The 72089-nt window shown below is 45.2% G+C and overlaps 1 protein-coding gene across 1 annotated transcript; it reads right to left on the bottom strand.

Moving 5' to 3' along the window:
- Positions 1–15025: 15025 nt before the first annotated feature.
- On the bottom strand, positions 15026–54879 carry LOC138577197 (kelch-like protein 24a). The gene is made up of 3 exons (XM_069649611.1): positions 53852–54879; positions 45335–45746; positions 15026–23767 (listed from the first exon to the last, which is right to left on the bottom strand). Exons 1-3 carry the CDS (start codon positions 54771–54773, stop codon positions 23452–23454), a joined length of 1650 nt encoding a protein of 549 aa, XP_069505712.1. The 5' UTR covers positions 54774–54879; the 3' UTR covers positions 15026–23451.
- Positions 54880–72089: the final 17210 nt, after the last annotated feature.

Below are 72089 nucleotides of genomic sequence, written 5' to 3'. Positions count from 1 at the left end.
TCCTTTTGAGACGTAGTCTTCTCCATTGGTGTGTGCGGTGCATTTTACTAGGGCTAGTTCTTGGGGGTCGTTTATTACTTCAATTAGTTCAGCCAACAAGAGGGCATGTTGTACTGGAGTGCCATCAGCTCTCCTAAACCCTCTTCTTCTCCATTTTGATAGCCCTGAGTGGACAGTGGATGTAACATATGCACTGTCGGAATATATAGTTACTCTTTTATTAAAACTTTCCTTTAATGCCAATATTAGTGCAACCAGTTCCGCCGCTTGAGCAGAGTAATGCTGTGGTAATTGTACACACTTCATAGCCACACACACCGGCGCCTCCATCATTTTTACTACTGCTGCCCCAGTCCTTCGTATCCCATCTCCTTGATCAATAGTTGATGACCCATCAATAAACAAAAGCTCACCTCCCTCTAGTGCGTTTTCTTCAACTTTCCTAGTACATGAGTATAATTCAGTTACTTGGGTGCAGTCGTGGGCGTAATCTCCCTCTTCAATTACTTCTGCTAGGAACCTTGCAGGGTTAACCGTGCTACATCTAACAATTGCTAATTCAGCTTTAGACAAAATAATCTCATAACCTGATGCCCTCTGTGTCGTTAATGTGGACTTAGGTTTATTCAATATCGCAAATAGTGCATGTTCCACAAATAGTGTAGTTGGACACCCCATAGTTATTGCTGATGCTTTTTCTACTGCAAAAGCAGCTGCAGCGAGACCTTGTTCACAAGAGAAGTGGCCTAACATTATAGGGTCTAAGTGACCGCTGTAAAATGCTACTGGTTTATAGCCCATGCTAGTTTTTTGGGCCAACACTGCTTTCATCACTGCTGAGTCGCAATGTGAAAATATAAAGAAGCGCCGCTCATAGTCTGGGGATGCCAGTACTGGAGCAGTTGATATCGCGTCTTTTAATTCGTCAAATGCCTCCCTCATTTCCATAGTCCATCCCAACTTTTTCTCCCCTTTATTTGCTTCCTTCAAACCCTCAAGCAGGGGTCCTATGTATGAGCTGTAATCAAATACCCATGCTCTACAGTAGTTGCACAGCCCCAGAAATTGCTGCAGTTCTCTCACAGTCTGTGGCACGGGAGTGCTTGAGATGGCCTGTGCTCTTTGTGGTGCAATCCTTCTTCCATGTTGGGATATCAGTTGGCCAATGTAAAGTACCTGTTCCTGGCAGTATTGTATCTTTTCCATGTCTACCTTGTACCCCTTTTCTGCCAGTATCGTCAACATTTTTAAGGAGTCCTCTCTACATTTACTTTCGTTTGTACTGCAAATTATTATGTCATCCACATACTGTAACACTGTGCTTTCCACCTCAACGTTACCCAAATCCATCTGTATTACTCTATTGAAAATTGAGGGCGATTCACAATACCCCTGTGGTAATCTGGTATGTTTCCACTTTGTATTTCGGTAAGTGAAGCTCGTCAAATCTTGTGAGTCTGGGTGTAATGGTATTGAGAAAAAAGCATTTTTAAGGTCAATCACTGTAAATCGTGATGCTTCTCTTGGAATGCCACACAATATTGTGGCCGGGTTTGCTGTTACTGGATACTCTGCTTCTACTATGTTGTTCAAGGGCCTGAGGTCCTGTATAAAGCGCCAAGACCCCCCTTTAGCCTTGCGCACCGGGTACACAGCTGTGTTACATGGTGATTCTGAGGGGACCAATATGCCATTGTTTATAAGGGCCGTTATGGTTTCATATATGCCCTCATCTGCCTCTTTTGACAATGGGTACTGTTTAACTCTTGGTAGTATGGCACCTTTTTTCAATTTTATCCTTACATCCCCTATGCTTTTTATGCATCCCACGTCATAAGGGCTAATAGTCCATAATGATTTGGGCACCTTTGACATATCCTCCTTAAAAAATGGGACTGGGGTGCCTGCGGGTGCCTCAAGTGCCATTGCAATTTTCTGTGCTACTTGTTTGTGGGCCACTCTTAGCCATATTTCTACACTCATCATGAACACCATTTCATTTTCTTCCTTTTCTTCTGAGAACAGCTCTTCATCTGACACCTGGGTCAGCCTACATCCTTCTGCTAGTGCTATCACCGCCCTCCATGCTCTCCATGCTCTCCCTTCTTTATCTTGGGCGTGCACAGCAACATAATCAGCTGTTGCAATAATGCTCTCAATGTCCACTACAAACACCTTCCCTTCTAGTTCATTAACTGGTGTTTCTGGTCGGAATAGATAGGCTGCTGGTCTCCTCCATATTTTCCCTTCTATCCCTGGCATCCATGCAAATGCCATGTCTGTGCCATATTGGAATATCTCGCCATCTACTGGCTCCGCCCTAATCGCTGTCTGTCCACAGTATGCTTGCAAAATCTGTCGTGCTGCGAGCATGTTAATCCCTGGAGTAGAGCAAATTATGCCATCCTCTGTAAAGGAGATCGTCATGTTCAACCTGTTCATTATGTCCCTCCCCAGTATATTTACTGGTGAGGCACTATAATACAAAAGTGGAACTGACAGATCATAATCTCCAATAGATAAGGAAACATTATCAGTAAATGGAACCAACCCTTTAGCCCCAGAAAATCCTTGGGTGTTCATGGCTTCGCCTGACATCTTAAATTTACCTTCCCTTATGCAAGACCGGGTTGCCCCGGTGTCAACAAGAAATGATAATTTTTTGTCACCTATCGTTACCTCTATGCGTGGTTCCTCCGCACTATTAGGTGTTACTGACAGGATGGGACACACCAAGGCCGTCTGTGGGCTGGCCTATTGGGGGTACAATGATTGGCCATTCCCTGTGTAAGGGTTGTGTCCCAACACCGTCACCCCACCCAATTGTGTTCGTTCATTTTGGGGTGGTGGTTGTATTAACGCTACTTGTTGTTGTGGCGGTGGCAGGTACTGTGTTATTTGTTGTTGTGGCAGTGAATAGGTTTGTGGCTGTTGTGGTTGTTGTGGTTGGCCACTCCCTTGTTGTGACATCTGCTGTTGTTGTGTGCCCTGCTGTTCTTGTGAGGTCCTAGGTTGTGCTTGTTCATTCCATGCTGGTGTTCCTGGCCTGACCCTACATGTACGTGACATGTGTCCTAATAGTCCGCAGCTCCAACACACGGGTGGTTCCCGGTTTTGCCATGGGAAGCTCCCTGTGTTGTCCTGGTATACGGGTTGCCCTGTGGGGTAGTTATTTCTTAGTCCCCCAGCCTGTTGTTGGGTATTATATCCATATCCTCTCCCCCTCATAAACCCTCCTCTCCCTCTGTTATAACTATAATACCCAGTCCCTTGCATTGGGTACCCTCCTCCCATGTTTGGTGCGTGTAATTGCAGAGGCGGCACTTGCTCCATTACCCCTTGTGGAGGCGCTATTTGAGCGGGATCTTGTGCAGCCACTACTTGCGTTGGGCTTTGGGCCATTGGTGTGGGCATAGTTATTAGTGCCCCTTCCATTGTGTATTTAGTAAGTTTTTTCTGTACTAATTTGGCCTCTTCTGTTTTCCTATCCTCTTCCTTTTGTTTCAGTTTTCCTTGCCATGTTCTGCAGTGATGTACTATAGTCAGTTGTATTTCTGGCCATGGTTTTACTTCCATCCCCACTACTTTCTTTAGTTGTTTTTGAACTCCTTCTGGGAGCCCTTGTACTAGTATATGATAAAATATGGCTGGTGTTTTGTCCCATTGTTCTCTAGTTTCCATGCGCCACTTCTCTTGAATATCCTGGATATAATCAACAGGATCCTCATTTTCACCCATTTTACGGGAAGTAATGGCTCCTATGTCTGATGTGTCTGGGTACTGCACTCTCAGTGCCTGCCATAGCGCATGTCTGCAGTTTGCAAATGGTGCCCCATCATGCGATGTGTTCGTTATTGTTACCCCATGGAATCCCGCTCTTTTCCAAATGTCATCCGCTCTATCCCCTAATATTGATATTAACAGACCCTTCACATCTCCTACTGCTAGTTTCTGTCCTGCGGTGTGTTTTTCCATTTCATATATCCACTTACCCGCACCTCCACTTAGTGATGGGAGCCTACATTTTATATTTTCCTTATCCGTATGTTTCCAAGGTACATACTGTGGTCTAACCCCTCCTCTCTCCAGCAGTGGCATTAAATTCTGTCTTGCGTCACCCTTTACGCTCCATAATGTTGAGTCTTCACACCCCTCCTCTTCCCCCGTTTCTTTTACTACTTCAAATTCTTCCTTACTACCTCTGCTCCTACCTCCCTCTTCTTCCTTTCCCCTTTTTTCATCATTTCCTGTGTTCAATATGGGTATGTTTATTTGTCTGTCTTGCCTGCGACTAGGGAGGTCCCTAAGCCGACATGCATAAGGTGTAAGTTCATTCATGAAGGGCGCGAGCTTTATTCTGTGCATAGAGCGCGCGGTAGTTGAACATGTAGGGCGTGACGTGGGAGGGCGCGATGGTGATGTTGGTGGCGTGGTTTCATTGGTTTGTGTTTCCCCTATTCTTTTCACTTCCTCCTTACTTCTCTCCAGCTCCTCCCATCTTCTACTCATCCAGGGCGAATCTATGTTTGTTCTAGTGAGGTATAGTTTATCTAAGCTTTCCCTTTCACTCTTCCTTCCATCCTTCTCCACTCCTCCTTCCTCCTCACTGCAAAAATCATTCATAAATGGCACCCCCCACTCTGCCTTTTTTCCTTTTATTGTTACTGTTTTTAAGTCTATTAGGTCTCTTTCTCCCTTTCCGTTGTTACCAACTGTTCCCCTTAGTGCTGATGTTGTTGCTACCTCTCTACTTTTATATACATCTCCCCATCTTTCACTCTCCCAACCCCTCTCTTCTCTTCCTCCTTCACTTCTCTCCTCCATTTCCCTACTATTTTCCTCCCTTTTCCTTTTCAATTCCTCCATTACTTCATTGCTCATCTGTTCCAATATCCTTTCATCCTCTTTCTTCCTTTCCCATTTCACCCTTTCTCTTTCTACTATACTCTCTATTACCTTCCCCTCTTCATATTTCTTAGCTGCCTCTGATATTATCCTCCTCCTCCATATTTCCATTTCTTTTTCCTTTCCTTCTTCTTCCTTCTTCTTTTCTCTCAGCACTACTCTTGATACCCTATCTGCTGCTCCTTTTACCCTTTCAGCTTCTCTTTTGCTCCTCACTTCGTTCCCTTAATTTTTCCAATTCGTCCTTACCTTCTTTCCTTTTCCTCACTCTCTCTCTTTCCTCCCCCTCAAGTTGTTTGATCAGTTCATTCTGCTCATCCCTTAGTTTTGCTAATCTTTCCTCCAAAATCTCTTCCTTCTGCCGTAGTAGCTCCTCTCCCCTCATTTCACTCTCTCTGGCACTATCCTCGTTTGTTCTCTTTACCGCCTCCCTTTCTTCTCCAGTTAGTGAGCCCCGTAATTTCAACAATATCTGTGCAGCTACCCACTCATCGTTTCCTATCTCTACAGTCTGCTCTTCTCTAATCCTCCTGTCCCCCATTGGTATCTTCCCATGAGCCACATATGGTGGAGGGCTGTATGCCGGGTTTGAGTATCCTTCAGCCGCTCTTTTGTCCTATTTCTCCTAATTCTCTTAAAGGGTACAACCCTCCTCCCTCTGTTTTCACTCCCGGTGTTATGAGTATCTCATTGCTCGGTTCCTTTTTTATGTCGTCTGATTTATTAATCTTTTCTCCTCCCTGTCTTTCGTTCCCCGTATTCTTTGTGCTTTCGCACTCCTTTTCCCCACCCGTTCCTTCTTTTTTAATCTCCTTTTCTTCCGGCGTTTCCCCCATAGTGAACATTCCATTTGGTCCTGGTCGAGACCCCTGGAACATCCTCCATAAGTTAAACACCTCCACATGGTTTGCCAACTTCTTCCCCTTGTATGTATTGTGCAGATGGTTTAGTAATGAATGCTGGGCATATGGATCGAAACTGCCATTAGGCGGCCATGGTGTTTATTGTCTGTCCCCTGGGTCCACTCTATGCTGTACTTAATTAACTTCTCCCTATGTGGTGGCAGTGTGGTGCATATGTGCTGTAGTGGGGTAGTGAGGGTGTTCCCCCACCCTCCCGACCCTCTCCCGTATGACATAATTTCACTCCCCTTTTTACCCTTCCCCTTACTTAGCAATTTACAATATACAACCTTGTATTGCTTACCTCGCCCCGCAAGTGTGGGGACTTACGACAATCCTTTGACAAATTATGCAATAATAATAAATATGATGTTATGTTAGATTCCTTCCCCTACGGCCCCCTGCAGCCGAAGCGCACGCAGCCCCCTGCGGCTGCGTACCCCTTACGATGGTCTTATACAGTCGTCCTGTTTCTCCGTTCTCCTCCCCCTTTTACACTTGCCGTGGCCGGCGTTCTCCGTGCGCAGCCACGCCCCTTTCCCCGTCTTCTTTCGATCCACTGGTTTATAGTTTATCTCCGTACCAGCTCCTTTATCATGCTTCTCTTCCCCACCATTCTCAAGCCCAAAATTCCTTGTGCTCGCGATATCCTATTAAATCCCTACTGGTGACGTCACCGATTTCTTCGAGCTACTGGTATATTCTTGTTATGTTTTTTAAGTTCAAAATACACTTGCAATCTACCCCGCTAACCCTACAGCTGTCTTCCTGTCTCTCCTGGAACAAGGTAATCTCATCAATAATATAACCGGACTGCGCACGCTGCGTCGCCTCGCGTGTGATACGCCCCTCAACAGGAGGGCTTAACCAGCCAATTATCTTCCGTTTTGGGCAACTATGTAACTAGCTACCGGCCACAGGGAAACGTCATCTACCTATCGAGTTTCTTGCTCGAACAATAGGGAACCTCATCTACTCATTGATCAATGAATGTCAAGTCGTAGGAAACCACACACACCCACCCTCACACTTAGTCGCAATTTAAGCCATCAGTTTCTTACGAGCGGCTGCACGTGGTGTTTTCGTGCCCCGCCCCCTCTTTCGCGTAACGTTAGCTGACTGTTACGAGCGGCTGCACGTGATGTTTTCGTGCCCCGCCCCCCTCTTTCGCGTAACGTTAGCCGACTGTTCTCGCACTCGTTTCGCTACCATTCATTCCATTGACAACACTCAGTTAAACCTTCACCGCACATCTGTACAATACCTCCCCCCTCCCTTATTTACTTCCTCCCCCTCCCACACAATTTCGCATTGCTTGTTGTGCGTGTCATGCTCACCAAGTTCTCTCGATGCAGGGCCGCTCGACTGCGTGCACCCTCCAAGCGGCTCGCCACCTCCCCTCGTCTGGACCACGTCTGGACACTCGCCGACCGCGGGCGGGATACTTCTCAACCGGCTCCCGAGGGCCAATATCCGGATTGCGCTGTCCGGTCTTCTCGCGGCTCCGCGATGGTCCTGTAGTCCTCAGAAGGGGGCAACGGCAGAGGGGGCCGCGCCGCCGGGCCTCCTCGCAACGGGAGTGCCTGGAAAAACTAAAAATAAAAGTTGATCTTAAACAGATCTCAGCAGTGCCTCCAACTTGTCGGGGGGAAATTCTGCCGGGGTCGGCCGGGCCGTCCGCAGACCTCCGGGCAGGGAGGCCCCAACTCCTCCCGTATATCCCAGATGAGATAGAGTATGAGACACACACAAGGAGCAAGGCGACTCTGCTGTTTATTTATACAAAACGGCAGGGATGGGTCAAGGAGCGCACGCGTTCGTCCTGACACACACATAATCGTGGGGCTCGCAGGCCCTTTTTACTACATTATGACGCGCTACTTGCGTCACTTCAGAAAGTTAACAAAAAACCTATCGCCACTCTTAATTGGTTGCTCGAGTGGTAGGGTTAGTATAGTACACATATAGAGAATGATATTAGTGGTCAAGGTGTAGTCAGGTGGTATATCTGGGTTGTCCCTATAATTAGATACATAAGAATTGTTACATGAAGACCCCTGAGGATTGGCTAATGTTACTGACGTCTGAGATAAGGGCCCCATGTTCTGATTGGTGCATCCGTGAGCTCCCCAGCCTGGGACCACCGTTGTTCCCAGCTCTCGGTGTACCTGTGTTTGCAACAATGTTTCAATATGGGTACGTGCAGACAATGTGAGGATTTATTCATAGGTGGAAGGCTGACCGCTCCTACTGTAGCAGGTGTCCATTGAGCCTTTCAAGTGTCTCGGCCTGTGTCTCGTAGTGAGGGACCCAGACTCCTTTTCTCTCCTGGGTTTTGGCATCTCGTCAGGTTCGGCTTGGTCACGTGGGGAGGGACCGTGTTTGAGGCAGAATTCTGCACAATTAATATTGCTTTTCCACTGTGTGTCTGGTTTAATTTGTAAATATGACTTTAACGTTGGTACGCGGAGTGCGAGGTTGCAACATCGTGCCTTTGATGATTTGTTCTTGGATGTGGGTTTGCAACATTGCGACCTTGGCTGGTTGCTCCACCAGGCTCATTCTGCAGGATCAGCAACCTGACTTTTGTTTTGTTAATGTCCACGGGAACTCTTGCTTGAGGCCTACTTGGGCCTGGTGCATAAGTGATCCATTTCGTGCATGGGTGCTTTAGGTTATAGTGGCATATATTTCCATGACCCGTATCGTGTTTCCATTATACCTCTCATGGTGGTAACGGGTTTCAAGAGAAGCGTGAGCAAGCGTTATAGATGAGTTCATGATGCATCTTGCGGTTTTGCATTCTGAAAGCCTATGTAAAAATAATAAAGATGCACGTCCGTGAATATGCCTGTCGCCTACGTCAGAGCACTGAGTATGTTCTTCGTGTAGATTGGTGTGGAGATGTTAAGTGTGTATATTTGTACAGATGTGCTTCCCGTTGTCTAGGTCGTCATGGCATCTCTAACGAAGTGTGGTTTTTAGTCTAGCTGATCCGAGCCGCAGGTGTCGGCATGGCCAGTGCGGGCTGCTGGGCAGGCAGGTGGACACATCCGTATGTTCCTGTACCAGGGTACCTGGTCGTCTGGTAACTGGACAAACTCTTCTCGCGGCGGGTGTCTGGGCCGTGACCCTCTAGGCCAAGCGCGAGAGGTGAAGGACGGGAGCCTGGTCTTCCATTCTCCCACTTCAAAACACAGTGGACTGTTAAGCTGCCAAGCAATATCTTTTTAAATATATTATGAATCCCAATAACCACTCTTCCAGTGACCTTAAAACAGCTAGCTCAAAACTACAAGATCCTGATAGAGGATAAGAAAGCCAGATGCAGTGAAGAGAAGTGGGCAGATCTAGCAGACACTGCCAGGGCCAGGGACAGTGCAAGGTTTTGCAAGCTAGCGGCATCAGCGTCTACTGGTGAGCATACTGCCCACTTCTGTAATATCCTGGAAAACAAATGGTTTGATTACTATGGTAATTTTTACAGGAAAACTCAAACATTTGAGCCTTGTCATCAGTTGAATAACTCTGAATCAGATTCAACTATTGTTCTAAATCACAAACTGCTGGTCAACATGGCTCTGTTGGCCCAAAATAGTAATAAAGCCTCTGGACAAGACGGTCTACCTATAGATATTTTCAAAACCGAGCTCACGGTTTTAGTCACATTTTTGGCAAGGCTTTTTAATGATGCAATTCAATCCAGTAGTGTTCCGGATTCGTGGGAAAGTGTGGTAATCAACCCCATCTACAAAAAAGTAGTCTGCAATGACCCTAGAAACTTCCACCAATATCTTTATTTGGATGATGCACGAAAGATCTTTGCCACCGTCCTATGAGACCCACTTACTCCTTGGATGCACAACAACAATCAAATCAGGCAGCTACAAGCTCATTTCCAGGAAGGGATCAGCACTTCTGATCAGGTGCTCAGGCTCAATCTCCTAGTATGGTATACTCAGGAAGATGAGGCTGTGCACCACGTTTGTTGACCTCCAGAAAACGTTCAACAAGGTTCCCCACTACAAATTAAGGGAAAAGCTGGACAGCATTGGCATTCCCTCTTACTTTAGGCCACAACTACAGCTTTTGATGTACAAAAAGGAGTATGCCAGGGCTGTGCCCTGGCGCCTACACTGTTGTCCCTGTATATCAATTTGGCTATTGAGGCAGTAGTATCTGCCAAGACCAATGTACTATCCGTGGGTCAGGACAATTTCCCCCTATTGATGTTTGCCAATCATGCAGTGTTTATCTCCGTGACCCCATCTGGATCACGCAACAGTTAATTTATTTTTTAACTTTTGTACTGGCCATGGACTGATGCTAAATTGTTCAAAAACAAAGTCCATGGAATTTAGGCCACGTAGAAGCAAGTATGTAAAGCTGAAGATTCAGATCGAGGGAACTACCATAATCCAGGTTAAATCTTTCTAATATTTGGTCCTGAGGATTTCAGACACAGAAAATTGGTCCATTGCGGGTTGACAAAGCTAATTTCACACTAAGTAGATACAGTACGGCCACTGACACTCAGGTCCTCATCCCCCTTTCGGGCAACTTCTTGGAAGATTCAGCCTTAGTAAACAAGATTTATCTCCTCATTCAGGCATGGATGGCATCCCACGGCCTCTGCCTGAATGACGATAAAACGGAGTTACAGATTCTATGCTCAGAGAGAGCTAGTAAAAAAACTTAACCCCAGTTACGCTTCTTTCAACATCGATAATAATGTCATCAAAGTGATGCCTGCAGTTAAAACCCTTGGTTTCTATCTTGACTCGGCACTCACATTCAAGAAGCAAGTTAACTCTCTAGCATCTTCTACAGCATATACATGCAAATTAATCCGAGCCTGCAGACCATTCCTCTCAGAAGCTAGCTGTATTAAACTAGCTAATGCATTTATTCTATCCAGACTGGATTACTGCAATGCTTTATATGCGGGATCCAATAAGTACATTATCGATAAAATGCAAAGACTCCAAAATAATGCCCTTAGAGCAGCTCTAAATATCCCGAACAGAGAGCACATCTCTGCATTTAGAAGAGATGCCCATTGGCTCAGGATCAAGGACAGGATATCCCTTTAAACACTCTGACTCACGTCCAAATGTCTCAATAACATAGCGCCTCCCTACCTTGTAGAAAGAATAAACAAGAGAACCTCTGACCGACCTATGAGAATGTCCAATGCCTACACCTTAGAGGTTCCCAGATACAAACGGACTACAGCCGGCGGCTCAAGTTTTCCGGTTATAGCCGCTCAATCCTGGAATGGACTCCCCCTAGATCTTAGAACTGACCAACCCTACTCCATATTCAGACAGAAAGCCCTCACCTGGCTACGGACTAATGGCACCTAACCCAACCTCGTCACCTCCTAACTGATCCCTTGTCCTGAATGCCTTCCTAAGTATTACTATGCCTGACTACTGTCAATTGCATATCCTCCTTGGTATCATTTATTGGTATCTTGGTATATCTGTTGGGACCACTTGGTCACTGCTAACTTGTGGTCCTATCACTGTTATCACTGTTAATAACTATGTTTATCATACTTTGTATGTACCTACTTTCCTCTGTAACTAAGTTTCTTAAGTATCCTTGTAATGTTCTGTAACTAAGCTTCTTAAATATACTTTTAATGCTTGCGCCCAGCTACCTGAGGGTTTTGGTCTGCGCTATATTAAATAAACAACCAAACATTACAAGGATCTTGAGAACACATAGAAGGGGGGCCTCCATATTTATAGGCTCCAAGCGTGTCAAGTCACGCTTTACAGAGCTGAGATATCGGCAATGTAGGGGCTAAAAAACTGGAAACTACTGAAAACTATTTCCAGAAAAACATTCTTAAACTTACTGGGGGTACACCACCCATCCCGTTACATGAAGAGACCGGTCTTGGGTACATTGGAAGGTGGGTGGCCTCTAAGCCTTTGTTTCATTGGATCTGAATTTGGAGTTCCACCTTCCCATGGCAAATACAGAGAGGACCTGCAGGATGTACTGAAACAGGAAGGGGAAAAGGCTTGCCTTTGTGCTCTCAGTGTGTTTTAAAGTCTTTGCTCTCCTTTTGTTGGCGTCGATGTGCTTTCCAATTAATTGTTTTGCACACCAGCCCAGCCCCTCCTTGCTCACACCTCCCCTGTTCCCAATTGGCCTCTTCCCTGTCTGTCATCAACGGAATGGATTTGTCTCGCATCAAGCCCTTTAAAAGTACCATCAGTGGTATTTGATTGCTCCTCTTGCCCGGTGCCCCATGTGGGTAAGTCTTCTGGCAGCATTTATTGTGCTCTCTGTGTGTTTTGAAGTATTTGCTCTCCTTTTGTTGCCGTCTGTGTGCTTTCCCATTCATTATTTTGCACATCAGCCCAGTGCTTCCTTGTTTCCGTCTCCTCTGTTCCCCAATGGCCTCTTCCCTGTCCCTCATGACCGGGACCCACTACAACTAGAGCGCCTATAGGATAGACTGCCCGAGCAGTCAGCTAAGGGCTACAGCCAAGGGCATCTCTTTGTTTGGGCAGCTCTTGAACCCTGTTATCCTCTGTTGACCCAAGGACACCCAAAGGACCATCCCATAACGACAGACAAGGTTAGTGTGGTGTGGGTGGGGGGTACAGCCATTACTGTAGTCCAGGAAAACCCCACCTCTCTAATTACTTGATATCAGATATCTACTCCATTGTTGACTAATATTGCATTTCGCCTGATTGTGCTAGTTAGCCTTACTTGCATGTTGCCTGATTGAGTAAGTTAGCCTAATATGAAATGTAAATAGAATTGTGAAGATTATTATCCTTGCGTCACATTTAGAAAGAATTGTGAAGATCAACCTTGCGTCACAAACACACTCCAAATATAAGTAAGATAAGTAACACTCACATACAAAAAACAACTCCAGGCACTGAACCTTGCCCTGACGGATACACAACCACAATCTTAAATACTAGCCTATTTACACATATAACACACTAACACACACACACACACACACACCCAATATAACAAACATTCATCGTACAACAATAACCTAGACATTGGACCTCACCCTTACGGATACAACAAGCCAGTGCGAGCATTCAACCCATCTGCAAGCCAACACACACACAGATGCCAGTTTCTCCTGGTTCTGGACCTGTCCTGTTACTCTACCCTCACTAACCAACCCCATCCTCCTCCTTATAGAGTCACGTGACCGCCTGGAAACTGCATCTCCGACCGTAGAGGTGTGCGGTATAAATCAACATAACATAACACGCATGTGAGAAACATCTTAATCGAGTCAGGCTGTAACTAATTCTGGACAAATACGTACAATATTATCCCAAGGGCCAGACAAACATTAACACATGCAATCCCACGGAAGATACCGGAGGATGTTCTTGCCCTGGCACAGAGTGCCCCTTCGCTAGGCCTGTACTGGGATTGTAAATCTTCCACCGGTTATGACCAATACCTGGACTGTCCTGAATCCGGGCTTGCGCGGACACTTTTTTCAGATTTAGATGTGGAAATTTAGCCCTGGCTTTGTGAACCCATCATTCGGGCTTGACATTGACAGATCTGTGTCCTCATTGCACAGGTATTAGAGACAGAGTTGCACTTTATCCTTCTCTGCCCAAAGTACATCATTTTAAGGAGACTACTATTAATGTCCTTCCTCATTGTGACCAACGTTTGCAGCGCTACTGACACCTTAGTGGCTTGTAGAAGAGTTTAAAATATGTGGCCTGTAATTGCGCTGCGATAAATTATGTATTCCAATCTAGGAAAAAGGCAATATCACAGCATACCATGATCAGATTGCAGAACAGATCTGTCTCCCCTAATGATACTCTATGGTTGCACATGTCTTCAGCTAAAGGGCACTAGACACTTTAAATATTTGGTAGTTGCTGACCTTGCCAGTCAATATTCGAGAAATTCAGTGTTTCTTTTTACCTTCCTGACTTTTTATCTGGCTTTGATATTTTAATATGCTACCCTTTGTTTCCTAATGTTTTAAAGCATGTTTAATCATGCTAGGCACACTTGGGTTCGAGAATGAATCGATGTAGTCATTAGAGCCAGTGTGCTTTTATCAATTGTTTTATTGTCTAATTGAAAATCTTTATTTGTATGTACTTTTATTCTTTACCCTTAGACTGCTGCTGTACATGTATCTTTTTAAACTCGACTTTGGCTTAATGTGTACTTAAGAACAATTTCCAAATAAAGTTTATTGATTAGTTGATTGAATCTCCTTTCAAAGGGGTGGGGTGACATTTCATAAGCCCCATAGTGGTAAAGCAAGGCCTTAAACCATTTTCGCCTTATTCTACAGATTCTTCTTGAAGACGAGGGCATCATCACTAGTTGGGCGGTAGCCCATAAATGTGGCGGTAACAGGGGTTACTACCGTATTTAAGGGTCTGCCCAATCGTGAGTATGGCGTGTTTACCCCCAGCTCAGAGCTGGGGTAAACATGCCGGAAAAACTCTGATTTTCAGCACAATTGCCACTGGTGGTATTACAGTGTGGTAATTGTGGCGAAAATTCCCCATTGGGTCCAATGGACCCACTGGGGAATGGGGAGTAACGGTTAGCTCCCAACCCGTGATACGGTGGTAATACAGTGGGACGGTTGGGCGCTAACCCAAATAAAGTTGGCCGGTACCGCCCAACTCGTGATGAGGCCCAGAGTATGGGCATGAAGGGGAAATATCATTTCCACCATTCATGCCTGCCTCACATCCTGAGAGCATATGGTTCAACATCAGCAGGCATTTTATTGCTTTGCTGGTGTTAAACTATTGGATTCATGTGGAATCCAGCTGCATTCAGCACCTGCGAATAGCAGGCAGATCCCATAGGAATACGTTGTAAATGCTGTCAGCAAAGCGTCATTTGCAAGCAGTATTTACATTTTCGACAAAATGCAGCGTAAAAGCAAGGAGTAAAGGCAATTTCGCTATTTTTTGCTGTTTGCATTTCCACTGCGTCCTACAAAAGTTGAAACTGGGAGCAGGGACCCCAAAAGCAAGCAGTTGGTAGCTCCTATATGCACTTTTAATAAACAATGACCCCCAAAATGTTTTATTTAAACCCAGCCGAAAGTGTACCTCCTTTGAGTGTAGCAAGACTTTTAACTTGCTTGAAGTTTGCTGTTGTGCCTTGACATTTTCCTCTTTTAGAGAACAGAATGCCAACATATGTTTTTTTTTCTGTTTGAATTCATTTTATTGAGAATAGGTACGTCAGAACATGCATTTCAATTTAACACACATCATTTTGAAAAGTATATCCAAAATACAAACTGAAGAAACACCCGCTGCATTTTCACTCACCCCATCCTACTGGAACTCACTCCTTTCTCCTCCCTCCTATTAAAGGTCACAAGAAATATCATTGTGCAAACAAACAAAAAAAATCATCTAGCAAATTATCAACCAAATAAAGTTATCCATACATGTAAAATAAATCACTATTTTGCTGCTTCAATGTCTACATAACCTTCTTTGGTAATAGGAGAACTTAAATACTAATGGGGTGGAGGGTCCGTGAACTAAAATATTGTCTCTGTTTCGAAAGTGCATGAGAGTAGGCCTCTGGACCCAGGCCTGAAGTGCAATGTGCAGGGGCGTTGCTAGGGGGGGGGCAAAGGGGGCTATAGCCCCTGATCTTTTGGGTGTAGCCAAGGATAGAATCTCAGGAGCTACAGCCAAAAGACTAGCTAGCCCCCAGTCCCAACTGTAACGACATCAGCATAGCCCCGGGTCTTTTCCAGACCTAGCAACTCCACTGGCAATGTGATTCTTTACATTTGCAAGTGTGGACGGACCATAGTGTCCCTATCCATCGGATTATTTCTTCACTCAGTTATAGTCATTCCACTCAGCCACTAGATCCGTGATGAATATATCCATGCAGTGCCATGCACAAAAGAGGCATTCTGGTATTCTTTGCAACTTAGAATTGTATAGTAGCCTGTCTGTTCTACCCCGCCCCCTCCCAAATTTACCCTATTTGTGTAAGGCACTTTGAAAAATTAAGGATTGCCATCAGACATGAAAGAGTTATCCCATCAACCCTAGCCACAATAGCCAACAGTGAAGGCTCATGAGAGTTGTAGTCCAAAACATCTGGAGACAACTGCTTATTGTATTTGTTCATCACTTCATCTCCCTTTATTCTAATACTTGATCCAGATCAGGCCATTGGGAATAGATCTATTTGCAAGAACACACTACCAGCCTCTTAACCTCCATAATAACCTCGGAGGTACCAATTGTGGCTATGATGTGGGAGGCACTCCATGCAAAAAACTCTTAATTTCGTTTAAATGGCATGCGCCAAGAGGTTGTAGCAACATTACCTGCATTTTCCTCTTTGATACCCAGTGATTTACTTAAGACTTATAGGCATATAGGGGGGTCCTACTCCTAGGATTATTACCCACCACTAAGCTATTACCTGAGGCAAAGTCGAGGGCTATAAGTTGGGGAAGACTCAATACCCGCACAAGCAACTTGCGATGTTAATTTAATGTACATGGAACTAGGGATAATAAACTTTACGCATTTTGTGTTTCATTGTGGTTTGTTAGTTTGAGGAATTGACTTGCACATGCTCCTGTGTGGCTTTACACAGCTAAAGATAATTGTTGCTCTGCTGCCTGTTGGACTGCTGCTCAAGTCATAATGTTTGAAACAAGGTCTACAGGCTGCATTCTGAGAATTCTGATTGGCTGAGATGAGGTCTTGTGAAAAAATGACTACTGGTCTGCAGGAGTGCAGTGATGAGTAGTGTCTAAAACACCCCCTGAGCCTCACACTATTATGAGACCATCAGTGATCCAAACATAAAGACCCACCCCTGTAAAAGACACACAGAGAATTCAGACTTTGAGAGGAAAAGAAGCACTGTAGGTGAATACAGGGGTGTAAGCAATTGACTGGGATCATATGAGTCACTAGGGCCCCTTAAGGAAGACCGGGAGAAGAGGACCACCTTTACGGCTTGTTTTGGTGCATGGACAGCATTGAGCGAGGCATCTTGGTCCTTTTCTGCAGTTGAGCCGGTTTCTAGATGCCTGAGCCGCGCCGTTTCAGTAGTGAGTCAGCAAAGAGTCAGGCTCTCTTTTGATCAAGTCAGCATTTGAGATGGGTCAAGACAATGGCTTGCAAATGGGTCGAGTGTGCTTTTGGGTCAAGTCAGACAATGCTTCTGGTGGGTCGAATCTGCACTCTGGATGTGGTGAGTCGGTTACTTCCACAGCACAATCTTGCAGTCTAATTGCAGTGTTGATGCACTTCAGTGGTCAAGTTGGCATCAAGACGACTTGTAGAAGCAGGTAATTTTATTTATATCTGTTTTTAGCACTGGCCCTACCCAGAGGGTGTCAGAGCACTTTACATGGTTCAAAGGTTGAAAAAGGTAGGAGGTGAAACAGAAGTTACAAAATATTTTCAGGATAGGATAGGAAGGTTGGGATAGATGTGGTAGTAAGGGAGGAGAGACGGTTATGTGTGGGAAAACAAGTATGTTTTGAGGCTCTTTCTGAAGGTCATGATGGGGGGTGCCATATGGATGTAAACCTCGAAAGTGTGCCGTGGTATGGGAGCCCACTGGGTAAATGCTTGTTTTTGTGGGCACGTTAGTTTGCAGAGTGTAATGTATAGAAGATGCTGGCTGCCTTGTCTGGTGTTTGTGTGGGTGATGGGTTTGAGTTTGTCATGAAGGTAAGATGGGCTTTTGGGGTGGATGTCTTTGAAGGTAATCTGTGAGGTGAGGGGAGCCAGTGGATAAGCACCTCAAAGTACTTGAGTGCCAGAACCTCTGTCCGCAGGTCCCATAGCAGCACGGAACAAGCTGAGGGTGCTCCAGGCAGCCTTAAAGTGTTTTGAGGTGGTAAACAGGGTTCCAAGCTGCTTCTGACCTTCTAAGGCGCTGTGATACCCACTGCAGGGTGTCCAGGGGCAAGGTGATTCCTTTTTTCCACACTTCCACTCCAGGAAGAATTCCTGGCACCTGCAGGGATTCTTCACCTCCAGTGAGCAGAATCCTGGTTGCAGTGCACAGGCAACAGAGAGGACTTTTTACTCAGCGGTTTGACCCCAAATGTGCCATTAGGGTGAGCAGGGAGAAGTCTTCCTCCTCAGATGAGCCTGCTGTCTCACCTCCATGACAGAGAACTTTAGAATAAACTGTGTCCCCAATAAAGTTCCAGGTGAATCCATCTTGCCTTAAAGTCCAAAGATGAATGAAGTAAAGGGAGAGTTCCCCCTTTTAAAGGCAAAATGTGACAGGTGATTGACCCAAAGCCAGCTGGATTTCAGGGTTCTAATCAAGGCTACTTTCATAATTGTCCTTCTGATGTCATACCAAGACTGCTTCGCCTGCAGAAAGTAGGGAGGGGGGAAAAGGGTTTGGGGAGCCCTTGAAAAATCCAAGCTATTGAAACCCCTCTCTGGGCTACTCCAACTGCACCAATTCAGCTGTCTGTCAACTTCAAAAGGACTCCACTAGTCATTGTGCACCTGGTTACCCTCTGATTGCAGCCCAGGTACTTGCCAACCCGGCCACACACCCGCACTGCCGCCTGGCAAACCCTTGCACTTGGGTCTGTATCTGTAACCCTACAGTCCCCCCTTTTTCTCTGCACTTATCAGACACCCCCTGTCTGTGCCTCAAACCTAGCACTTGCCACTTGCTGGCTGCATTACCACTTGTTGTTTTTATTCCTTTGCTCAGCAATTTCCACTTCTCCCCTCCCCCCTGCAATTTCCCCCTTCCCTCTCCCCTGCACATGTGCATTCTCAATGTTACTGGGCCTAGTTAGATCGTTGTTTTTGTTCTCCCTTGTTCCCCTCCTTTGCCTTGTCGCACTCTGAACCACATGTGTATGAGCAAGGCCGCCTTTCAATGACCTGTTCCCATGTGACGACCTGCAAAGGGGTCCATGTCTCCTGGAAGAAGATGTTGGCCTTCCTCAGGAGAATCAAAAGATAAGCTTACTGGGCTGAGACCCACATGGCTGTTGTGCGTACACCCAGGCCAGATAGCAACTACAGGCCTGCCCTTCTCATGGACGAGTCACCTCATCATCTGTTATGTTATGTTATTTGGCATTTATATAGTGCTCTATATATCAGTGGTATGACCTCAAAGTGCTGGTATGTTGAACGCCTTCGAGGACCGCAGTCCAGGTCAGTCGATAGAGTATGGAGCTATAGGATGCTTGGGTGCACTGATTATGTGCGCAGCTGATGAGATTGCTTGATGGTAGCTGCATCCTAGCATTAGGTGTGGTGGTATTTTGATATCAGTTGAAGATGTGTGTTCTGGAGGATGGACAGCAAGACTGGGTTCTGGCTGCGTTAGGCCTGGGTAGTACACTTATGTGTGCAGCTAGGCCGATTTTCGTGAGGTATAGCTGTGTTTTATCAGAATGTTGGGTGTCCATGACGTATTGTTCGTATGTGAACAGCTGGGCCAAATTGATCAAGGGGTATAGCTGCACTTTAATTGTGTGTTGGTTTAGAGTAGAGAGTGAGCATAGTGATAGGAGAGGTCAGTGTGTGAGTGGAGGTTTTGATTGAACATGCTTGCTTTCCAGATTCCAAGTGGGCGTTTGCGAATGCGGCGTTCAGAGAAACTTATTCATGACTATGTAGTCACATTCAGTGTCATCTATGCTTGCGATCACTTTGATCATTTGTCATTTGGTTGCACAGTCTCAGCAGCTTTAGATGGTCTTAGTCCGTATTATGGAAAGAGCCAGGTTTTTAGAGCCTTGCGGAAGACATTTAGTCATGGGTGTGTCGAATATGTGACAATAATAGGACATCCACATGCTTGTGGGTTTGTAGATATGTGCTCCCAGTAGCCTCCTTGTCAACCAGACATGGCTTATATTTAATTATTAATCCACTGCCAACAAGCAACTAGGGGCACCCACTTATTATATTTGAAATCTGGGGTACTTGCAGTTAATAAGCCACCTCTGCCTGTTAGAACGTTGGCTTGCAGTAGCTGAGCGCCGGAGTGTGCATGCAACCTTTGAACCTGCCGTGTTGATACTGCGGGGCAGCTGCTGGGGGATGTCAGGAGGCTGTCATTGTCAGGTGCATGGCACACTATGCTTTTTGGCATCGTATTATGTAAGTGAGCCTCTCTGCTGAGCTCGCTTTCAGAGACAGAAATCCGTGCATCATTTTATTTTGTGAAAATCAGAAAAGCTTAGTCTATCTCATCTTCACCATCTGGTAGTTGACCTGTCACAGGTCTATAATGCACTGCATGTGCTAGTAATGTTGTAATGCACTTGATTCATGTTACTCTTGTTTCACCCTATCCCGTGTGAGAGTTTTGCGTCCAGTCATTGACAATGTTTTACTTGTAAATCCTCCAAAGTTCTCAGGTTAATAGTTTAAGAGTCTCATATTTATTGTCAGAATAACGATCCTTACTGGAAGGTTTGGTTACGGGCAATTGCCATGTAAATGATTTACTGTTAGAAATATTTTAGTGCTTTGACTGTAAGGTCTTGAGTTAACTCATTAGGCATTGGTTGTCTGCACGCTCTCTAACTCTGAGATCATGTCAACAGATCATTTAAAAAAAAAAAAAAAAAGTGAAGACTCATCTTATTGACCCCATCCTTCAATCTCCTTTCAGGTGTTTCCCCTATGGAACTCCTCTTGATTTCCCCAGCATTGTGTTTAGGGGTTAAATTCCCTGTTACTCCAACAAAAACACTACAGGCCTCATTCAGCAAATACCACTTTGGCGGTAACATACTGTTCTGCCATGCATTGCTGCTGATGGGGATTGTTGGTGGTACTATTTTACCACCACCAGGGGTGACAGTGTATGGCCACGTTTTATAAGGAATAGAATATTCCCTACTGTACTTGAAAAGGATATTGTAAGTCAGCTCGGAGTTCCATGACCTTATAAGGGAACTCGGCCAAACTCCTCTGTGACTTGCAATATCCTTATATCGTATGGTGGGGGTACCTTTCCCCATGTATAATCTGTTTCTGCTCGTTTACAAGACTCCTACTTTTTTATTCTTTCACACAGTGTTTACTGAGCTGATTTCATTTATAAACTTGAGCAGCATATGCTAACACATTGCCTTTAGTTACGGGAGCGTGGCCTATCCCAATCTATCTGCATTCATCTCTGTAGGCAGGTACTTGTGCTTTGTTTGTTTGAGGCCGACCTTTTACTTCTTGGGCCTTCAAGTGCTATGTTATGTTTTGCCTTTTCCCTTTTGTTTTACACATAAGTCTCCTCTGCTTTGCAAGTACTGTCCACTCACATTGTATTGGACCCAGTACTGTCTGTAGCTTTCCTGTAGCTGATTCATGATGATGTCATCATTTTCCTGGCCCAAATAGTTGGACTTCGCAGAGTTATCAAAGGCAATGGACATTAAGGATTGGCCAAACAGATATGGGTCAGTCCCCTATAGCGTTAGGTTCCCGGGCATCTGCTTTCCTCTGGACGTTTTCTCTATGACATATTGTATTTGTCCCCTTCCAGTCAATTACATGCATCTCCTCGTGTGTTTGTTTTAGCATGGGTGAGTCTAACTAAGCAGTTGGACTTGCACTCCATGTTGCCATACCTGGGCATTGAGGCCGATCAGGGCATCCTGGTATGTCAAGCCGTAATAGCACCCAGTGACTTAGGGATCAGCTCGGCGCTGAGTAGCACTCAATACGTGGGTTTCAGCAGAGCACCCCAGGGCAGCGGAACTAGCATAGTGGCATGGTGTGATGGTGGTGTGTTGTTAGAAGTAGATGCCAAAAGTGTTGATCGTGCCATATACCAAGCTAGGGCCAGTTAGGCTATAGGTTTGTACCTTGACATGAAACGACTGAGTTTGTGTGTCAAGATGTCTGCGAACATTTCACGCTGTGCCGGTTCTATGATGGCCAAAGCGGTAGATGCGTGACACCATCCTGTTCTATCGTGGATTGGCCGGTGCTGTGCGTATAAGCCGCCAGTGATGGAATGGAGGTGTATCACAACTCGTCTGTGTCTCTGCATTGCCAGTTATCTCACCATAGATTCCTGCTCTTCATGCCGCGTAGTCTTGCCTTACTCCAGTAAGTCTTTTCTCTATGCTCATTAGCTTCCTCCTACAGTAGACCATTTCCAGTTGGCCTTCAGTCCTACTCTGTGGGTAGTCAAGAACTAGTAGGATGTTATGGGGGAAAAGGGTGGTCCCATTCGTTGGATTAAGAAGGCAGGAGTGAGGCCGGAGATTCCTGATCCTCTCACAAATGGGAAGTGTGGTCACAGGACACCTTTCACTTTTAGCTCAAACACTTTTTTGCCATTTAACTGCAGAATCGTTCGGGTCCGCTTCCCTGAAATTAAAGAAACGTGGTGATAGAAAGCTTAACTAGTCCCTCAAATAGATGTAGAGTTAGGGTCTACAGCTTTTGAGTAAAGCGGTGCAGGTGGTTCTTGGGAGGTGAGAATAAGCAGCTCTCTAGGAGTCTGTGCCTCATGATAAAAGTGGCTTCATAACTGGAATGGCCTCTTTGATTCGGTTAACGCCTTGGGAGATGCCATTATCCCTCCCAGTAAAGTTCCAATTCTTTCCCTCATTCTCCTGTCCGCTGTCCTTTCAGCTTAATGATGTCTTTTGCTGGATCCTGCTGTGCCAACCTAGTGTGGATGTATGCCGACAGAATGACAAAAGAGGAAAAAACAAATAATTTTTTCTCAGTTCTGGAATCTCTGTTGGTTGTAAATCTCCTTATGTACTTAAGCCCTTGCTGCTAAGTAAGTTGTCATTGTAAATCCTCCTCCTCCTCAAACAAGCTTTCACTTAATAATTGCTTGGCACTGCTCTGTGGCCTGGCCACCCTGGAAGTTGCACAGCCATAGGCCAGCCTGGAACTGGCATCCATACTTGGCTAGAGATGCCATGCAATTCTCTCTTAGATTAGCCTCCGTTTCCCTGGTTGAGGAAATGAGGAAATGACGCTTCCTGCCCAGAAACTCGCCATCTCAGTGATGGAACCTATGTGATAACTGGACTACTTATACACCTACTGTTTTATCTTCATTCACACTGCTCACTTCTCCATGCGCCTTTCCTTAGCACTTGCCTGACCTCGAATGTGCCAAGGACGGTGAACGCTCTTGCCTCAATCCTGCCTCAAACCCCTTCCACCCATCCCTTCTCCATGGAGTGCCGCAAACCAAATATGTTGCAGTGACCGTCTTACACATAATAAATAAATAATGGAGAGATGTAGAATCCTAGCCCCTGGCTGTTTAATGTCTTAATGTTCAATGTCCCATCAGCTGTGGTGGAAGCTCTATTAGTCCCTCCTGCGCCGATTGGGATCCTAGGTAGGTTGCACACTAGTTGCAGGGCTCAGCGTGCAATCTGATGTCCATGGTTCTGAATCCCAGGAGGACTGATTAGCTCTTTCATCCTTTAGAGGTCGGTAAAAGGAAAAACATTGAATTGGGCAATATTAACAGCCACTATTTAAGGGCTAAAGGGCAATTCCGTTTGTCGTGTTTGATGACTGGTGAACCGTCCATACCATCAACATTGATGTTCATGCTAGCCAAGAGTAAATGAGTGTCCTCATTAAACAGATCCCTGCTGGGCGCAGACCCCTCACCACGCATCAAAACGTCGCACAGTGACACAACCGCGGACTGGGAGAGGGCAGGGAATGCTGGCATCCGCCACCTGACACAGGTCTATATAGGGGTCAAACAGGACCATGCTGGGGTCTGCCTCGGCCACGCTGCCCCTGCTCTGTCCCAGCACATAAACCCGGCCATTCGCAGTTGTGCAAGCCATAAAGAACTTCCGGTTCAGGCACTCTTCATCCACCTGGCTCCACTCATCAGTGTCCACATCAAAGCGAAATGTCTGCCCTCCGATGGTGTAGATCGCCCCATTCAGGACTGTGGCGCAGAGGTCATATCTAAGGTGAAAAGAAAAGGCTAGAAGTTAGATACGGTGTACACAGTGGGACATGTACAACATTCATTCAAGTCACCATCTTCACTGGGCGTCAGGGCCTCCATGGTAACTGTTCCTAAGGGGAGTGAGTGGCCCTTCAAACCATCAATGTGAAGCCAGATGTTGGAACCTCTACGAAGTGATTACGGCCAGCTTTTAGGTATAGATGGGTAGACAGAGTTCATTGGGTGTCCCAAAGAAGGTCCCAGTCCTACAGATTCTCCCATCTGACATGCATAGTTGTATCGTGTCTGCAAAGTTCACACATATCCATAAACCAGTCTTCAACATTAGGGCATCTTCCTTTCTTCCAGAATGTCAGCACATTTACCTTAGCACCAGTAAAGGCTCTATTCAACTATTTCCAAGCATGAAATAAGTCAGGATGAAAATAAAAAATGACTGTCAAAGGCTCCACTCATACCACTAGTGAAATCCTTTGCAGACCAACTCCCCAAAAGCTGTAACTTGAGGGCAGCCCCAGAACATATGTGCCAGCGGTGCTCCTTCCCTTTCACAATCCCAGCATGACTCGCTATCAATTAAAGGAAGTTTAAACCTCTTTTCTGGGGTGGGTAATTGCACAGCACAATTCACTGCATGGCATATCTAAGATTAAGGTCGCAGTTCCTCCTTTTAAGCCCTTAACTTATGCTATGTTTTCATGTGTATATGGCCTCCTGATATAGGTTATGGTATCCAAATGCTTTGCCTGTCAGAAAGCGCTAAGGACGAGTATGTTCGTCCTGCATGCCCATATGGAATCCACTGAGGCTCTTCCATACGCCCTTCCTTATTGTTGTCAGCAGGTCAACCTCCCACGACTGCCTATACTTAATTCCCAGTCCAGTGGGATCCTGAACAGAGGTTATGAGCCGGGAAACATGCCTTCCCGAGATTGTGGGCGCTTATAAGCTTTTGTCCGGTCCTGAATGCCAGAAATAGTCAAGGAACACACGGTTTCAAGCAGGTCTTCCAAAGGCTGCTGCCTCTGTCTTTCCCTCTCATGGAATGTATATTGCTCATCAGCATATTGATGGCTGGGCCATTGAAAAGAGCTCCCAGAGATATCCAGTAAAGGATGAAGCTGACTGGTATGAGGATGCAGCCATGGCCACCTTGCATGTATGTCTGGACGGGGCCATGAGCTGTGGTTTCTCATCTAGATAAGCCGGTGCCCGTCTGGATGATGGGAGGTTATCCATTGGTGGTGGCATTGGTAGTACACAGGAGATGAGTTCAGCTGTAATGCTGTCAAGCCAGTACTAAAGGGGGAAACGCAGGGCTAGTACACTCTTTGTATAGGAAGCCTGATTCCCTAGTAAAATAACACACAGCATTGTTCACCTGTGAATATATTCAGTCAGCACTGACTACTATAGGGTCAAACTGAAAAATGATAACAATGATCATGCGTGGTCTGAAATCATAAAATTTAAGGGTGGCACTCTTAATTTGATTTTTGCATTTTATTTTATAATGAAAAATAGCCTGTGAAAAAAGGCTGGCCTAGTTCCATGCAACATAATATCTTGTAAAATAAAAGTCAATAAAATTAAATGGGTAGGATAAAGCTCCCTGTCTGGCTCTGTGTACGGTTGGGAGAGTGGTCTTGGGGCCAGGTGCCTCCATGAGCAAATTCATAATGGGCCAGGATGCTAAATGGGGAGGATCCCCGGGGCACTCTTTAAATGTTCGTAGGGATTAGTCACTTAAGCGACACCATATCCCTGTTAACATAGGCCATCAACTATGCGATCTCTAAACCAAAGCAGTCAAGTTGAACAATAGATCCTTGTTCGGACCCACAAAGAAATCCACAAACACGTGGATTCTATACCAACACTGCAGGGAACATGGGCTATCAAAACTCCTAGCCTTTCCAAATTGATCTACATGCTGAAACATTCACTTCAGGTTCGTCAGAGGCACCGGAAACATTCCCTGACTACACATAAAGCTTTCAAAATGGCCACTGTGAGTCTTATAGACTTAGGCCAGCTCCCCTCTCCACCCCCCAGCTTCATTCTGACCCACAGGAAGTTTAGAGCTACAGCATCTCCCATCCTTCAATTGACTGCCACTTATAGGTACAGGTCCCCAGTGGGAGTCCCACTCAACACAGAGAGCCCAATACAAGCCAGTCAGTCCAGTCTGGCCGTGTGGGTTGCCAGGGTATTACCCAAATTGACCTTTTACAATTGACCTTTTGTCCTAATTGACCTAATTATGGTGGTCCTAATTGACCTTCTACACAATTGACCTTTATGTTATTTTATATATGTATTGGGTTGGTTTTGGATTATAAATAATATAAGGGGATTCGGTGGAAGGTTCCCGGGGGGTTTTGGATTGGACGCAGGGTTGCGGGGGTATACCCCCGCATTTATGTCCTAATTGACCTTTTAAATTAGGCCAATTCTCCCAAGGTCAATTCTACCAAGGACAATTGTGAAAAGGTCAATGAGTATACATCCGGTTGCAGGAGAAGGAGGCTCACTGAAGGCTGGAAGGAAGAAGACCAGGAAGCAACAGGAAGGGTTGCAGCAGAGAAGCGCAGGAGGAAGTAGCGAGCGCTAAAGGTGCAGAGAGGCAGCAGGAGTGGAGAAGTAGGAGATGGTAACAACAGAAGAGGAAAGGAGCGATGAGATACAATTTGAAGTGGTTTGGAATGGGGGAAGAAGGAAGTAATACCTGGAGTGCATTGAAAGATGAGGGAAGAGAAAAGGAAGGAGGTCAGTTTTGGAGAGGAGTGGAAGGGGGTGGTTACAACAGGAGAGGAAATTGGGCAGAAGGTAAAATCTGGAGTGGATTTGGAGGAGGTGATAACAAAAGAAGAAAAAAGGAAGAAAGTGGTAGTTCCCAAAGTTGAGAGAAAGGAAGCAGGTAAGCGACAGCGATATCCGAGCAGAGTGAGCACAAAAAAGTTATGGTAGTCCAGGAGAAGAAAGTAAAACACCAGAGTCCGGGAGTGTGACAGAACGAGTAGTAACATCAGATGAAGGTGCTACAGAGGAGATGAGGCAAACTATAGCAGCAAACAGAAAATTCCATGAGGAAGAACAGAGCGTAGCCAGCCAAAATATGCAAATTCCAGTAGGCCAGGTTATCCATAGACAGGTACAGAAGGTGGAAGGAGGAACTAGATGGGATCAGGGATAGTACAGCTAGTATATAGAGAAATATAATGGGCCTCATTACAAGTGAGGCAGTAAGGGGTTAACGGTGCCAGTAAAGGTGCCGGCGCCGTTAACCACGTCCCAACTCATTACGAGGTCCACTTGCGGGACCCGCTCTGGATGTCTGGTCAGACCAGATGTCCTTTGCGGGTCCTGCGAGGGGACCAGCATGCTAACAACGGGCCTGTCATTAACGGGCTCGTTGTTAGCAAGCTTCCCATTCCGATTGAGCCCTATGGGGGCTCAAATGGGAATGGGGATGGTCCAGCTCTGGTTTCCCTGAATGAGGAAACACCGGGCCCTCCAAAGTCGGAATTGCCCAGTATTTCCCCATTTAGAGACCACAGACCCGGACCAGAGTTTGGAGGCAGCCATGCCCTTAATAAGGACATGGCTGCCTCCAAACTCGTAATGAGGCCCAATGTCTCTAAGGTTTGTCCATGGGACCCCTCTAAAACGCTCACTGCCAACTATCACCAATAGCCCGGCCACTACCGAATTTTTAAAAGTTCAGTGAACTAGAATTACAGGACACCAGATCCTGAACCCCAATCCAACTGAAGGAGAATGTTGTAAAACCCTGTGAGCATGCAAAGGCAGAGCTGGGGGCGTGGGTGGAGCAAACACTTTTGAGCTCTAAAGACTGGGACTTTGATGCCAGAGGCAAGGGGGCCTGGCACCCGCAACCTGCAGTTAATACCCTTACCTGCAGAGGACCATCCTATTTTCACCATTTGTTGTTCTTCATATGTTTTCTGATTTTTTTATGCAAAGTAAGTTCCCAATTACTGTTCCCTTAGCCCACTGACCATAAGACCTAATTAACCCACTTTGTGGTCTTGGCCTACTTCTTGGTTCCCACTGCCCCATACATGAGAAGGAGTTATTCATTAACTTGACACAACAAGATGAAAAGTACAGTGCAAAGTACACTTTTTAAGCAAGTCTCTTTACTATGTCCTTACTGGCTTAGTACAGTATGGGACTGGCAGGACAATCCATTTCAAGCAAACATGGTATTCCAAATACGTTCTTCAAAGTGCACCCAGACATGTAGTTAAGATACGCACACTGAGCCTGAAGACAAACTAAACAGTTACTGACCCCTCGTTCTTCAGACAACGGCGACCCACCAAATAAGCCCTGCGACACTGTAAATCCACTGTGTCTACAATGAACAGTCGTAGGCACTTTTAGTTATATCAGTCTCTTATCTCTACTAGGAGGGCTACACAAACATCATGGACAAGAGTGATACTGCAATTAAACTAGTCCACTAGGGGTACTATGCTGCCACAGTGGGACAACTGTAAATAGAGAGAAACCAATTGAATCAAGTTAATGATCAACCAGGGGTGACAAATTATAGGACACGTGATGTGAGCTATTTGAACCTTTTGTCCAATCTGGTAAAGACCACATCAGATATCAGTGCCTTGACAGGTCCAAGAAAAATTACGAGAGGAGCACGTAGGAGTAGGGGGAAAAACACCAAGGCAGATGGGGACACCACTGCCTGACGACTACCCAACAGGACGGTAAAGGCAGAACATCACTGATGGATGTTATCTGCCTGCCCTACCTGATTAAACAAAATTAACTGGAAGATCTGAACCTCAATCTGGCAGTAAGGACAATGCAAACTTCAGCAATCTGAAGCTATGCGTCTGCTGTGTGCATGGTGTGTGAAGCTATGCCCACCCTCTATGCAACTGCATCTTAACAGCCTATTGTTGACTATTCTGCCTGGTTGCATGTGATTTTATCGAATGATAAAACAAAGAATGAATTTCGAATGAAGAAAAAACATCTTTAAAAAACTAATTTTTTTCGATATTTTTGGGGGTGTCCCCGCCCGCAATCCGCCTCCTTTTTATAAAAAATATTTTTCGACCACTCCGAAAACTACTATTCCCATTCCAAACCATATATTATATATACATATATATATATATATATATATATATATATATATATATATATATATATAATATTATATATATATCCAAAATTCTATTTTTAAAAAGATGTTTTGGGTAAGTTTAAAAATGCATTCTTTGTTTTCTGTTCGATAACATCACTGCATACCATTCTGACTCAGTCCAATGTACAATTGGAAACGTACCCTCAGATAGTTGACATTTATTTGCATACATTGGGAAATGACCAAGACATTTTTTCTGTGCGTTTACGACATTTAACCTAAGGCTTTTGAAATTAAAGCATGACATCTACCACATGCATGGCTCCAAGTTAAATCTGCTATCTCAGTTTAAACTAATTCTCAGCTATGTGATTGAAAATGCAACACCTATTTTAAATAAACCCACACAAAGACACTTGCGAAACTACAATGTGTTTAGCATTTTATTTTTGTATTGTTTACAATGACTGCACACATAAGAAACTTTAAAAATGTGCAATTTAATTGTTCTACTATTTAATTCGTCAGCATCATGTATGCACATCTAAGTGTGTATTTCGTATTTTACGTTTGCTTTGTTTGAATTGACTGCACAAAAGTAGACTTAACTGTGCCTCCAACAGTTTACCTTTGCGCTATTAATTGACAGACTTCTGACATGCCTTTATTCTGTATTTATAATTAAATATACTCAAACTTTTTTACCCCTAGGCTCGGAGTTGCAAAAGTTGTGGTTTGTGTATAGATTTGATAGGCATTCTTTTCAATTCAGTACATTATTAAAGTGCATTGAAGGGCCGAGGATACGGTGTTTTGGTGCTTTGTCAATGAGCCAAAATAAATTAACTACAAATTAAACTTAAATTAAATCAATGCTATATAAGGGGAGGGGTTAACAATACTTTTTTAAACACAAGCCAGAATGTACCTCCCCATCCCCTTCATGGTGCCCTGCCTTAAGTCTTGCCTTGCATGACTGCTCCTAGTTGCCACCCTGCTGCCTGGATGTCTTATAGTGCCTCATACAATCTTCTATGCACTAGAACACTTACACCTGTACAGTGATATGGGTGCTTCGCATTCTATAGTGGTTTAGCTAATGCTACATGAATAATTAACACACATTACACAGAACAGGTTAATAAACACCAACTGAGGACATAGAACACAAAGTAGATTTGTTGATTACAATCATATGTGCTCTAGTATTCTCTGTAATTCTCAAGCTCTCGAAATGGTTTCAAGGTGTTGATGTTTCTCCGCATTACAGGATGCTACCTTCTTCTGATCTCTGGGGGAGATCTTATTGTGGGCATGGCATATTAGGGTGGAAAGGACAACAGTTCTGAAGACCGCTCTATATCGTGGGAAGATAGCCCACAGACATGGAATGGAAATGAGCCCTAACCCAACCTTGTGGAGGATAAGGCAAGAACAAGTTGCCTCATGGCCAACAGGGAAAGGCACAGCCATAACCAGATTGCTTTGGGTGGTCTACAATGGAATGGTGTTGTGACACACTTAAGGGATAGCCGCCCCGCTACCCGATCATGTTTCCCCTTTATAGGACCAAATTGGTCAGGATCAATAATCTGGGGATAAAGCAGGGAAAGTCATTTTATAAGAAATCCATCCATGCGCTGTGTCACGTGCCTCGCCTGGGTGCCAAAGTTCCCCTAGATGCTCAGCCAGGACTACTACTCGGCATCCTTCTCTCAGGTGGTCATACCGTTCTTTGAGTCTGAAAGCATTTGGAGGAGACCTCCTCCCTGTACTGGCAGAGTGGGGGCCCAAGTATTCCTTAAAGAGGGGGACCTAAGTCAATGTGCATGGTCTCTCACCTGGTGTTTCTGGATTCAGAAAGTGTCAGCGAATACCCCGCCACACACACCCTTCTCGAAGAGCAACCTGCACCTTACACCCTGTTCTCGCTGTTAAGAAAAACCCTTAATTTCCATAACCCTCCTTTGGGTTGGGCTAACGCTCAGTGCTGCTCTGGTACCTATTTATACCAAGGAGCCACTACACTCTTAGACTGTTACCAGGAGAATGATGTCACCACTTATTCGGAAAGATGCTTGTTACATAGGGAACATTTCATAAATGCAATTAAAAACACAATTTCAGGGGAACCAGCAGGGAGCATTTTGTCAAAAGGCGTATGGGTTTCAGGGGGATCATATTTACAGCAGGAGATGTTAGAAGGTGGAGAACGGTATTTCAGAGGGGAGACAGCTCAGAAAAAGGGCACAATCTCAAAAGGGAACTTATTTTTAGAGAAGGGCACATTGTTTAAATACAGCACATTTTCAGACGGAGATACATTATCAGTGAGAGCGCATTTTTCAATGGAATGAAAACCCACCTTTGGAAGGGAGGATTAAAGTTTGAGGATCACAATGCCCAGGCCATGATGAAAATCAATTGAGTGCTGAGTAACTCAAAGGCCCTCTTAGAGATGGGCAGCAAAAAAGGAAGGATCCTCGTGAGTAAGCAGATGAAGTGAACAGGTACTCCGTCAAGAGAGACAGGATGTGTGCACCGAGGGCAAAAGAAGCCTTTTCGAGAGGGTGACAAAGATATCTAATGGGGTTGGTCTGTAGTTTGCCTGCTTTCGTGATAAACAACGCGGGTTCCATATAAGGTACGTTAAGTACCTCACGGAAGGGTCAGAAACATGGTGTTTACTTTTGCATGCCAACTTTGAACATGGATGATTCGATTCTTACGCTACCGTTCTATGGAAATATTACAGGTTGCTCTTATATGCCGCATTTCTTTTGGCTGCAGATGATTTCACAGCACGCGGTGTGCATAACAGAACAGCTATCCATACACTCAGGAACCTTTCCTAATAAACTCAATATCGACTAAACACTCCACCGTGCCAGTTATACTCATATATTTCTACCACAGTTTGAGGATTATAAATTAGTAGAGACTTATTTTTAATTTTTCACCAGGCACCTATATCGAATTGATTAACAAAGTTACCTGCAAACCTTTTCGAACCAACTACCACTCCGCATCATTAAATGGATATACAGACATCAAGAAGACGACGGAGTGTGACATATTCACTAGCGGTGACAAGATATGTTTGAAGTAAAATTCGTGAGACTTCTAGGTTAAGGATTTATAGATATCAACAAAGTACTTTTTCTGTTCTTTTGTATTATTTCGGATTATCATTATCCTTAAAATTAAAGAACACAGAATCTATCAAGCTGAAATATTTTGACCAGGAATCCATTCTGAAAGTTGATGTAAATCTTAAATTTGCCCTCAACTAGACATGAGAGTTTATTGATAGAGTTATTCAAGAATGTTTTAATTGATAATTGTTATTTTTTTAATTATCATAATGCACCTCTATATCAGTGGGATTCAAACTGTCGGACTGGTCCCTGTAGGGGACTTCGGAAGATTACAAGAGGGGGTCAGAAGGCTTCTTTAAATGGGAAGATTGTAATTTCCTTTAATAGAAAATATAATCCGTTCTGGCACTTGGGGAAACAACATTACTTTTGCTCAAGCATAAAAGGATTGAAACCACGAATCTATATGGAAGTGTTTTCCATCCCATGTTAAGGTGCAGTGGAGTTGATCCACTTCAGTGGATGGCACTTAATGTAAAAGTAGCATGCCTGCCAAGTGGCACCATGCCATGCAATTAAGAAGATGCTGCACCTCATTGCGTCGCCTTAGTCGACGCCTCCATCTCCTCCAGGACCTCTGGGCTGGGAAGCCTGCGCTGGCTGCCTCTTGAAAACAGGATTTCGTTTAAAATGGAGTGACTGAGGGTGCTTATAGGGCATTGAAGGGTACCAGACCCCGGGTTTTGCAATAATCAATGTTATGCTTATGTACCCTTGAAGGCTCTTTGTTTTTCAAAAATTCAATTTGCTTTTTGGTCCAGATTCAATAGGGGAGGCGTAATGGGTGGTAGAACGTTCACGGTCTAAGCAGCGCGTCTCTGGAATTTTCCCCATGGAAGTTTGTACCAAAACCTTGATTAGCGTGGGCTGCAGAAAAATTTAAAAGCCTGCATATTCCATTTGTAATCTGCTACATACATTTTTCTGTTTTATGAGATTTTGGGTTTTCCCAGCCTCCCCCTTTGTTCACATCGTCATTAGGTCTCTTTAAGGTATACAAGCACTGTAGAAACTGCGAACCAGTCAGTCAGTCAATAGATTTATTGCACATGGTTAAAAAAAGAGAAATCTCCTGAAACTCTGTTTCCCTGAAAAGTAACATGAATTTACTTGTCTAAATTCCACAAAAGGACAGCTAAATCACCAACTGTAACCACCTTGTGTAAATAAGTGAGAGCAAGTAGGTGATGGGGAATGGATTATTGGACGGGATCCCTGACTCTTAGTAATATGCGTTATTGCTGACCGCTTTACTTAAGTATCCTTTAAAGAACGGAAGCCTGCAATGTCTGGATAAAAACCTGTAAATCATTTTCGGATCACAGTCCATTTGCCACCAGGGCCGGTCTTTGCGTCAGGCAGCCCAGGCAGCTGCCTGATGTCAGTCTGCCTCTAGGGGGCGCTGCACAGCAGTCCACAGTGCTAGAATACACTTGTAACACGTTCGTTTCCTAACATTATAAAAATGAATGTGCCTGTTCATTTTTATAATGTTAGGAAACAAAAGTGTTACACGTGTATTCTACCACTGGCACTGCTGCAGGCTGTGGCCTCGGCCCTCAGGCAGGGCAGTGCTAGAATACACGTGTAACACGTTCATTTCCTAACATTATAAAAGTGAATGTGCCTGTTCATTTTTATAATGTTAGGAAACAAACGTGTTACACGTGTGTTCTACCACTGGAACTGCTGCAGGCTATGGCCTCGGCCAGGGCAGTTTCTAGTCCATTTGGTGCCCAGGGCGAAACACTAGGAATGCGTCCCCCCCACTCCCCATCCCATGCGCCACTCCCATCGCACCCCATGCTCCACTCCCGCCGCACCCCGTGCACCACTCCCACCGCACCCCGCGCAACACTCCTACAGAACCCAGCGCACCACTCCCTCGCACCCCGGCGCCATTCCCAAACTACACCGTTAAGGAACTCCTACCTAAAGTCAAACAGTCTTTCACACAAGGAATGAATTGCCATTTGCAACGGTGGGCCACTTTTTCACTGGTGCCCAAGACAATTTTATGCCCCAGTCCCACTTAGGCTGCAGATAATGAGGATTGGGCACACCAACCAAGAGACCATGAATATGGCACAGGATGCAGTATGTACAACCAACAAAGAACACAAGATGCTGAAGGGGGTTTGGAGGCAACCTAAACCAAAAGGGCAATGACAAGGAGACACCTGAACCCAATAAACAATCACTTTAACATTCTTTGAATGGGAATCAAGGATTATGCTTTGATACAGTAAAGTCTTGACTGTTGTAAGGATACATGGACCAGGATTATTTATTTATTCATGCAATGTTTGTCGGGTACCTGCATATTTATTTATTTATGCAATGTGTGTCGGATACAGGTATCCGACAAACATTGCATAAATAAATAAACAAATAAATAAACCGGTTCGTAGCTTAAAGAATATTTACTCAGCAACACTGGTCAAAACTATTATCCACATAGTGAAGTAACTCATCACCAGTGCCATGGAAGTGGTTTAAAGTGTAATTGATATATAGTTTGGAAAAGAAGCAGCATGAAAGAAATAGCGCTGCTTTAAACTATTATTTTGGCCATTTTCTGGACTTGCAGGGACGCACCATTGAACCAAACGGGTCGGGGCCCACGGTGCATCCCTGCAAGGCACGCACACTCCTCACAGCCCACTGCACCACTGCACCTCCCCTCCCATCTCAATGCCAGCACAAAACCATTTAGTGACTAATGGGCCACCATTAGCAGTTTCCTGCCAGCATTGTGATGGAAGGGGCTGGTTTTAGCTGCAGTGGGACCTAAAGTGTTTTTATTGGTGTGTTTATGCCCCCACCCCAAATGGAGCAAAAGTGGTCAGAGGGAGCCTCTGACTCTAATATCACGTAGTACCTTTGTACTACGTGACATTACAGTCGGAAGGGGCAGCGCCAGCACCTGACCTGTGGAACTTTCCCCACGTCAATGCGCTGCCCCACAAACTGGGGAATTCCATCCCCTCCAGAGACTCCAGGGACTGGGGCAATTGCATCCCCTGGGGCTATTGCGCCCCAGGCAGTTGCCCACCTTGTCCGGGCCAAGAAACAGGCCTGACCTCGACCCTCAGGCAGGGCAGGGCAATTGGCAGATAAATTAGCAACATTTGTTGCTTTATTACCTTCCCCCGGCCCCAGGTGGCGCCGGCGCAGCTGGCACCAGCCAGGCCCATGGGCGCACGTGCAGTGTGCCCTCCTCCAGGCTATGGGCGTGTACTGACACTGAAGTGTGGATCGATTGGGGTTGGCTGGTGTTGTCGGCCCCGGCCATTACAGAAAAGAGGAGCGAGTGGGTCACTAAATCCTGAAGTTGTTCCCATCACAAGCACACACTGCCAAGCAGCAGCAGAATCAGCAAATACAAACAGTTTCTGCATCCTGCCCTCACTGATTGGCCTTGTTTCAGCAAACCCGGCAGTAACTACAGCCTGCCGAGGCAAGCACACTTCTTTCCTCCTGCTCCCGGCCTCGTAGGTGAGGCCTATTGCTGCATAGGAGTTTTATTTATTTTAAAATGGTATTGCAGAGATGACTGTGCCATCCAAGAACAGCCTCTGGAGGCCACAAAGCTAAATACTTTTGTCAAGGCTCAAGTAGTCATGAAAAAGGAAGCAAGCACTGGTGGTGGACTCTCCTCAGGAGATCAAAAGGCCGATTCTCAGAAGACCTGGGCAGAGTGTCACCGTCAGCAGATCTTAGACAGTTGCACGTTCCAGCAGGGTAGGGTTGGATTGGTCGGTTCATTGGCCGGGCCAAAGTCACTTCCAGGGCGAGGCCCTGGGGGCCAGTACCACGCTTGGGCCGGTTTGGGGTAACTACGCCCCCCTAGTTCCCGCTCCCGAGCATATTGTTCATCGTTCCTTCTTTCCTGGGCATGCACTGCTGACTTTATTTTAGTGCAAGAGTTTCATACATTTCACTGTTCGCTCAGACTTGTCTTACTCTTCTTTGTTGTTGTGCTTCTTTTGTTTGGAATAGTAATCACGCTGGTCTAACGAGATAAACAAACACCTACACGAACGCGCCTTGTGAATGATGGTGTGAAGGATGGATGCAGGCGCTGGACCAAAAGCTGAGCGAAGTCTGCACAGCAGCTGGCTTGGGAAAGCTACTCAGCAACTACAGTAGAAACCGTCTCCGTGGACGGTTGGCCCATCTTCCGTATAATGCAAATACCCAGACTTGTAGGATGCATGCTTCACATTCTTTGTTCCATTGGGGGTGACAAGCTGTAGCATCAATTCATGGCCTTTAAAATACCCTGCACGGTGCAGCTTCCGATCTCCTTTAACAAAAACGCTGGGATCTGGCCATGACTAGCTAACGCCACATTAATCAAAGCCAGGTCTCTAAAGAATGGTTCAAGTGTTGGGGAATCACCTGCTCACACTTTCTGTCGTGTGACCAACCAGTGCGCAAAAGATGTTTCAGAGCATGGGGCTCTTGATGCCACCCATTTCTGCATTTGATAGACCAGCAGCTAAACACACCCTGGGGAGGCAGCTCCTTCTGCATACTCCATTTCTCTGCCCAGCTCGGGACAATATTCTTTACCATAATGGAGAATGTGAAAAAGCGCAGGGCTGCAAGGCTGTGGGGTGAGGGTGGAGGGCAAAGCGCACTACGCTTGGGGTACACTGGAGATGCTTCCCCTGATACCCGAAGTACTCCAAGTCCCTTGAAATGAAATTCGTCTATACACTGCACAATGTGCAAGGGCTGCTGTTATTCAAGCAGTACGCGACTAGTAATTTGCAAAAAGTAAACTTAACGAGTCCCAAGAAAAGGTCATCTTCCACCCTTTAAGAATTTGATTGTTTTTGTTTTTATGTTGGGATGGTAGACATCGTTTTTCTTTGCGATCTTACAGTTTCATGGTGCTGTCGGGAGCTAAAATGAGTGATCACGAAGGAAACATTTAAGAATTTGGAGAGTTCACGAGCATGAGCGAAACAAACCCCAATACTCGAACTGCCATTTCTCTTCCGCGGTAATGCACTGCAGTGTGTTTCAATGTAAAGTCCACATTGTAATGTAATAATTTTAGAACGCCACCTCTCTAACATTAACATTATGAGCTATGTTGAATTGTACATGCATGTTAACTCTCTGCATATGTTTAAAGTAGACTTTACCACTCACATGCAGTAGTGATATTGTTTACGTGTGTCCCTCCTAAGTATATTTAACTTCCCGTGAAATATTTGATGCAATACAGATTGCCTAAATGCATGTATTTTAATGCTGAGATAGATGGGCTTGTACAGCTATCGGTGGGTATGTTGCTGGTGCTTGTTCTTGGAGGTTTGAGTAACACTGTTCAAGACCAGTTCATCACCTTTTAAGAGTGGCTAAATGTTTGAGGTCATAGGAATGACATTAGTGTAGATCTGAAATTGTCGATTCTCTGACCTGAGTCACAGCAGCAAACTGGTCATTGTTACTAAAAATGAAGAGCAAAAGCAGCCAAACAGAACCAGGCCTGTTCGGATTTGACCCTCTTATTGCTGTTTTCTGAGGTTCATGAAATTCAGCAGATGCCAGCATTGACAATTTTGTTAAAGGCATGGTCTAGTAAAAAATGTTATTTAAAAAAAGAGATAGGCAACATAAAAAAAAAAATACTAGCATTCTCTTTTTTTAAACTTCCTATGTAAAATTTTGAGCTATTCAAGCTCAAAATTCGCAAAAGCAAGCACATGGGCGCATCCATTTTGTGAAATGGATGCCCTCCTGTGCTGGCTTTTGCTTTTGCGGCACTAATGAAGGAAAAGCCAGCCAGCTGTAGTAAACAAAAGCTACCGCTGGGTGGCTTTCCCTTCATTAGTGCTGTACGCGGAGGACGGGGACCAGAGACTAGAGCAGGAAAGCTGCAGCTGAATCTCGGTAAGTGCTATTTATTTTTTTTTAAAAATAAGCACTAGCTGCGGTTTTATTTCTAAGTTTTCCGGGCTGGAGGAGCCCGGAAAACCTAGAAATAAAACTGCAGCTTTAAAAACGTTGTATTTATGTTTGCGGTCGCTTTTGAAGTGACCGCAAACATAAATACAATGTTATTGTGTTGGAAAACGCTGCGGTTTTTCTTTCCAAGTTTCTCAGGTTCCTCCGGCTCGGAGGAGCCTGAGAAACTCGGAAAGAAAAACCGCAGTGTTTTCCAACACAACCGCGTTGTGTTTCTGCCTGCTGTGGCTTTCACTTGTGTTTACATGCCGCGTAGTGTTTCTGCCTACAGCTGATTTCCCATTTGGGGCTCTCAGAGACCCCAAATGGGAAATGCTAAATGCTGCGTTGTTTCTGCCTGAATCTGCTTTCCCATTTGGGGCTCTCGGGCTCCCCGTGGAGCCCGAGAGTCCCAAATGGGAAAGCAGATTCAGGCAGAAACAACGCGGTTGTTTTCTGCAATGCTGCGTTGTTTCTGCCTGAATCTGCTTTCCCATTTGGGGCTCTCGGGCTCCCGTGGAGCCCGAGAGCCCCAAATGGGAAAGCAGATTCAGGCAGAAACACAACGCGGTTGTGTTGGAAAACGCTGCGGTTTTTCTTTCCGAGTTTCTCAGGCTCCTCCGAGACGGAGGAGCCTGAGAAACTTGGAAAGAAAATCCGCAGCGTTTTCCAACACAATAACGTTGTATTTATGTTTGCGGTCGCTTCAAAAGCGACCGCAAACATAAATACAATGTTTTTAAAGCTGCGGTTTTATTTCTAAGTTTTCTGGGCTCCTCCAGCCCGGAAAACTTAGAAAAAAAACCCCAGCTAGTGCTTATTTTAAAAAATAAATAAATAGCACTTACCGAGATTCAGCTGCAGCTTTCCTGCTCTGGTCTCCGGTCCCCGTCCTCCGCGTACAGCACTAATGAAGGGAAAGCCACCCAGCGGTAGCTTTTGTTTACTACAGCTGGCTGGCTTTTCCTTCATTAGTGCCGCAAAAGCAAAAGCCAGCACAGGAGGGCATCCATTTCACAAAATGGATGCGCCCATGTGCTTGCTTTTGCGAATTTTGAGCTTGAATAGGTCAAAATTTTACATAGGAAGTTTTAAAAAAGAGAATGCTAGTATTTTTTTTTTTTATGTTGCCTATCTATTTTTTAAATAACATTTTTTACTAGACCATGCCTTTAACTCAGTCCCCACTCCCACTTCCACTCCTCAGCCCATGACACATGCATGAGATCACAGGTCGGGGAGGGGGGTGCCAACGATGCTTCCCACCTGGGGTGCAATCTGTTGTAAGACCGGCCCTGTTTGCCACATCACCACTATGGTACGAACATGACCTCACAGCTCGTTGATTTGGGAATCCACACAGCTTCTACCGAAGTCAGCGCCTAGTGGAATTCCTAAGGCCCACAGAGCACACAGCTCTTCCTGATCATTCGGTCAATTGAGAGCCAATGGTGGATGAGGTGACCTGCATGGCGCCATGTCTAATGAGTGCACTGCTAAAAGCTTAGTACAAGACGTTTGTCAATTACACGTCACTACTTATTTTAAACCACAAAAACAACTTTAATTGCATGTTATTTAATCTTCTTGCAATGTTTGTTTGCAAGGTATTACTGCGTGTTAATTTTTTTTGCTAACCTTAACAGATTCCATGTGTCTTTATTGTGTGAACAATTGAGCGACATCTTTTCTATTTGTTAATAACCCCCGCCTCCCTAGTGCCTAGAGGCGTTTACCGCATTACCCGCCTGAGAATTACGTTTGAACTGATCTACGGTGTCCCCTATTTTGTCGATCTGCTCCATATATTCCTAGGCTGGTCAAATGTCCGATTGCAATCATGCTGATAAGGCAATCTTGCAAAAGCAAGTGGCTGATAGACACAATGGTTAATGAATGTACACCACATTTGAAATGTTGGCAATTCATGTCTAACCTCTCCCGATTTTGGGATGTATTCATATGTACCCATCTAAAAACAGAAGCGACATTGCTGTATGATATGATAGTTTATTTATATAGAGCCTATACATAACGGGCCTGATAATACGTTTTCCGGTCCGGTAACAACGGTACCAGTAAGGTACCGGTACTGTTACTGGTCCGGCAAACTACGAGTTCTGCTCGTGGTTGCCTTCCTGGCCGCCAGGTCTGACTGGTTAGGCGTACCGGCACCTGCGAGCAGAGCATGTCGGATGCACCGGCACCATTCTGAATGGTGCCGGTGCATCCTACCTCCCCATTCCCATTTAGACCTATGGGGCTCAAATAGGAATGGGGAACATTTCATTCTGGCGCCCGCAAATGGGCAATTATTGGGTCTGGCAGGGCCGTAATGACCCGTAATTGCCCATTCGCAGGTGCCGTAAAAAATGTGCAAGTTTGGCGGCAACCTGACGGTTTTACCGGTAATGCTACCACCAAACATGTAATGAGGCCCAATGTGTTTCCAAGCAACATGCATAGCATGTGTGGCATGCTCTGGCCAGAAAGCAACGTCTATCAGTGATGGAGGCCCCCTTATCACAGGGAACCCTGGAAGAAATGCTTCCAAGGGGCCAAAACATAGTATGTCGACAATTATCTTGGCATTACATAAATCCATGTGTGAGGTACCCCACTAGTGTTCTCGAATATTACAGCAATAGAGTGCTTGATAAGGTTCAAAATATAGTATTTTTTCAACACTAGTTGCTGGCAGACGTTTGAACCCTGTTAATACAAGTGCCAATACGAGGCTAGAGCTGCCGTGTCATTGTGCCCAATAATTATATAATTATATATATATATATATATATATATATATATATATATATATATATATATATATATTCATTCTCTCTCTCTCTCCCTCAGCAAATGCAGCTATTACATTTGTTTTCAATTTAATTGTACATATTGTAGTCATATTAAGGTTGTCTTACTGAGCACAGCACATTATCAAAACATAGAATTAACATACACAATGGGCTTCATTCAGAGTATGGAGGTAATCATGACGCTATTTGCGCCATGACTACCTCCCATACCGGTACCGAATCCGACCTGGTTCAATGGGGACTTACCGGTCTATTCTGACCTTTGCGGGACCGGTAAGTCCCCATTGAAAAAGCCATTCCCCATTCCCATTTGAGCCCCCATAGGGATCAATGGGAAGGGGGCTGGTGCTAATAACGGTACCGCAAATTGCGGTACCGTTATTGGCTCTGATTTCACTTAGCGGGTCCCGTCCTTAACGTCTGGTAAAACCAGGCGTTAAGGAAGGGACCCGCTAAAGGAACTCGTAGTAGGGCACAAAGGGATTACCGGCACCGATGTCCTTAATGGTGCACGGTATCTCTTTGCGCCCACCTCGGAATGAGGCCCAATATGTTCTGTTAGATTATCATTCCAAGATGGACATTCTGGTACACTCCCATTGTACTCTTTCCAAATACCCCCATGAGAAAGGGAGAAGGCACAAATAGCACCACTAAGGGTACCTATCTTTTTGGGATAAAATCATAGCACAATTTGGGAACATAAGAATGATAACAGATCATTAATTTGACCAAACAGTCTGTGATAAAAAGAGGTATATGCTTAAATCAATAAACACATAAAGTACACTAGGCTTTGTACTCCTTTCTTTTTTTCTCAACAATCATCTCAACATTAAAGCGTTTGTAACAATGATCAATTTTTACTCATTCAGAAAGCCTCAGGATTTAGATGTGAAGATAAAATGACTGCATCCATTTAGCTTCCCATTTCCAAAAACAGTAGGTTCTAATTGATCCAGAATTTTAGAAGCAGAGGGTCAGAGATGGGAAGCCAGGTCTCAGGGTTAAGTAGCACACGTGACCAGTCCCCGTGTCACAGGAATCCTTAGAGAATGATATGTATAGCAAGGGTGTTGCTTTCAACTTCATCTCCAACTCCACCATTATATTGGTGCCAGTGCATTGTCCTACCTCTCAACCTTTTGAGTCGGCAATCACGATAAGAGCAGATGTTTTTCTCTTTGGCCGGTGATGCTCTGTTGGCGTCTATGTATGAGTGTGGGGCTTCCCTTGAGTGTCAAGTGAGCCCACAGTGGATAACACCCACCGCATGCAGGTGGGTTGAGAGGTATAGGTTGTTACGACTTTAAAGCAATGCAAAAGCGACATTTTGAAAGTGCACATGTATGCCGATAAAAAAGGAAATAAGAAAAGTCAATCAAAAAGCAGGGATACCGGGGTCTCTGCACATTATGAAAAAAATGGACACGTGCGTTTGTTTTTCTTTATTAAATAATGTTTATGCATACATAGATGAACACTGCCTATTGGAAATAGGTCCTGAAACATAGGTAGAGTTGTCACCCACCCGGATTAAGTTCGGACGGAATGTATTCTTTGTAACTCTGTCCAGTTGCCCGCTGTTGCTTCGCAGGTGTCATATGCAGTGAATCTTTCCTGTTCACATGGCTTCATTCCTGCAGAGTTGAAGCATGCACCAGTTATACCTCTTCTAAAAAGCAGTCCTAAGACCCTACTGTTCTTGTTCACTTCCACACCATCTCTCTTCTGCCCTTCTTTATGAAACGGCTAGAACTCATTGCCCCTCTTCTTTCTTCCTTTCTCGAGGAGTCTAGATTTTTTGACCGCTTTCAGTCAGGTTTCTGCCCAAGGCTGTGGCATGGAGATTGCGCTGGTTTCACCAAAGGAGACCGCTCCAATCCCTGTACCCTGTCGGATCTTGATGTTAAAATTCCACTGGTTAGACTCGTGTGCAGAAATTATCAAAAATAATAATAAATAATAAACTGGTGACAATAGGTTAGGCAATGAGAAGAATTTGACTTAAGTGTTGTTTTCCTTTTGTTATATTTTCTTGCCCCCTGCTGTGGCTGCGATCACTACTGTGTCCATGAATAATGCATCCACCAGCTAAGAGTCTTTTGTGTCTGCCCTGAAGAAGGCCGGGTGTTCCCATAAGAACTGTATATACCGAATGGCCGAAACTCCAGTTGCCATTATCTATACTTTTACTTGAAGGTTTGTTTTCTGTGACATTGTATTGGTGAAAATATGGCCCTAGGTGTCACATTTGCTGAACACCAGGTGGTATAGTAATTATTGCTGCACAATAAAACAAAGGGTAGCACCAGCTGGGACTTATGCACCAGCAGTGTTAGATATGTCATACGTACACCTCTTCCGCACCACAATATTTACCATATTGCCTCTATTGATGATGGGTGTGTTGAGGTATATATGAGGATGCATGTCTGAGGTTGATAGTTTGGTGGATGATTGAGTGTGCCTTTTTATGGTTTACACTGATTTTGTACTATATCGATATTTATTATCGTGTCTACGGATTTCTACTTCTTCATGTAATTCAAGGTTGTGTCTCCTTGCACGTTTGTTGTTCTGTTTCATTTTAAAACAAGTAGCTAACATGTCTAACTTGATTTGTATGTAGCATTTATGTGTTTTTGGTCCGTCTATATCTAATAAATAAAGTGTATTTACTTTGTTTAATTTGGTGTGATTCTACCTATAATGATTCTTCTATGCCTGCTAAATATAAGCATTGGCTTGTCCTGTCCCTCCCTTTGTAGACCTTTTTCTAAATTGTGCCCCGTGCTGCCTCCCCTCTTTGGTCACCTCTCCTTCAAGCAGCACATAGCAAGGAAGGCCCAAATAGCTTGGTACCAACATTTCCTGCTGTGGAAAATCAAGCCCTTCATCCCAGCAAACAACTTCAGATCTGCCTTCCAAGCCTTGGTCCTCTCCGAACTGGATGGTGGTAATGCCCTCCTGGAAGGACTTCAGGCGACCACTCTGGCAACCCTAAGATGTGCCCTGTATGCTGCAACAAAACTCATCAAAGGACTCTGCAAATTCAACATCACCCTTGGCTTCATCGAACTGCACTGGCTCCCGCTGAAAGCACGTATCACCTTCAAATGCTGCTGCACCATCTGCAAGACCACTGACCTCGAGTCCCCAAGCTACCTGGCTCCAAAAGTGCAGACAACATGACAGAGGCACTCGTAGAAACAACTGACCAGTCGTCTACTGCAGAAGGTTCCAGGAGACATTCAGTCATGGAAGTGGTAGCACCGCCTCTATTCTTTCTTCGTTTTTTAGGCACTCCGCCGATGCCATGGACACTCCCAATTGTAGGCAACATTTGAAAACTCCACCCTGTCTAAATCGTGAGAGAAAGCCAAGATGGAAATTCTTTGAATCCTAGCAGACAACCATGGTCAGGGGGCCCAGGGGTCGATTTAAGTCCTGGGAGAAAGCCATGGTCACAGCGGCTGTGAGAAAGGTAAGTGGTTGGATAAAGCAGAGGAGAGCACCAGGAGGTGTAACAAGGCTGTAGATGGCAACATGGTAACGAGAGAAAAGCAGAGGAAGGCAGAAGTTGACCTGATAAGGTTTTGGGTAGTAATTGGAGCCCAGAGGATAGCTCATGGGAAATGTGTTTGTCCTGGAAGCAAGACTGCAGAGTAAAACAGGTTTGAATCCCAGACCCTCACTTAGAGACTGGCCTCCGGTATTAAGCGCATAATAAAAGAGTCATCAATTTATTGATTTGATATCAAAAAGGAAGGGAATAACTGCACTGCATATATGGGAGGAGGTGAGGCTCCACCAGACACTGGAGGGAGCAGAGGAAGACAATCAGGCAAATGGGAAAGAAAGAGGAATCATGGAGAGGAATTAACATTTCGTTTAAACCCCTTTAGAAACACTGTACAGAGCTTGGTGAGTTTGGACTTATGTCACATTCGTTTAGTTGATATTGTCAATATTGCACACAGATTTCCAGCAAACCAATTGAAATTATTTTTTAGCCCCACATATTTGTCAACCTAATTTATTGACACTTAACAATCCTGCAACTTCATTTTCTTTCCATACCCACAATCTCTTTATTCCATCTCCTTGTCTGTCTACCTGAACTTTGGGAGCTACACTGATGCGCTCATGCATCTTAAATTCCTGTATAGCTGGGATAGATTTAGTTAGAGGAAATGTGTTGGGATTGGCCTCAATACTACCATCCTTATAGAGATACAGGGGTGTCAAGATATGTATCTAATTTCCCAGGCGGTCAGTCGACCCCTTGGAGTTGTTGGTTGAGTAGGGTTGGTGATAACATATGGACACCACTCTGAAACTTGCCTCGGTTCTTCAAAATTATATACAGGATGGATCCTTGCTGCCAATAAAATAATCATGCACGTTTCTGGATTCAAGCTAACATGTTTTGTATATGTTTTTCACCCTCCTTTCAATGTAGCCAAATAAAAGGCTACTCACCTGGGCAGGGGGGAGAAGGAGACCACATCCCATGCATCGGTCTCCAGGTCCAGTCTTTGCACACCACCATAAACATCCCCTTGATCATCACGGCCACAGAGGACATAAAGTTTAGTCCCCAAGCCGACAGCCGCTGCCCTCTCCACCGGGTGAACCATGGGGTTGGTGCTCTCCCACTGCAGGTCTGTCAGTGCCAGGCGTTCCACATCGGTGATGACGCCCGAGTCGGTGCTGCCACCCAGGACATACAGGTGAATTCCAACTCCCACAGCACAGTGACAGTCCCGTGACTGTTTCATTGGTGGTCCATCCATCCACTGATTGTCCCAGCAGTTGTAGATGAGCACCCAGTCCACACTGTACCAAACAAAGTCTCCCCTAAAATGTCCTCCAGTCACGAAGAGCAAATTTCCTAAAAGAGAGAAGGAGCGTTAACTAAAAGCCAAAACGTGTAGGCGGCAGCCAATATTATGCAGGCGGAAGCCAAACACATAGAGAACCAAGCCAAAAACATATAAGCTCATGCCACCTACATCTAGCCTGAAGGCAAATACTTGTGTACTAAAGTAAATGACATTTATATTCAAGCTAAAGACACAAAGTCTTCACATGTAAGCTCAAGCAAAACACATTCAAGCAGACTGAAGCCAGAGGCATGTAAACTCAAGCAAAAACATGCAAATTCAAGCCAGAGACATGTTAAATCATGCAAAATAAATGTGACATCGTGCAAAAGAAAATGTAGGCAAAAGGCCAAAGTCAGGGAGGCTAAAGCCAAAGTCATGAAGCCTCAACCCAAAGACATGTATACTCGCCGTAAAGGCATGAAGGCTCAACCCAAAGACATGTATACTCGCCGTAAAGGCATGAAGGCTCAACCCAAAGACATGTATACTCGCCATAAAGGCATGAAGGCTCAACCCAAAGACATGTATACTCGCCGTAAAGGCATGAAGGCTCAACCCAAAGACATGTATACTCGCCGTAAAGGCATGAAGGCTCAAGTAAAATACACAAACAGGCAAGACAAATAGGCGCCACAGGTAGATTCAAGCAAATGAAATGTAGGCTGAAGCCAAAGATATATAGGGCCTGATTCACAGAGAGTTTCCCAATGTGATTGTGCCATTCTGTTAATCTGGCCCACAGACACAAGCAAAATATATGCAGATACAAGCTTAAGACATGCAGACGTGATCCAAAGCCAATGAAGCCTGGAGTCCATCTAAAATGAGTGTATAACTACATATCAGAGTATAACTTTTGAACACAGTCAATTTATAGAAAAGGCTTTTCCTTAGGAATGGCACATATATTTAGCAGAGGGTAATGTCAACAGTTCAAATCCCACTATTGCTAGCAATTGAAATGCCTACAAGTGGTCGACTGTTTAGTTGTGTTGGTGAAATGGTGTGGTAACTTCCACTTCAATGAAATTGCCACAAATCACCATCACAAGCAGCAATAATTGCCACCACACTTATTGGCAATTTCAGCAACGAGTGAGGGATCTTCAGTGGGTTCTCTCACGGTCATGTGGTGTAGGTATGCAGGCAGGAAGTGTTTGGGGCACATTGGAAGACTCTCTTGAAGATATGTCATTGAGGAATTAGGAATGATACAGATGTGTCATTGAGGAATACAGAGACTTCTGGAGGTCAGTGGTCTACTCACAGATCAGAAGTTGTTTGAGGATAAGGGGGCACTGTTATGTTATCAGGATTTATAAAGCGCACGTACGCCCGAAGGCATCATGGCGCTGAGGGAGACCCGGACAGTTTGATACCAAGGAAGAGCATTAGAATAGCAAAGTTTTCAGTTTATGCCGGAGGGCAAGGTGATCAGCCATCTTCTGAAGCTCAAGAGGGAGATCATTCCAAGCCCTGGCAGCCACAACTGAGAAGGCACGACCCCCAGTGCGGTGCGCCTAAATCGCGGGACAACAGTCAGAGAGGCGGAACGAGAACGAAGGGCGTGAGAGGGCACATATTGTACGAATTCTGCCTGCAGGTACTCAGCTCCCCTACCATAGTAGGCTCTGTGAACCAAACACAGGGATTTCAACATAATTCGAGCTGTCACTGGGAGCCAATGGAGTTTTGTCAGCAGGGGGGACATGTGTGTGCCAAAAGGTGGGTGGAGAATAGCTCTAACAGCCGCATTTTGGAGTAGTTGCAGCCGCCCGAGAAGATATAGGGGTTGACCTAAATAAAGTGAGTTACAGTAATGAATACCACTCAAAATTAAGGCGGCCATCACAGCCACTTGGGCATCAGCAGGGATATAGGGAAGAACCTTTCTTAAAACCCAAAGTTTAAAGTGACCAGACTTACAGACTGCTGCCACCTGTTCGTCCATAGTCAGGGAGGCGGAGATTTTTATTCCGAGGTTTCTGACTGAGATGACAGGGGTGGGAGGAGGGCCTAACGAGGGGGTCCAGAAATCCTTTGTCCAAAAAAGGTTGGGGGAGGTGGTACCCACCACTAAGATGTCAGTCTTACTGGCGTTAAGCTTAAGCCAGTTGGAGGTCATCCAACCTCCTAATTCCTCCAGGCATTTCCTTAGATGGTACTGCAGTCTCATCCTGCGATAGGTCCAGATGCACCAAACTCTGGGTGTCGTCTGCATTTGAGTAACAACGGAATCCATGGGACTGACGGACCAGCAGAAGTCTAATGTAAACATTAAACAAAATAGGGGACAATGCTGAGCCCTGAGAGACCCCACATAAAATATAAACCGGGACTGACCGAAGGGGCGGGGGATACCGATTGAGAACGGTCGGCCAGGAATGCGGAAAACCAGTTGAGCACTTTGCCGGGCCGGACAAGCTGGCATCAGAAAGCTGAGAGATCAGGGTAAGGTGATCAACACTGTCGAATGCAAGTGAGATCATCAAGTACAGAGTTCAGAACTGATTCCATACAACTTCCTGGATGGAAGCCAGATTCAAACTCCTCAAAGTATTGAGAGGACTCCAAAAAATTCGATAGAAGGGGAGATACCAAAGTTTGCAAGACTTTCATATGGAATGGCAATAAAGAAATAGGCTGGTAGTGGGTGAGCACCTCAAGGTCAGAAGAGGGCTTCTTCAACAAAGGAATGACCAAGGCATACCTGAGTGATGAAGGAATCACTCCAGTAGCAAAGGAAAGATGAACGGCAGAAGTGATATGCATTGACAGACATCCTGACACATCTGACTGGGGCTTCGGAAAGGAAAGGGTTAAGTAACATTGCCATTCTTGTCACACCTCAAAGGGGACTTTCTGCTGGGAAAGTGGTAAGACACATTGACCTTCTCTACCACACATCAGTGGGGGATTCCACAGGGAAGGGCCTGGTTGAGGCACCTTGGACAGTGGTCAAAGTGAGCAGGAACGGTCGGGAACTGTGATCCACTATTTACTTTTTTTTTTACTGTTAACAGCTCCACTACTTTGTTCAAACATTTTCACAATTTTGGTGCTGTTCTTTGTGAAGCTAAAGCACACTTCTCAATTTTACCACCGGCTAAACTGAAATTGGTTTCAGCTCAATTGGCTGTCAACCAGCTTCACTGCAACCCTTGAACACGTGGTGCACGTTGCCTCCTTCCTTCCTACTCCGTCCCCCGCTGGAGTCACAGTTGCACTACTTTTTTGGTGCACTTCTATCACTGGTTATACATCCTGCAGTGTTTCTACCAGTGCTGCGCTCACAAAAGAACAGATACATCGCATGTAATGTCTCCAGGTCATAAAATAAAAGCCACGTGTTATCTTTCTGAGGCTCCAGTCATTGGTTTCGTGTGAAACAAAGTCGAATTAGGGTAAGTTAATGCCATGAGCTGCTACGTCCTGTTTACCTCTGCTCGGTGATGGCCAGCTAAGAACCCAAGACCTGACACTTGTGTTCTCTACCTGTATTCATAAGAGAAACAGTCCCCTTAGGTTGCGATGTTTACCTGAAATGCCTAAAAGCTCAGTCAAAATGAATTTAAGAAAAGGCGTACTAGAACTAATGATCCATAAACATTCCTATCCGTGTACAGACCTATGTAATTGAGGGTTAGAGAAAGTGCGCTTTTCTAGATGGTATCCCGCCTCGCTTTGCCTACAACGCGTGTGTGCCGGTTAAGTATGGGGATTACATGAGAGAGAGACAGAGAAGGTGACAACCAAGAGGGGAAACCGGGATTAGCAGGGCACCAGGCAGTTGACATCAGATGCCTGCGGCCTTGGGCCTTAAATACCAGCTTCAAGAGTACACTGGCCTCTTTTTCCTGTTGCATCTCAAGCGAAAACAAGGCGTTTAACCACCCACCACTGCCTAACTGTTCTGTACTTTGAAGCTATCCTAAATGTGTTACATTATGTCTTGTCGCAGATAGCAATCACACAGACGATCGAGCAGAAGCCTCTTTGCAGAGGAAATTACCTTGAACAATACCAATTGAGGGGGTGCAGTAAAGAAAGAAATGTGAAGCATATGCCCTGCAGACCGTCTGTGTTGACTTATGTGTGAATACATAATAAAAGTTGTGGCCATTTGCAGCCTTGCTTGACTGGGCATAAGGCGCGGAAAGCGCAGGAAAGTATGCTAACCGAAAAAGGATGTCCACACAAGAGACATTTGCGTGCACTAAATCTATATGGCAATGACTTCGGTAGACAATGGTTACCCTGGAAACATTCCACGACTGACTCTAGAAGGCCGGAGCTGGGCACATGTTGGTGACAGCAGTCTTTCTGACCCTGATGCTCATACGTCACCTCTGCCCTGTAACTTCCTGCTGCACTATGACTGGGCCCCTCCCGTTGGTTGCCATTTTAGGAACAGTGTGATACTTCCCTAGAGAGGAAGCCCTGCACTCACATCCTCAAAAGCCGCCAGCAGAACAGTTTTTTTTTTGTTTTTTTAAGTCGTCCATATCTGGAATGGTGACCCATACTTCAACCCCAGGTTTCGACTCCCCATTGACACATTAGCCGCAATGCATTGCCAGAAGGAATGCACAGAGAGTAGCACCCTGTGGGGCATAGCTGAGCCAAGGATGAAGCGAATTATGCTAGTTTTATTTTGGGATGCAAGCCAGCATTTCATGGTTCCGGTTACCGCTGCTTCTCGGGGTGCCTTCCCAGTCATCCTGCCATGGCTCCCACTATCCCTTTCCAGTCACATATTACAATACCCTGCTCACCACACAAACTGACATTGGGGCTGACAGCCTTCCTGCAGCCCCCTCCTCCCTTTCCAGCCATCGACTGCCCGCCATCTTACTGCAAAAGCCCCCAATATAGCATGAGAATGGATGATTGGTTCCCCTCTCAGGTCCGATCTTCATTTCAATGGCAGCCATTTTTTTTTACTTTCTAGTTTATGGCATGCACGCTTGACAAGAAACCAATGTCCACATCCTCTGTGCTGTGTGCGCTCCACTTGGTATGAAAAGACATAGTGCCTGATCCCCAGAGCGTTTTCCTATGGAACCAAGGACCACATCCTCTGTGCTGCGTGCGCTCCACTTGGTATGAAAAGACATGGGCCTGATTCACAGAGCGTTTTCCTATGGAACCATGGACCACATCCTCTGTGCTGCGTGTGCTCCACTTGGTATGAAAAGACATGGGGCCTGATTCACAGAGCGTTTTCCTATGGAACCATGGACCGCATCCTCTGTGCTGCGTGCGCTCCACTTGGTATGAAAAGACATGGGGCCTGATTCACAGAGCATTTTCCTATGTAACCAAGGACCACATCCTATGTGCTGCATGCTCTCCACTTGGTATGAAAAGACGTAGGGCCTGATTCGCAGACCGTTTTCCTATGGAACCAAGAACCACATCCTCTGTGCTGCGCGCTCTCCACTTGGTATGAAAAGACATGGGGCCTGATTCACAGAGCGTTTTCCTATGGAACCATGGACCGCATCCTCTGTGCTGCGTGCGCTCCACTTGGTATGAAAAGACATGGGGCCTGATTCACAGAGCATTTTCCTATGTAACCAAGGACCACATCCTATGTGCTGCATGCTCTCCACTTGGTATGAAAAGACGTAGGGCCTGATTCGCAGACCGTTTTCCTATGGAACCAAGAACCACATCCTCTGTGCTGCGCGCTCTCCACTTGGTATGAAAAGACATGGGGCCTGATTCACAGAGCGTTTTCCTATGGAACCATGGACCGCATCCTCTGTGCTGCGTGCGCTCCACTTGGTATGAAAAGACATGGGGCCTGATTCACAGAGCATTTTCCTATGTAACCAAGGACCACATCCTATGTGCTGCATGCTCTCCACTTGGTATGAAAAGACGTAGGGCCTGATTCGCAGACCGTTTTCCTATGGAACCAAGAACCACATCCTCTGTGCTGCGCGCTCTCCACTTGGTATGAAAAGACATAGGGCCTGATTCACAGAGTGTTTTCCTATGGGATTGTGCCATTAGAAAACGCTTCTGTGAATCAGGCCCATAGAGATTTCATGTAAAGTCCGTAGAGTGCTTCAATATACTACCTTTAGGAATGCAAAAGGTGTACCAATATTTTAATATAATTCTTTTGTAAAAATATGAGGAAACCGACTAAAGATGAGCCAATGCATTTTGGACGAGCAGTCCATCATCAGGGGATAGTGAAGAAAAAAAAATACAAAGTAGTATCAAATAAAAATCATAAGTCTTCCTAAAAAGAAATGCCTGTTTTCCACAAAGAAAGAACAGCTAAGGTAACAGATGACAAGAATTCAACAACTCCCCTTAAGGAAATATACGGGCTGATTCATGGAATCTTTGCACCGAAAAACAGGGATTTGTGCACCATTCTGGCCACAAATAGCCATTTGTTAAACCGGGATTTGCAGGCAGAATGGCGCACAAATCCCCGTTTTTCGGCGCAAATAATTCCATTAATCAGCCCCATAGAATAGAACAGTATAATAGATAAACACAAACCATAAAAAAGTTCTTCCAAAAGTGCTCCTAAACCACTTGTTAAAAGGATGGATACAAAATAAATACTGTGAAAATAAACAAAATTAAGTAGTCATTCCCAACATCAAAGATGAAATTAATAATATTAAAATGATGGTAAGCATAATTAAAAAAATTATCTTATAAGTACAGGTTATGTTGTGAACACGAAGCCTGCAACCACCGTTACTTACAAAGTAAGTAACTGTGTGCACAAGAAGCGTGCACGTGTTCCTCTAGTACACTGTGGTATTCTATATTTCATTAGGGGTCGTTTTAGAATTCTTGTTATCTGCCATCTTGGGTGTTCTTTCTTTGTGGAAAACGGGTATGTTTCCCAAACTCTTCTTTAAATATCTTTTTAATTAGGAAGACTTATGAGTTTATTTTATGCTACTTTGTATTTTGATTGTTTTTCTAGACTGTGACCTGATGATGGACTGCCGGTCTAAATTGCATTGGCTTCATCTTCATCAGAAAATACCATTAAAATCATCCGATTAGAAGTTTTGCATTACCAAAGGCAAATGTATAGAACACTTTGAGGACATTATATGAAATGTCTATAGGGGTCATTAAGAGGTAACCATGACGCTGTTAGCCCCATAGGGGCTCAATGGGAATGGGGAGCATGCTAACAACGGGCCCGTTAATAACAGGTCCGTTGTTAGCATGCTGGGCTGCTCGCGGGACCCGCTAAGGCCGCCTGATAAAACCAGGCATCCTTAGCGGGTCCCGTGCGCAGTACTCGTAATGCGGTGGTAAGGGGTTGGCGGCTCCGGCGCCTTTACAGGTGCTGTTAACCCCTTACTGACCCCATATGTCTTTTCATACCAAGCTAAGAGCACACAGCCTAATGGGCCACTAGTTACTGTTGTGCTCCATAACATCACTGTTGTATTGTGTATTAACTTCGAGATTGAGTTTGTGTGGTGCCCAATTCAGTGAGTATGGATGCACGCTACGCAAGTCATTTTGTTCCATTTAAACAAACTATTAGAACCTCAGCGATACTAGCCAAAGTCTCACCGGTGGTAGTGGGCCAGGGACCCACGCCAAAGACCCGTGCTGCACTTGGGTCTATTAACAAAGCCCCGGGCCATTACCACCTGTTACAGCCCATGAAACACGGTAATATTGCTTAATGAAAATGCATTTTAAAAAGTCTACCTCCAGGTTTCAATTTATCGAATGCCATTTTTTCGACTAATTGAAAAACCTGTTTTTCTTTTTGGGGGGCTGGCCCCCATTAATTTAACACTATTCCATACCCTACTACCCCTTATATAACCCCCCCTGTTTTTTCTATGAGATTTTCTGAGAAAAACTATTTTGGCAAAAAACCCATTAAAAAAATGACTGTCGATAAATGAACGTTGTACCAAAATGTGGGGCTTTCACTCCTGAACAGGGGAAGTTGGGAGCTATGTGTGTACCTCTGCTGTATGGATACATACCCATCAAACGTATATGTTACTACATGACTGCTGGGGGGGAGGGGGAGTCACAAGTGTGCATTTTCAATTTTTTTATCTGCATGCATGTACTGCTTGCCAAAAGAAGTTACCTACTGCGGCTACTGCATACTGGGTCAAATTCTTACGCTGGAGCGGACTGCATGGCTGCCAGGTGCCCGTCTTGGGATGAAGCTGGAAAAGCTCTTGCTGCTCCTTGTCATGCTTTCCTCCCAAGACGTACAGAGTCTCGTAGCTTCTACTAGTGCAGGACACGGGGTCTCCACCCCCGGGCCCCACGGCGGGACCACTGTCCAGCTTCTTCACCAGCCTGGCATAGGTATCATGCTGGCCAGCTCTCTGGCTGCGTTTAATGAGCACGTTCAAGAAGGACAGGCTGAGGAAGGGCACTCTGACCAGACCCATGAGGTCGAAGAGGTCCTCCTCCCTGTCTGCATCCTCCATGATCCACATGAGCACAGCGTCGAAGACCACATCCTCCCGTGCCACAAAGAGCTCGTCGCTCACCAGCAGCCGAGTCAGGGTTTCTTTGGGGTGCTTCAAAAGCCCCCAATCTTCTTGAGATGTCAAGTCTTCGAAGTGCGTCAGTGCCACGTTCAGGGCTGAGTCGTAGAGTTCCAGGCAGGCGTACTGCTGGGCGTAGGACATCATGCCCAGGCAATTGGAAATGTGGAGTTCCTTCTCCAAAAACTTCATGCACAGTTGCTTCACTCTCTGGAACTGCAAGAAATCTGCGGTCTCGAGCACACCGGCCACATTGTCCCTTGTCAGGGCCACCCTGGACGACTGCACAAAGCCAAGGAGGACCTGGAATGCCGCCACGTCCACCCCACTCAGAACGATATGCCGCTGGGAGCTCTCTTTGGCCCCACCATAGAACAGGGCTTCGAAGTACCGGCTGTGAGCGGCAAGGGCCCGTCGATGCACATGGAAGCGTTGCCGGCCAACCTCGAGCACAACATCGGGGACAGGGTGTTGGGTTTTCAGTGCCCCCGGCTCTAGTGGATGCTCCATTTTGCTCGTCAGTGTTGTGCAGTCAGAATTAGCCCTGGCACTGCTCTGCAGGGCTCACGTGAGCTGGTTCATGAAGTAGGCTTCACTTCGTTCCAAAATAACATTGCTGACGCAGGCTCCTAGGCTGTTCCTTTTGAGCACGTCCTATTTAGACTCGCAGAACACGGTGGCATTGAATTCAAAACTGAGCAGCAGGAAAGTGCGGCAACAGATTGTGCAGTTTGCAGCAACTCAGCACAACTAAAATCATGAACCATTCTTTTGAATTCCAGTGCGTATGGTGCTGTACTCTGCTAATTGAACAGGATTCATTTAAATAATGAGTAATCACTAGAAAAGCAGTATGTTACAGCTAAGCCATGAAACAAACTATGAGGGTTGCATGGCGATAGGCCTACAGAGAGCAAATTCTGACTTCCCGTTAAGATGGCTGCCAATAAAGTCCAGGCAAGGAATACTTTTTGAACATGTACATGTTTTTATTTTTGATACTGCAATGCCCACGACCACCATTATCAAAGCTGTTTCCTAAGCACAGTAGAAAGGACACACTGCTTTTGTTGAGGGAACATAAGAAGCTTGAATTGCTTCTTCAGTGGTGATCAACAAAATGACTTCACAACCAAAACGTGTTTCGGCCTGTACACAGGTCTTTTTCAGGCTAATGTGATTGAATTAAGATTTAAAATAAAAAGGATACGCCATTGTTGCTGAATAGAATTCCATGCATGAACTGCACCAATAGTTGGCCTCGTTACATCAATGAAGTTAAATTACATGAAGTTAAATCACATATTCTTAACAGTCACAATTTTGACCATATCGAAGAGCCTTCTAATATACAAATCACTACCCACATATTAGGTGAGTTTTTAGGGTCAGCGCTGCCACAGTGGGAGAAGATTGGTGTGTCCGCTTTGTTTGAACTGGTGGATATGGTCAAAATAGTGACTGTAAGCTAGAACTCACCAAATCTTGGCATGAGTGGTTGTCTGTGAAAATATGCATGGTTTTCGCCTTAATTCTACTGTGAAAACACTTGATAAAGGGCTATGGTGTGTGGATGAACGTGGGGAATTTCTTCTACATAATAGCAAAACCAGTTAAACATGTTCTACTTTTCATAACATCCACAATTAAGTAAACAAGACACACACATCATGTGTTCAACACACATGAGTAATGGTGGGTTGTGTCTGATCTGTACTTTCATTTATTGAATGGTGGGGGTGCAATTGAACTTGAAATGTCGCCGGAGCACAGGAGGCAGAGGCAATTCCGTGATGGGTTGCCTTGAAAATATATTCAGAGAATATGGGACACAGACAACGTAGCAGACATAGCTAGTGCACTTATCAGAGGCCTATTGCCTAAATATATCATGTTACACATAATAACATATTTATAGCTGAACATAGGATATAACGTGCTTAATACCAGCTAGTAGTTTCTAAGTGCGGGGATCAGGATTCGAACCTGTGTTTCTCTGCCTTGTGTTGTTTCCAAGACAAACATTGCCCCTGAGCTATCCTTCCTCCCAATCATTTGGGGAGGATGGAGGAGCACCTTCACAGGGGAGAAAGTGGAGCATGAGTCTGGTCTTGAAGTATTCCTGAAATGAGGTGGTTTGGATGTCTGGGGTAGTGCATTCCAGTGGAGTGGAGCCAGGGTATTAGTCCGTTACTGCGCCGCCGAAATCACTGTGAAAAATGTTGCACCGCTCAAAACGAATTAAGGCAAAATTATAGATGGATGGTGTGGCTGTAGTATACAATAAAGCGGGTGCATGTTGGTGGGGCTGCGGGGGTCTCACCCGGGATTTAATTTTGCATAAATTCATGTTGAGCGGTGTTAGGACAGTTTACTAAGGGCTTAATAAAACCATACATCTGGGGCAGTACACAACATTTTCGCATTCACAGCAATTGTGGTGCAGTAATCACATAGATCTGGAAGCCAGGGGGGGCAAATATGCAGAACTGGGAGGAGGTGCACAAGGGTACAGGGCCAGAGAAGTTAGGAGGCAGCAGGAAAGTAGGGTTATAGAGGGATACACAGTCAGCAAACTAGCAGATCATGACTGTGGCTGGATTTGAAGAGGAGGAGAAGGAACTGAAAGAGGAAGAAATTGCATTGGGAACAAGCCAGAATGGTGGCAGCGTGCAAAGGTGAGGAGGAACGGGATAGATGGTAGAAGGTGGGAGTAGCAAAGCTCAGGACTTTGTTAAGGGGCGAGACCAAGGAATTTGCTTCAACAGTAATTGAGTTTCCTTAGGACAAAAGCAGAGATTAGCATTTTCACTGAGTGGTGGTATGATTTTTTCTGATGTTCAGATGATTGTGGCAGTAATCAACTTTAGGAGCTTAAGGCTGCTGTCAAAGAGTATTCCAAAGTTGTGAGACTTGGGTGAAGAATTGAGGAAGTCTGGCAGGCAGGAGATGGGAGAGTGGGGTTCACATTGGAGGTGGGGAGAAATACAATTTATGTTTGAAATAGTTCAGAAGCAGGAAGTGTAATACCAGCAAGTGATGGATAACTGCGTGTCAGTTGGGAATGTTTGGAGAGATGGCAAGGCTGAAGGATAAGAAGTAGAAGATGATCTGGGTGCTGTCTGATTCTGATGATGGGGGTGGCTATTTGAGGGAGGATCACATAAGGGAAGGTGACACTCAAGGGGATGGCAATACCATCAGGTGAGATGCAGTATCCTCACCAATTAAGGGAACCTAGACCCCCCTTCTTGCAACCCTAGTAACAATCCCTTCCCCAATGAACTCATGGGTTGTACTTATCCTCCCATTCCCCTAAAACGAGGAAGAATAGGAGTTATCTAAATGACAATCCCTTTCCCAGTACTTTGACGAGAAAAATCCCCAATGACTCACAACAGAGTTATAAGATCAGTACTGTGACGAGGGAGCAGAATGGAGGAATGAGGATTACATGTAAGAACCACATACAGCAGTCTAGTCTTTCCCAACATCCTATTGGTCAGAGCCAGTATAAAAGCTAGGAAAGATTCAGGAAGTATGAGAGAGGCCCTCCCTGGAGGACCAAGGAACAGGAATTGTATGTTGCAGTAGAGGGGTTTTGAACTGCTGTTCCAGATGAGAGAAGGAGGAACCCCTGCATCCCAACAGCTTGTGGAGAAATGGGGACACTGGGGGAAACCAGGGAATCACAGTGTACCCCAAACAGGAGGAGAAACCTTGGGCACCAGCATTGTGTCAAAGAGAAGCTGGGAGTCCCTCATCTGATGGCAGAACAAGGTACTGGCTGCGGTGCTGCAGTCCAGACAGCTACAAGGTGCGAGAGGGCAGCCTGGTGAGCAACGCACTTTGGAAAGGCTTGCAGAAACCGGAGGGGAGTGCAAGGAAGCAAGTCATACTTCCTGAAGGCTGCAGAGGCTGAGGCGCCGTCCAGAGTACAGATGCCTACCGCAGACGCTGCCTGGGGAAGTTTCTCCCTTCTGGTGCTGACCGAGGGACTACTGAGCTGCAGAGAGGAACGTGGGGCCAGCCAGCTCAGGGAGAAGGCCACAGAAGGTAGGACTGCAGGTGCCGGTTCGCAGAGTGGAGACTGCGAGAAGAAGAGTAAGAAGGACTTCCTAATGGCCATAGGAACTACAGAGCAGTACCGTGCAACCCGGACATGGAGAAGCATTCGGCAGGCAAGCAAGAGCCGTGAAGGGCGTAGAAGGCACCCAGCAAAGCCGGTGAGCTCATTAAGTGGAGGTGGGACACCAATGCGCTGCTTCCCATCTACTGCAAGAGGACTGAAGAATGCCATGAAAAGCCGGTGAGTCCTCAGTAGTGAAAATGGGACACTGGCACTTCGGCAACATTACCAAGTACAAATAAAAGCAAGTGAAGTGAATGAAAGGAAACATGAGACCAGCTACTTACAAAGGAAGAACAATAGAATGAACATAAGAAAGACAAGTTTGCAAGTGTGAAAAGTGAATTACACGAGAAAGCCCTGGCAGGAGAGTATATCAGGCAAAGTCAAGATTTCAAGTGTATAAAGTGAATCACAAGAGAAAGCCCAGGCAGGAGAGTATACCAGGCTAAGTCAAGTTTGCAAGTATGTAAAGTGAATCACATGAGAAAGCCCTCGCAGGAGAGTATAGCAGGCAAAGTCATGTTTGCAAGTGTGTAAAGTGAATCATGTGAGCAGGTCCTGGCAGGAGAGCATACCAGGCAAAGTCAAGTTTTGCAAGTGTATGAGGTGAACTGCACAAGAAAGCACTGGCAGAAGAATATGTGGGATATATTTACCCACTCAGCAGTACTTCCCCACATCATCAAGCTGCGCATATGCAGTCACCAGCAAAATGGCTGCACAGGCTCCTGTGAGCACCATGGCCTCATAACTGTGTTTTGCAGGGACAAAAAGAAGCTGCACCATCTTGCCAAGCACATATTGGACAGGGTGGAACAAGGGGTCACACTGAGGAAGCTTGCCAGTGTGTTCTTAAATATACAAAAGAAATAGAGTGAAAAAGAGGTGCTGCTTTGCTGCCAGCCCAAAGTTCCATGGAAAAAGGGAATTGTTCACATTTAAACATGATGATGCTCTGATGCTCTTTTTCCTCCGATTCCTTATCACAATATTAATAAGACCCTTCCATGCTTATGCACATGCACATTGTGCTTCGGCAAAACCAAGCATGACTACTGAATGACAGGCTCTGTCAAGCCAAATCTGAAAAAGGCCCAAAGAAACCTTATTTTCCGCCGCACAGGAAAAAACTTCACTTTTTGAGTTACAAAGTGTCAAAGATCAGTAATTCAAAGAAACACCAGCTCTGGGCTATGTCAGTGTCAGTGCATCTGTGGTTCAAGCAAAACTGCTGCCTACCAGAAACTAACTATGGCTGCAAAACAATATTGGCAAGGCAAATGGAAGAAAACGAATTTGAAAGATAAATTCCATCAACTTTTGCTCCACATGTGTCAAAATGGGTTTTGCAAACTAAAGAAAAAAAGGCCTGTTTTAAAAAGTACAATGTTGAACAACAACTTCTCCTTGCCTAGCAATGTGAAAGGGGATTGTGCTGTGAAGATACATGTATGAGATGGTTCTATTCAGCAGGTTTTCTTCCAATTCAGAGCCAAAAATAAATCAAATGAAATCAAACTGCAGTGGCTGCATGGGGGGGGATGAGCAGAAACCAGAAACAAAAGGGAACCACCATAAACTTCCAGGACACCCAAGTGATAATTGCTAGGTTGGATTGACTGGTGTCTGTGCTCAAGCCTCGTACAATAGAATTCTAGGACACTAAAGTGTGAAGTGAAAATTCACACCTCCTCGTGATTTCCACCGGAAGCTTCAAAGAACATTTCCGTGACAACCTTGGACTGAGGGGGTAAGCTTGGGAAGCTATGCCCAAATATGGGGAACAATACAGCCCATCTGTTTCCAGAGATAATTTAATCAAACAACTTTGAAGACCTTTATCTCTGCAGCAGGACTTTGCAAAAATGTGAAAATGTCACCATTTAAATGTGATTTTGTGGTTTATAATGTAAGACATTGTAGCATTCACTGACCCCTTGGGAATAGAAATGGCAGAGATTTGGGTATTATAAGGAAAGTATCCATGATGCCGTTGCGAATTTTAATACTTACATTCCTAATGATAATCCACACCCATGTATAAAGTTATAGAATTTTAAGTAATATAATTCTCACTGAAAAGCGCGAAAAACTGGTAGAAGGGCGAAACAAGGTCCCACAACCATGAGGATTGGACTGCTATGCTCTACATAAAATATATAATCTGCCCATGTTATTTGTTACCGTGCCACATCTGTACTAATGTGTCCATTTTGTTATGACTGATTTGTGGCAAAAAGGACTGTGGGAAGGCTTTGTACATCGTAAAGTACAACCCCTAAACTGAGTCACATCCTAGAGGAGGCAACCAACATTTGATTGTCCAATCCAGTTGTTTAGAGGCGTGCTTAGCTAAGCCTGCCTCACCATATAGTCTATGATGTCACTATGCATTATAAATAAGTAACCCTAGCAGAACTCTAGAGACACACCCACTCCTGAATTTTTGCACTGCGTTCCTGATCTCCATTCATCTTGCTGATTCCAGATTTTTCCTACAAGGCCCAAGCATTGCTGACCCTACTCCAGAGCCCACTGCAAAACCCAAGCATAGCTGATTCCTACTCCTGCAAGGCCATTGATCCAGAAAAACCCCCCACTAATATCCCATTAACAAAAAGGGGACAGCAGTGGTACCTTTTGCATCCTGAAATTAGATCGGTTTGCGGCCCACTAACTGCATCCCGGCTGCAATCCTGCCATCCAGCAGTCCATAGCGTCCGGTGACCAGACCTTTCCCAGCTGTCTTTTGCCAGGAGAGTCCGCTACCTGGTGACCCGAGCCCTGGAGACCAGAACCTGTTGACTGTCGAAATGCCCCAAAACTCAAAAGTGGACTGTGAGTATAATCCCCACCTCACAGAAACAACATAGTTTACCTTGCCTTGCCTTTGTCCTTATCCCACTCTCTAAGCAGTCATATTTATACCCTGGTAACTTGCAGAAAATGTTACAATTTTCCGTCTACCTGTCCTTGACTTTCTAAATGCTAGCGCTATTTCTCTTTTCATTTCTGTCTGGTGTAAATCCTAAACCCTTAGTCATATTGTGAATAATCATATTAATTTCCAGTTAAAGATGAACTCTGGGGTGATAAGGTTAACCTCCCGAATCCTCCTTGGAGCTTACTGCATTCCTCTTTAACAATATAGTCTAGATAAATTAGTTTAAGTCAAATTTGCCTTTCTTTCAAAACCAATTTTCTTACTTTTATCTGCTCTATTTTCCTAACACTGAACCTCATGCCACCCTGAAAATCTCATCCAAATCTTCAACTACCACCATCCTTTTACTTTTATATTGTCCCTGTGATATACATCTTTCCCTCAGCCCAAGAACCACATTGCAAATCAGAGTATTTCACCTGTTTTTCATAGAAACCTTCTATGGCATTTTTAACGGGAATTAGGTAAATTGCATGTCATTTGGCTGCAGCATGTTTTAACTTTCCACTCATTTTCGAATTGTATGCTTCTTGCTGATCCATTGCCTTGTGGTTGCCAGTAATATAACATACATGCTATTGTGATAAAACATATGTATATTATAATTTAACCACACATTAATTAATTATTTGTAAAATTTGAGTGTTATTTTAGGCCTTTGTAAAGGGTTTGGATTCTGTTTCCTGCTTCTTATTCCTGACTACCTGCTGCTTCTTTCTATCCACGCAGAATTATATTAATTGTGGTTTGAGGGAACATTGCCGGGGGAAATCCTAACTTGGGTGCTTCCTATCCTAATTCTAAAAGTGCTCCTATTCACTTGTGCTTTGTACGTGTTCTAGAAGAAGGTTAATTAAGTGCATTGCGTACATTTTCATTGTAATTATCACCCCGTTGGTGATTGCTGCCCCATATTAAAATTGTTACGCTTTCTTTTGAATCTTAAAGTAAATAAAATATTGCATTTTCACCCATCAGCCTGGTTCATGGTCCATTGTGACCCGGGGTATTTGAAAAAGGGTGTGTGATACGAGTTGTGTCCCATCTCAAATTGAATCGGCATAAAATGAAGAGAAAGGCATCTCAGTTGAGCGCTACATCCTAGGCTGAGACCAAGGTGTGTATCGCCTAATTGAATCCTTAAACTTGGGGGCTCGTAGCTGGGAATGGAGTTTGGTTGTCACCCGTGGCAGTCTAACACAGCAGACTAACCTGCAACATAGTGATACTTTGTGTGGTTGGAACACTGGGTTACACTGTACAACCGCCTCCCCAAAACAAATACTCCAAGTACCAGGCCTGTGTCTAAAAGTAAAACTAAATCAACCCCAAAATAGACAGAAAGCAGCAGAATACAGGTTACCCTTACATAAATAAATAAATCAGTAAAGAAAGAACATTTCCAAAATGACTGTTTCAGTAGAGATCAATATGGCTAGGCAGCACCTTCTGCACAAGTTATTTGTCAGAGTTGAATGGCCAGAACAAGATGAAAAAGTCTGGCTACAAGAAATAACAACAGGTTATCGCCATGAACTGGACACATGGCAGGATGGTGGCCTATTACATCAAGCTTTGAGGGAGTTATATATGACCCCAAAAATTAAAGAGGAGCAAATTAAAATTGCCAGAATCGTGGCCTACATGTATCTCCACATGGGAGTGATGCGGGAAAAGCATGAGGAAAATACAACACTTGCGCAAAATCAATCCGAACTTTTAGCTCAGATACAGGGTGAACTAAAATTAGCGGAACAAAAATTACAAAAGAGCCAAGAGTTTGAGGCAGAATCTGGAGATTACATAAAAAAATTAAAAGATGACTTAGTCCTCCAACAACAGAATAATGTAGACATAGAGGTCCAACTAGAAGTAGTAAAAAATAGAGTATCATGAGAAGGTTGACTCTCTAGAAGTGTCAACAGAAACGGACTCAACAATTAACGTATAACACGAGCTGCTCAGGACAGATAACCATGCTGCAAGATCAGGTCAAAAGGTTGGAAGAGGAGAATAGCAAATACATTATTAAAGAACTCCACTCCCAAGCAGAATTCGATCAAGAGCGCCAAAAATTAAATGCCATCAAGCAACAAAGGGATGACCTGGATGAACATAGAGGCACCCTGAATCAGGAGAAAGATGCCCTATGTCAGGAAGTAAGTATATTAAAAACAGAGGTGCAGGGAAGGGAGTTAGGCCTCCAGAAACTAAATGAACTCAAAACAGAATGTGGGAATCTACTGGAGCACACCAGACGGATAGAAGGTGCTCTGAAAGAGAATATCCAAACTAAAAATGTACAAACTCAGGAGGTGAGCCTCTTGCAACAAAAATGGGCTCAGAGTGCCCAAACTATACAGGCAGCACAAAGGGATAACGAGGCCCTCTGCGGAGAGAATGATGGGTTCCACAAACAAGTGGCAGCACAACAGCGGGTCATAGAGTCTAGTAAAACCCTGATAGCCGAACAAAAGGCTCAGATCTTTGCCTATTATCAAGAGATAAGGTCTGAGAAAGAAAAACTAGCGAGGCTGGAGAAGGAGCATCCTAGATCTAATACAAACTGGAGGGACTCCGAACAGGTAGAGGGGGACGCTGATCATAGCATGATGACCTCTATACTAAGGGACTCACACCCATTTAATCCTTTGCGCACCGCAGACTTCATGGCTATTGGTTCATATGAGGCCATCAGAATTTAATAGGTCAAGCATAATGGAGCTGACAGGTCAGCGCCCCCCAGGAATGGATAGAAGGGCGTCCCTGTGCAGGTACAAAAACATAAAGGCTGATGTCTCTGACCAGGAAACCACCTATGAGGAGACAATCGGGGAATCAAACCTGCAGGAGCACTACCTCCAAAGGGACCACTTGGTTCAATTTGCTCAGGAACATCAGGAAAAGAGGCCCCATAAGAGCATGCTGAAGACCTCCACCCAATCAGGGCAGTGGGGGAGATCCTCTGCCAACCCTGGAAGCATGGAGGAGTCAGAAGACTACTCTCCTGTGTGCCACAGGGGAGTAGAAACTAGGCCCCACCATTCTGTGAGCCTCTCCCAAGCTCAAAGAATCAGGAAGTGCCTAGATGATCATGAGGGGACCTCAAGCAGCAGCGCCTCTGAGTCTGAGGGCGAGTGGACTCGGGTGATTAAGCCAAAGAAGGCAAACTCAAGAGAGTTATGACAAAAGACACGATTAGGCAGATTAAGGCCATTAGGAGTGTCATAACCCCATACCACAAAAACGCAAAATATTCTGTCTGGGAATACTTAGAACTCTGTGAGCAGATGATGGATACTTTCCACCTGAAAGACAACCAGAACTGCATAGAGTATGTTAAATGGACTTTCTCTCCAGAGTACTCCAGCTTCGTTGCTGGACTGGAGGATCAGAACCATTCAAGATGGTTCACCTATAGGGCGGCCCTCTGAAACACTTTTCCACCCACAGAAACCCCCAAGAGGCTTGCAAAGCGGCCTACAATCTGCAGTACGGGGAAGATCAGGCCACACAAGAATTTGTGCAGGAGCTAAAATGTGCCTTTGCACAAACCAGTAGGAGGGTGTGCACGGATAGCAGGGAGTTTATAACTACCTTCTTTCATGTGCTCCCAAAGTATATTATAACCCAGCTGGTGAGGAACTTCCATGATAAAATATCTCTGGACTAGGACATAGAGCAGGAGACCTGCATTTATGAAGTCCAAAAACCTGCTGAAAACAAAAATCAGACCAAAAACCCCAAGTCAGCCAACACCCCTGCTGCTGCTAAGGTAGCGGAGGTGAAGGTTGACCCCATTTTAGACCTAGAGATGGGGGAGCCTAAAAATGTACCTACACAAAATCAGCAAAAATCAGAGACCCAGAAGGCCTTCAGGCCAATCACAAACCGGTAACGGTCAGGGAGGTAATGCCACCAATGGGACCCCTAACTCCCCTGATTATATAAGTCCCAGATACAAGGGCAACCGACCAGTCTTGGGGTATTTATGGACTCCCCCAGCCCAAGGGGGCGGGGGTCCAATCAGGTAAGTACCGCCCCGAGAAACTTCCCTCCTAACTTCCCCCAGGAGGGCAGTAATCCCCCAAATGCTGAGTTAAGTTTCTTTCCCCGGCACCCACAAAACCCCACCTGCAGGACAACCCTCCTTTCTTTCCCTGCTTTCAGGAGCCCAGACAACCCAATCCGGGAGAGGGGAGGCCAAGGGTGGAGGGTTACCAAAATTCACAATATCCAGGGCCCTACGGGAGAAGGGAAAGTTATCCTTCCCGTGACCCACCTAGATTTGAACAGAGACCCCCGTACCAGCTGGAACGGGTGTCCCAACTGGAGCGCCAGGTACAGAACCTTACCCAGGATCAGGGGTTGCATGTTGAGGGCTCAACAGAACCCTGCGATGAACATGGCGGCTCAGAACCCCACAAACCAAGGGTCTGGCACCCCAGAACAATGACGGGGAAAGAACCCTGACAACTCACCGGTTCCAGAGGAGGAGGCACAGGGGGAAGAGGGGTATAAAGCCCTAGAGGAAGCTTACTTCCTCACTCGTGAAAATCCCCAGGACACCCAGGAACCGGAACAAAAATCTCTTGCCCCCGAAAATCTGCAACCCAGGGAACAGAGGGCGGGTAGGAGAAATAAAGACAGCAAAAAGGCACATTTTGGGGAGGATGTTAGTGTCCTCCAGTTTGAAGGGCAAGAATCCTTAGAGGATTCTGGGAAAAAAATATTCTCCTTCAGGGACGGGGGAACTCCTCCCAAAGATAAATGGGTCCCAAGAGATCTAAATGAAGAGTGGACGGGTGTGAGGACTGATTCAGTATCGCCCAGCCTTGAACCCCAGAATGAGCATCCAAAGAATCAAATATTGAAAGAGGATTCCCAAACTTCCCGAATCAATTCTGGTGACTGCCGCCAAGAACGGGGGGCAGCCCAGAATGAGAAAAGAAGGAGCCTGAAACTCCCCAAATATCAGAATGTCAAATTTTATTTTCAGATTCCCAAACTCCAACACAGAATTATGCCCAAACTACCCCTGTGCCAGAGTCTAAAATAAAGAAATTGACCAACCAGCTTACCCGGGATGCACATTACCTTTACCTTTGCCCATTGGAGAAGAAAGAGGGTAGATTTCATACATGCCCCGGTCTAAGTGGAAGGGCAAGTACATTTGCAGCGCTGGTGGACACTGGATCCCAAGCCACTCTTCTGTTCAAAAGGGCCTTTAATCAGCTAAATTCAGGAATGGGGGAGAGATACCAGATCCCTCTTCCTGGACAAGGAGTTGTCTCTTCCTGGACAACTCCAAAACTTCGACGGGAATGAAATTCCTGTCCAGAGGAGAGCAGATTTGGAAATACAAATTGGGCGACCCAAAGTGAAACACCCGGTCATAGTTGTGACTCCAAAGGGCACACCTTGTCTACTAGGTAATGACATCCTGCGCAGGTTGTCCCCCCTAATAGACTGTGTGAATAAGGTCCTCTGGACTCAGACTAACAGGCCAATAAAATTGAAACAGAGTGTCAACCATTTTAGTTTAAATGGGACATGCCACATGGTTCAACAAAAACCTGATCATATTGAGTTTCATTTCCAGAACAATCAAATACCTGACGTGACAATAATTGCTGTAGGACAAACTGGTGATGGGAACTCCTCTCGATTTCTGAAAATCAACCTTCCTTCCAGTTTCAAGTGGGATTCCACACTGGAAGGAAAAACTTTGAAGTTTTATACTGATTCACAATCTGAAAATCCCAAATCCATAGTCAAAAGTGATGAGAAATCAGCTCAAAGTTTAGCCGATATTCAGAATATTAGAGAATAGTTGTTCCTCCCTATTCAGTTAAATGAGGGGAAGGAATCTATTCTCGCTCGAGTGTGCGTGAACAACGGTAGGAGCTTCATCAGCGAAGCCATGTTTTCTGAAAGCTCCCAAAAGATCCAGCCATTCCCACATTTAAATTGATCGATAAGTGGGAAATGGGTCTGTAAACTCCCAATTCCAAACATCTCCTGCCTAGCAGATGTATGCCCAAAATTTCTATAGGTAACAAAAGCATAGAACACAATTGTTGGTTCATGTGAGATCTCCCTGCTGCAGTTTATTTAGGCAGTGACATTCTCAATTGTTTTGTCATTAATTTGGACCGGAAAATTTACAAAGCCTGGTCCCGACTAGGGGGCAATCCCATGGGCTTTGATGGTTCAGTCAAAGCCTTTCGGTCAGCCCAATTGCTGCTGTATGCGGTTGAAGTTCAAATTGGAGAAGAGGTCACCATCCCAAGACGGACCCGACTATTCCCACTTGAATAAAAAATTAAAAGAGGACAAACTGCAAAATCCTGATGCATATGTACACCTCAACGCCCATCTCCAACAGCAGGGGTTGGGGTTAAACCCAACACCATTAGTCAATGTAGAACACAACACCATTCCAATATTGATGGATAAAAGCAACCTTAGGAGTATCACTCTGGGCGCAGGCACCATTAATGGCGGTTGATGACTGACATTTTTCCATGGATCTAGGATATTACCTGATAGGATCAATCCCCAATGAATGTTTTGACAATGATAGTGACAATGACTTACCACCAGACAGGATCTTCACCTGGCAAGGGGGGAATTTCCTGGTGTATTCTTTCTGCCCTTACGGTGAGGAAGAGGTGACCTGTGACATCAGGCAGGATGAGGTGATCTTCCAGGTCCACAATGACAGCCTCTCCTACCTGAAACCCTCTGTCCAGGTCAATACTTTAACCAGGGACCTCTCCACCCAGCTGGAGGAGCCCTCTGAGATAGCAAAACTGGAAGTCTTTCCAGGCTTCAGGCAAATGGTTGAAGAGCGAGTCAACCTAGCTGATGCCTGTGAGACTCCAGAGCAAAAGCAAAAGTTGAAACAAGTGTTCTTAGATTTTCAAGATTTCTTTGCGGTGGACTCGTATGACTGTGGTCACACCGAAATCGCCACTACAAAATTCCCACAGACCCTGGAATGACTACAGTGTTTGTGAAGCAATACCGCTTGCCTCTCGCATCCATGGAATCCCTGATGGAAATCACCAAAAACCTTGAGTCTCGTGGGATAATTCGTCCAGTCCACAGCTGGTGGACTGGACGAATAATCCGGTGTTTGGGATTTTAAAACCGAATGGCCAGTGGAGACTCTGTGCTAACCTGAGGGAGTTCAATAAATGGGTCCACATGTCCCAATGGCCTCTCCCCTACATTGACCAGGGGCTTGCCCAGATCCAGGGGTCAAAAGTATACACTGCCATTGACCTGACCAATGGGTACTGGGCTGTGCCTGTCATTAGGGAGGACCAATACAAGCTGGCCTTTACCTTCGGGGGGCAGTACACCTGGACACAGACTCCCTTCGGATACATCAACTCCAGCAACAAATTCAACATCTTCCTACATAAGGCCATGCCTGACCTGGCCTATGTGGATGATGTCCTGATAAAAAGCTCAACTGTGGAGGAACACATAGCGAAAATCCACTATGTTCTGACACAGTTGAGGGTTGCTAGAGCAAAACTATCCTTCCAAAATGTGCAGCAGTGCAGAACCTGTGTCAACTTCTTGGGACATGAAATAACTCCTGAGGGTCTCTGTCCACAGGAGAAGAAAGTGGAAACACTCCTAAAACTTAAAGACGCCACAACTCTGCGATAGCTAAGAAGCCAGCTTGGACTGACTAATTACAGTAGTAAGTTCATTGTGGATTATGCAGAGATCACAAGACCCCTTATCCATCTGTTGAAAGAGGGGCAGGGGGGTCGAGTGGGGTCTAGAATAAGCCAAGGCAGTAAAGCAACTCTAAAGAAGCCTCTCACATGCGCCTTGTCTAGCTTACCCTGTCAAAAAAGTTCTTCTTGGAGACAGGGTTCTCGAATACCTGCTTGACAGCAGTATTATATCAAAAGCATGACAAGGTCAATAAAGTCATCTCCTATGCAAGCAAGACTTTATCCTCTGTGGAGGAAAAATTCAATGATTGTGAAAAGGCACTCCTGGCAATGGTGCGGGCATTGAAAAATTACATCCCGTTCATCCAGGGGGAACACATCATAGTTGAGACTCCACACCAGCCTTTGCAATACCTCCAAAGTGACAGAATCTGGGCCGGAAATGTGAGTAATTCCAGAATTACTTCCTGGATTCTGTCAATGCAAAGCTTTCCTGTCGGGGTCAGATATGGCCAAAACAAGAAGAGTCCCCTCGCGAAAGGTCTGGCTGACTTGCATGATTGTGCCACCGAAAACTGTCTCAAGGACAAAAGTCTTAAAACCCAGGACAACATGGAGGGGGCTCTGAATTCCCCACACAAAGTCTATGAAGAAGACAAGTGCAAGGGAATGCCCATAGTTTATGTGGACAGGTGCTCGTACCATGTTGACAACAATGGGGAAGAGGAACTGGTGGCCGGCATTGGGAATGCCTCAGTGAATGATGCCCCGCAACCCTCCGCTGGGTACAAAATCAGTCCCCGTAGTAGTCAGGTGGCAGAGTTGATGGCAGTTCATCAGGCCATCCTCACTGCCGTCCAACACCAACTCCACGAACTGGTCATAATCACGATTCAGATTATGTCCGGAACGGGTTCGTGGAGCACCTGGTTAATTGGAAAACCAGAGGCATGCTGTGTGCTAATAACAAACCTCTCCAACATGGCAAGCTAATCCAAAATATTGATGATCTGGTCACCTCTAGTGGGATGACCATCTATTGGAAGAAGATCAAGGGTCATTCCTGGATAGAGGGGCCAGACAAAACTGGAAACGACCTGGCTGATCAGCTGGCCAAAACCGGAGCCATCCAGGGGGATCTCCTCGAGATAGAGTCCCTGTTGATGGAAATCCAGGTCACTGCTATCACTAGGTCCCAGACAAATGCTCACAATGAACTCTCAACTGTCCAGTGGAGTAAGGAGACCCCAGATGCTGATTTAATCATGGCACAAAAGGGGGATCCAATTATTGGTACATTTTATGAACACATTGAGGACCCCACAGCCGGTCATCGGGGGTTTCATGCTACTTTAGAAATACTGCGGGAGGTTGCATACTGGCCACACATGTGGCAGGACCTCGACCAATACTTGAATCGGTGTCTTGTGTGTACACAATTTCAGCCAACATCACTCAAACACTGAGCTCCCCTCCAGAAGAGGGGGATGGCACTGCTTTGTTCAGATTTACAAGTAGATTTCATCAGACCCGTGATTCGCTCCTCTAGGAGGAACGCGTACATGTTAACCATAACATGCTTGTTTACCAAATGGGTGGAATGTCTCCCGGTCCCAAATTGCAAGGCAGAAACAGCAGCTGCCCTGATGATCAACCACATCTTCTCGCATTTTGGCCTAGCCCAAAGGATTGAGTCAGACCGGGGTAGTCACTTCACCTGCAAAGGGATGACAAAGATGTGGGAGATACTTGGGGTAAAAAGGAAACTTCACACGGCCTACCAGCTGTCCTCTAGTGGTGGAATTGAGAGGTACAATAAAACCATTGTGAGCATCCTAAAAAGTTTGTGGCAGACTCTGGGCCAAGTTGGGACATCTGATTATCGCTTGTCCTGATGACCATCAGATCTACACCTTCTTCTGCAACCAAGATGTCTCCATTTGAGCTGATGACTGGACGAAGGATGGTGCTACCTCAGCATCTGCTCTATAGAACACAAGAGCAGACACTGATAAACGCCCCCACAACACATGAGTATGTTGAGAATCCAAGGTCAACATGCTTTTGCGTATGCTCAGCGGAATCTGGAAAAATCTGCAGATGGTATGAAGACTCAATATCAATATGATTTTAAAACAACCAAAAAGGAATACCACGTAGGAGACAGGGCCTACTTGTACAATTTCCAAAAGAACCAGACCAAAGACCGTACATTTTTGCCAAGCTGGCGCGGTCCTTTTGAAATTGTAGATAAAATTTCACCTGTCGCCTATACAACCTGCATCCCCAAAGAAGAACTGACAGAAGAGAAATGGGTCCATATTAATCAGCTAAAGAGTTGTCACCCTGGGCACACTTTGCAGCAAATTGAGAAAGCCAAGAGAAAATCAAATAGAGGACACATCTAACACATAACAACAAGAAAAATAAGAACCAGAAGGGAACTGTTTAGATTTATAGGTATAATTATGTAACAGGGAGTATTTTTCTTCATTGTCAATTGTCATTATTGAGTGCATGCATGTCCCACTGCTGTCAACCCTATTGGAAGCCAATTAGTGGGAAAATGAAGTAACTAATTCTTATTTATTTTATAGATTCGTACTGTTTGCGCCTATTCAAAGACCAAGGAGGACCTCCCCGGTGACCTGGAAGGGAGAAATCAAAGAAAATCTGGGGGTGTCGCTCAACACCACAAAGAAAGATCCAAGAGAAAGCTGTGGGTGTCATTCCACACTCCAACGAGAGGATTGTGGTGAACCGCTCCCTGATAAACCCTGTTTGCCCACTTGATGAATCCCACGTTGCCCAACTCTCCCTCAAGTAGGAATCTCAGAAGAGTCGGGGGGGAATTTGTGGGATATATCTACCCACTGAGCAGTACTTCCCCACATCACCAAGCTGCGCAACTGCAGTCACCAGCAAAATGGCTGCGCTGGCTCCTGTGAGCACCTTGTCCTCATAACTGCGTTTTGCAGCGAAAAAAAGATGGCTGCACCATTTTGCCAAGCACATATTGGGCAGGATGGAACAAGGGGACACACTGAGGA

This window comes from Ambystoma mexicanum, chromosome 1p (genome assembly GCF_040938575.1).
Source record: "Ambystoma mexicanum isolate Mex_15411 chromosome 1p, UKY_AmexF1_1, whole genome shotgun sequence".
NCBI classification, from domain to species: Eukaryota; Metazoa; Chordata; class Amphibia; order Caudata; family Ambystomatidae; genus Ambystoma; species Ambystoma mexicanum.
Note: the sequence above shows the minus strand (reverse complement) of the source record. Positions and strands in the feature narration are given on the sequence as shown.

What these genes read in the sequence shown, in the direction of transcription:
- LOC138577197 (XM_069649611.1), bottom strand. Translation starts at nt 54,773, where the DNA reads ATGGAGCATCCACTAGAGCCGGGGGCACTGAAAACCCAACACCCTGTC. An exon ending in GTATGCAGTAGCCGCAGTAG is followed by an intron (nt 45,747 to 53,851) that starts GTAACTTCTTTT and finishes TCTCTCTTTTAG; the next exon opens with GAAATTTGCTCTTCGTGACT. An exon ending in TCCTTCTCCCCCCTGCCCAG is followed by an intron (nt 23,768 to 45,334) that starts GTGAGTAGCCTT and finishes TTTTCACCTTAG; the next exon opens with ATATGACCTCTGCGCCACAG.